The sequence below is a fragment of the Vidua chalybeata genome, chromosome 7 (assembly GCF_026979565.1).
Source record: "Vidua chalybeata isolate OUT-0048 chromosome 7, bVidCha1 merged haplotype, whole genome shotgun sequence".
NCBI classification, from domain to species: Eukaryota; Metazoa; Chordata; class Aves; order Passeriformes; family Viduidae; genus Vidua; species Vidua chalybeata.
Window position 1 is genome coordinate 3,031,957 of NC_071536.1, and position 68,259 is coordinate 3,100,215.

General features: G+C 50.7%; 4 protein-coding genes across 13 annotated transcripts in view; 3 read left to right on the forward strand and 1 right to left on the reverse strand.

Moving 5' to 3' along the window:
- Positions 1-6,609: 6,609 nt before the first annotated feature.
- Positions 6,610-38,777, forward strand: MLPH (melanophilin). Of its 8 annotated transcripts, XM_053947941.1 has the most exons (18): positions 6,611-6,873; positions 11,822-12,006; positions 15,892-16,113; positions 17,205-17,341; positions 18,774-18,812; positions 19,402-19,496; positions 20,189-20,317; positions 21,899-22,085; positions 23,719-23,870; positions 27,270-27,353; positions 29,147-29,338; positions 31,975-32,160; positions 33,999-34,154; positions 34,262-34,354; positions 34,553-34,618; positions 34,767-34,824; positions 36,396-36,493; positions 36,838-38,777. In XM_053947941.1, the coding sequence occupies exons 2-18, from the start codon at positions 11,897-11,899 to the stop codon at positions 36,862-36,864; spliced, it is 2,031 nt and encodes a 676-aa protein (XP_053803916.1). In that variant the 5' UTR covers positions 6,611-6,873; positions 11,822-11,896; the 3' UTR covers positions 36,865-38,777. The 8 variants fall into 8 exon arrangements, with proteins under 8 accessions (XP_053803915.1, XP_053803916.1, XP_053803913.1 ...); XM_053947938.1 differs by lacking the exon at positions 11,822-12,006; XM_053947939.1 differs by lacking the exon at positions 6,611-6,873 and having other exon boundaries at positions 11,692-12,006.
- Positions 38,778-40,618: 1,841 nt separating this feature from the next.
- Positions 40,619-42,252, forward strand: PRLH (prolactin releasing hormone). The gene is made up of 3 exons (XM_053948365.1): positions 40,619-40,659; positions 41,653-41,837; positions 42,089-42,252. The coding sequence occupies exons 2-3, from the start codon at positions 41,723-41,725 to the stop codon at positions 42,244-42,246; spliced, it is 273 nt and encodes a 90-aa protein (XP_053804340.1). The 5' UTR covers positions 40,619-40,659; positions 41,653-41,722; the 3' UTR covers positions 42,247-42,252.
- Positions 42,253-42,967: 715 nt separating this feature from the next.
- Positions 42,968-49,072, reverse strand: RAB17 (RAB17, member RAS oncogene family). Of its 2 annotated transcripts, none has more exons than XM_053947815.1 (6): positions 48,931-49,072; positions 45,465-45,624; positions 44,424-44,575; positions 44,105-44,230; positions 43,820-43,913; positions 42,968-43,441 (listed from the first exon to the last, which is right to left on the reverse strand). In XM_053947815.1, the coding sequence occupies exons 2-6, from the start codon at positions 45,619-45,621 to the stop codon at positions 43,329-43,331; spliced, it is 642 nt and encodes a 213-aa protein (XP_053803790.1). In that variant the 5' UTR covers positions 45,622-45,624; positions 48,931-49,072; the 3' UTR covers positions 42,968-43,328. The 2 variants fall into 2 exon arrangements, with proteins under 2 accessions (XP_053803790.1, XP_053803791.1); XM_053947816.1 differs by lacking the exon at positions 48,931-49,072 and adding an exon at positions 46,253-46,322.
- Positions 49,073-62,759: 13,687 nt separating this feature from the next.
- LRRFIP1 (LRR binding FLII interacting protein 1) overlaps positions 62,760-68,259 on the forward strand; it is a 101,927-nt gene continuing 96,427 nt past the window's right edge. For both annotated transcript variants that reach the window (XM_053947385.1, XM_053947386.1), the window contains exon 1: positions 62,760-62,927. In XM_053947385.1, the coding sequence (XP_053803360.1) occupies positions 62,838-62,927 (90 nt within the window). In that variant the 5' untranslated portion in view covers positions 62,760-62,837. The remainder of the gene's footprint in view (positions 62,928-68,259) is intronic.

A 68,259-nucleotide genomic window follows, 5' to 3' on the forward strand; every position in this document is an offset into this window, starting at 1 on the left:
TGCTACATCATTTCTAGGATGCAAAGGTGACTTTGACGTCCTTCCCACCGCCAGAATGAGGGTCCCAGCTTAAAAAAAAATCCAGTAAAACTGGCAGAGAGTGGTTAAATTTTGCAGTTCTTTTCTGATGTGCCGCACCTGGGCAATTTCTACCCTGACTTAGGAAACCTCTGTGGATTTTGCCCGTGTGTGATTCAGGCAAAGCACAGGGTGCCTGGCTGCAGGTCCCTGGTGACACATGGTGACACCCAGGAGCATCCCACCTGGGCTCCATCCTTGAGCACCATCTGCTGGCTTTTCCTCCAGGGACTCCTCGGGCACCTGCCAAACCCAAAGTCATCTTTTCTCCCTCAAATAAAAGCTGCTCCTGCAAGACAGAGAAGCTTCTTGCTCTGAAATTAGGGAGCACTACCAAAACCAAGGCTTGCTCCATCACTTTCCCATCATCAGCTGAGCATCTGCACATTGGTTCAGAGGTGCAGGGTCCCACCTCTCACAGCCATATTTTAAAGAACCAACTCTTTGTCCTGCTTGGAAATCATGGCAAAGAGCAGTTCTGCTGGGACAGAGGGCAGGGCTGCAGATTGCATTTTAATTTGGCTTGCAGTAGATGGTTTTCATTAGTTCCAAAGGATTTGCTATTGCTTTTATCCGAATACCTCCCCAGCACCCTGGTTAGGAAGTGGGCCAGGAAATATTTTCCTGAAGTCCTCTTGGTTCTGCTTTTCTCCTGTGCTTTCTCTTGGTCTGCCTGCCTTCGTGCAAATATTTCTTGATGTATTTTTGTCTCATCAAATTACTTTGGAACAGTCAGGGAAAGGGGCAAGAGCATCTCTAGATGGGGAGGTCAGAGTGGGAATTAAGAAAAGATAAGAGACACTTGGATCTGCCCTTCCTATCCTGCAGCACTGGCCAAGAATTTAAAACATCTCTGCAAAATCTCCCATCTTCCATCCCTGGAAGTGTTCAAGGCTGGGTTAGATGGGCCTTGGGGCAACCTGGTCTAGTGGAAAGTGTCCCTGTCCATGGCAGGTGGTTGGAACAAGATGAATTTTAAAGTCTTTCCAAATCCAAACCATTCTGTGATTTTATGATTCTATGATATTTTTTTTCTCCCTCTCATAAAAAATCTCAGCAACAAAAACAAGCCCACACCAGGCTGTGTGCATTATCTGAGTGTGTATACACACACTTAATCCACAGCCTGCAAAAGAGATCATCATTCAAAAGGTGAAACTTGGAGCTCTAACCAACCACATCCTGCAAAAAGCCCTTGTGCTAGAAGGGATTTTCAGCTTCTGTGATTACAGGGAACAAACTACGCTCAAGTATGTAAATAATGTGGATTTTTTCTCCTCTAACACAATGCACAGCCTGTAGGTCAGTAAACTCTCATGTGAACTGTGATGCTTGGCTTCTAGGAAAGATAGCTCAGCTCTTTTTCAGAAAAAAAGATAACTCAGAGAGCATGAAATGCATTTTGGCCAACACAGACCTTGCCAGCCTTTGCTTTGGGTTACTCCTGTTTTCTTGTTTTAGAGCCTTCCAGGTGATGCCTTGCACAAGAGGATGAAAAAATCTTTCCAAGTCTTGGCCTCAATGTCCTGTGGCAACTTGTGCTGCACAAAAAAACTGTTTGAAATGGGCTGGATTTCAACAGTTCAACGAAACTTCCAACTTTTGTGATGGAAAAGCCTGTTACTAATTACAGGGAGAGAGGTGAGGTGGCTTGAAAAGAGCTGGAGTCAGAAATACTCACTGCCCACACGGACAGGATGATGTAACGGCAGACGAGCCGAAGAGGAATTATAAGGGAATTATTTGTACTCAAAGAGGAATTGTAAGGAATTATTCATACCCATGAATGAGTGTTGTGTTATTTTGGGAAGATGCAGAGGGAGAAAATAGACCTGGGGGTTTGCTGTAGGCTGTTCCTTGGGAACCTGTAGGCATTGTGCCCCAGTGCTGGAGAGAAAAAAGTCATGTGTTATGGCAAAAGGGAGAGGAGAGCCCAGGAAATGCAGAGCTCTGTGTTGGTGTGCCACACATCCCAGACCCTGGGGGGATGTTCTTGTTAGGGTTACCTACTGGAGAAATAAGAAAATACATTTTTTTATCTTGCCTACCTGTTTTTTTACATGATAGAATATCCCATGGCTTTCCTTGCCTGTGAGTAGGGTGAGACAGAAGTTGGGGATGCTGGAGTCTGAAATGACCTGTGGGGATCACGGCCCATACCCCAACCTTGCCAGGGTTTCTGCTTCTCCCCTGGTGCACCAGGTCCTGAGTCAGCCCTGGCAATGATTTCCTGATAGGGGGTCTCTCAAAAATGCTGCTGCTTTTTAATCTTTGGGGCTAAGTTGAACAGGCTTCATTCAGCTGTGAAAATTGGGCCACTCTCCTGAGTTGAATTAAAGAGTGGGAAAATACCTACATTCTGCTCAAGGTGAGCACAGGGGTTTGAGGAGGGTTGAATCCACTCTGCATCTCTTTCCATAGAATCACAGGAGGAGGGTTTGGGCTGGGAGGGACCTTAAAGCTCATCCCATCCCACCCCCTGCCATGGGCAGGGACACCTTCCACTATCCCAAGTTGCTCCAAGTCCCATCCAACCTGGCCTTGAATACTTCCAGGGATCCAGGGGCAACCACTCTGGATCCCTGGGGGATGACCACCCTCACAGGGAAGAATTTCTTCCCAATATCCCATCTAACCCTGCCCTCTGGCATTGAGAAACCATTTCCCCCCACCCTGTGATTCCATGCCTCTCTCAAAAGTCCTTCTCCAGCTCTCTTGGAGCGACTGCAGACACTGGAAGGTGCTCTAAGGTCTCCCTGAAGCCATGGGAGTTCCCCTGGGTGGGCACAGGGATCCAGGCTGCATCACCTCGCTCTCTTCCTTGTAAACCTCCCGTGGGTTGATGGGGGAGCTTACATAAACATCATCTCCACGTCGTGGCTGTTTTGTTTGGAGCTCCAGTCCAAAAAATCCCAGGAAACAGCACGTATGTGGTCGGTATGTATTTATTCCTGAGGGGCTTGTCCACAATTTATACAGAGCATATGGAACAACTTGTGCTTGAGTTGTTTGCCTTGAGATGTTTGATACATCTGGAGATGCCAAGTTTCTAACAAGGAGGGAAATCTTTGGAAGCTAAAAAGCCACCGGTTTTTGCCTTTAGAAGCTCACTTGAAGCTGGTCTAGGCAATTTTCAGAGAGATGGATTTTGCTGCATGACAGGTCTGTTGGAGAATTTTTCTTAAAGCAAACATCAGTTCCTCGGCACTGCCAGGTAATTCCCACACAGTCAAATACAAACTAGTAAGAAAGTGGGAGACATTAATTCGGTATTGAAGTCATTTTCAAATTGTGAAAAACAAACCAAATTAATCTGGTACAGTCGCACAAGTGACCAGCTGTAAGCTCCTGCTTAAAACTGGGGTAACAGGGGTAAAAAAAAAAAAAAAAGCATTAGGAAATACTTTCCTGGGGAAAATAATGTTGTTTTGCTAATTTGCTTGGCAAGTGGATTTGTTGTTTGTTTGGGGTTTTTTTTTTTGCTAAGGAAGCCAGCCTGGTTTTATAGAGCCAAAGGAGAATTTGAGTCTTTTTGTCCTGTACTTCAGTTTTGGGGAGGAGATTGTTATTGGGAAGCATCTCCAAATTAATGGGAAACCTCTAATGAACTTTTCCCCATATTTATGTGTCTCTTTGGGCAACCAGCGCCTGCAGCACTCACAGTGCCAGGATCCTGCCACAGCCCCTGGGCTGGGGATGTCCCTGGATGTGAAAGATCAACCTGTGCTGGGACAGGAAGAGGTAGGGATGGCTTTGCATGGTTACAGTTGCTGTTTATCAGCCTTTCCAACCACTCGTGGCAGAAGGAGTGGAAAAACAGCCTTCAGCGCTCCATATAAAACCTGGAGCCAGCGGCCTTGCCAGCCTTACAAAGTGTCCTCTGTCAAATGGCTCATTCATTCATGCTGCAGCGGGGACACGTGAAAATCACATCATTTCCCCAAGGTGGAACAGCAGCGTGCTTGTCCCTAAAAAATCCCAGTGTGGCAGCAGGTCACCTGTCACCTACAAGCAAGCTGGAACAGGGATGATCTTTATGGCACTGAGCATCCATGGGAGTCAAGCTCAGGCAGAATGAGCCTGAGTGCCAGCAAAGCCTGATGGAGATTTCTGGCTCCCTGAGGAACAAAAATAACATGGCCAGGAATGCTGTCCCCTTCCCTCTGGGTTGGCACATCACCATGCCTAGGGAGGAGGTGCATGGAGAGGATGAGTTCACAGTGGGTGATGGCCTGTCCTAATCCCTTGCTCCCAAACTGTGACCAGGCACTCTGCCCTGTCACCCCCAAGGGCGTCCCTTTCATCTGAACCTGCTCTGCAAAGCTCAGGGTTTTGGGGTATGGAGCCTGATCCACTTCCACAGGGAATGTTTTATCCTCTTGACAGCAAGTCCAGCTGCAGCCTTCCTAGTCCAACCCCTTCCAAATATTTGGAACCTCTGCAATCCTGTCCCTTTGGCAAGCTGCTGCTGCCCAGCCATGTGCCAGGACAAGGCTCTGTATCCAAGATAACTGATGCTCCAGCTCCAAGCCCAGCTTTACCTCCATGGGATGCATGAAAACAGAGGCAGTGTACTCACCAGCTGCTCCTCCTCTGTAGGGATGGGTCCCAAAGCTTGGATTGTCCTGCTTTAATCTGGGTGTGCTTTTTCCTGTTTTATCTAACACTCAGGGGTCTCTGGTCCTCCAAGCAGCAAGAAGAGGGATGGCAAGTTGCCAACAAGCCTCATTCACTAACACCAGCATTTCTTTCACCGTTGATCTGCATTAGGCTCCCTCTCTGTCTTCAGAGCAACCTAATTCTTTGGAAATTTGGGGTTTTGTCATCTGACATGGCAGCTCTGATTCATCAATCCATCAGGCTTATTGTCCTTTAAGTAGGAGGAACTGCATCCAGCCTGGCCACTGGTGAGGTTATCACTAGCCAGAAAATACTTGTGCAATTTATTGGGTAAATGTGATCCTTTTTTTGATTCTTAGGGAAGCTTTATCCACCTCAGTGCATCATGGAAAAGGCTGTATTCTGCAAAGGTACAGCCCAGGCTGCAGCACTGAGGCTCTGGGCAATCCCTCAGCTTTTCCATATTGCCATTCCCTCCCCAATTTGGGTGCACACACCAGAAGGTGAGCTCTGGCAGGGCACTTAAACTCTCTGATGCTTTAGCAGTGGGAGTGCAGGAAGAGGATAGCTGGGAGTGGCTTTCCCTATGGCATCATCATCCCTGCAGCTGGATAAATCCCTCATGGAAGGCAAGAAGCTCAGGGATGTTCAGGGACCATCACTGTGTCCAGCATCTCCCAAGGCCTGCTGACTTCTTGTGATGTTTTGAGGGGGCTGGGGTGCATTATGTGGCTTTAAACTGATTTGTGTGGCTCTAGAGATATGAGGTTCTGTACTGGGGAACGCCTTGAAGGCAGTGGTTTCCCCCAGCTGTGCTTTGGTGGAGCCCAGGAGCAGATACATGGCAAAAGGGGATCAAATCTTCTTTGGGATTCAACAACAGGAGCTATTTTTACACAAATGACCTGAAGCTTGTCAATTTTGGGAAAGCCGATTTAGTATTCAGCTAGGATGAGAAATACCAGAGAAAGAGAGAGAGGAGATTTGGGTTTTTTTCCTCTGTTAGAGGCCAGCCCTGGCCAGGCTCCACCAGTCACGGGATAGCAGCTGTGATTTTCCTTCTCTACCAGCAGAAGGAACAGGGAGGAGAAAATGTCGGTTTTAAGCCTTCCACGAGGGGCTGTGTGGGGCTATAAGTGCTCTGAGGTCTATGGGGGCTGTTGGGGCCACAGGGGCTGTGAAGGCTAGAGCTGCAAGGGCTGTAGGGGTTGTGGGGGCTGTGAGGACTAGGGGGACTTGGAAGGTTATGGGGTCTGTGAGGACTCTGGGGCCCATGGGATCCATGGTGGCTGTGAATGTTATAGGGCCTTTGAGGCCTGCTGGGGCTATGGGGCCTGTGAGGGCTAAGACAGCCATGGCGACAGCCAAGGCCATTTACAGGTAGGAGAAGGAGTGATTGACAGGTGGGACTAGGTGATTGACAGGCCATCAGATTGATTGACAGCTGGGACTAAGAGTGATTGAGAAGGGGGTCAGCCCCTCAGGGGGATGACAGACAGTGAGGGCGACAAGGGGCAGGGCAGCAGGATTCAAACTGAGGGGAAAGATGAGCGAAAAAGAGTGGGAAAGGTCAGGGGGAAAAGGAGACAAAAAATAATGAGGAACATGATGGGGAAGGGGCAGGAAAAGACAGCTAAAATGAGGGGGAAAAGGCTGGAAATGTGAGGTGGAAAAGGGTGGGAAAGATGAGCGAAAAAGTGGGAAAGGTCAGAGGAAAAGGGAGACAAAAAAAGGGGTGAGGAATTTACTTCAAGGAATATGATGGGGAAGGGGCAGGAAAAGATAGCTAAAATGAGGGGGAAAGGGCTGGAAATGTGAGGTGGAAAAGGGCGGGAAATGTGAGAGAAGAAAGGGCGGGAAAAAGGGGGAATAATGGCGGAAACGGTGAGGGGGGAAAGGAAAAGAAAAAAAGGGTGGGAAAATGAAAGAAAAAAAGGTCTGGAAAGATGAGAAGAAAAGGGAAAGAAAAACAGCCGGCAGCCCCAGCACAGTGAGGACGAACGCTCCCACAGCCGAGCTGCCGTGCAGAACCTCCCAGGGAAGCTTGGTGTCGCTCCAGGCCTTGGGAATGCAGCAAAGCAGGGCGGCTGGAAGGGAAAGAAGCCTGGAAGGAGCCGTGCCGGACCCTCCGCTCTCGCCGTGCTCACCTGCGTTCCCAGGAGGGCGCAGAAGGAGGTGGGAAACCCGCAGGGCTGGAGCTGGGACACCCGCAGGGCTGGAGCTGGGACACCCGCCCGGCTGGAGCTGGGACACCCGCCCGGCTGCCACCCGCGGCCGCTCCGCTCATCCCGGCCGGGTTTCGCATTGGAGGGGGATTCTACTTATTTATTTGTTTTCCCGGCGGGAAAATAAATAAATAAATAAATAAAGGAGACAACTCAGACCCACAGGGGAAAAAAAAAAATCCAAACAAAAAGCCACGCTGGAGGCACTCGTCGGTCTGGAAGGGGAAGGGATCAGTGGTGTCAGACACCGGCCGGGTCCCAGAGCACGCCCAGCCCCGGGTGAGGGATCTCAAACAGACATAAAGTCAGTTCTTCCTCTCAGATACCTCTCCAATGGCAGTCTATGGGGTTTTTATATAATATATTGCGTTGGAAGGGACTTCAAAGCTCATCTCATTCCACTCCTCTGCTACAAACAAGGACATCTTCCACTGTCCCAGGGTGCTCCAAGCCCTGTCCAGCCTGGCCTTGGACACTGCCAGGGATGGAGCAGCCACAGCTTCTCTGGGAAACCTGTGCCAGGGCCTCCCCACCCTTATTGTAAAAAACTTTTCTCAGTGCTTATATCTATATTGACCTCTATCCTTCGATTTAAAACCATCACCCCTTGTGCTGAGGGGTGGGGCAGCCCCAGGTGTGGCTGGTGCGGGTGATGAGTGGGACAGCATTTGGGGACCCTGGGAAGATCTTTTTTCTTTCTTCTTTCTGCTTCATCTTCTCCATCCCTCACCAGTGCATCTCAGTGCCTCCAGTTTCTCCCCAGTGCATCCTTTTGACCCCAGAACAGAGGCAGGGAGTTGAGGGGGAAAGGGGTTTAAATTGAGGGAAAACCGTCCTTTTCCATTATTGTTTGTATTTAAATTAAGACCCCCTTCACCTGTGATTTAAAGGTTATCAATTGACCGAAAACCTGCCTTTTCTGTGTTTTGGGGGTATCAATTAATTGACCTGGAATCCCCATTTTCCAGTTTAAGTGGAAAAGAAAGAATTTTTTATGTCATGTGCTGGGTTTGAATTGAGGGCAACACCCCCCCCCCCCATTTTAATAATCTTAAGGTTTAAATTGAGAGGGAATCCCTGTCGTCCCTCACCTTTTTAAGGTTAAAATTGAGGGATATTATCCCATTTTCCCATCATTTGGGTATGGGTCCTATGGGTTGTGAGGGCTTTGGGAGCTCTGAGGCCTGTAGGGTCCGTGTAGGCTATAGGGTCTGTAAGGGCTATCTGTTATATGAGGGATGTGACAGCTATGGGGTTTGTTTAGGGTTATGGGCTGTGTTAGGGATGTAAGGGCTGTGGGGGCTGTGAGGTCTGTTTGGGGTATGTGGGCTCTGAGGTCTGTGTAGGGTATGGGGGCTTTGGGGGGCTGACAGTGCTGTGAGGCTCATGGGGTTTTTGGGGATCTCTGAGGGCTGTGGGATCTGTGAGGTCTGTGGGGGCTGAGAGGGCTCCCTAATGGTCACGTTGGTTGGGAAAAATGTTCTTATATCTTCAACCCCATGAATGATACTCCACAAACTTTGTTTTCATGTTCTCAGTGATAGTTTCCTAATTGCTACAGATGTCAGAGCAGCGTTATCCGTGATAATTAAAGTTGAATGGTTATTTTCTCTAAGTGAGGCTGTTGGGGTCATTCCAAATGAGATGTGGTCATGCCATAGCATAATTTAATTGCTGTATTAATGGATGAAACCCATGGCAATCCCTCGTGAGTCACATGCAGAAATAGCAGTGGCATTGTATGCTCCTTCCCTGTCCTGCTTGTTCTTCTCCGCTATGATGGTGCTGATAAGGTGTCTTTGTAAAGCTGCCAAGAAACTGAAGGAAGAAGGAATGCCATCCCAGCGAGATCTCATGACTCGGAGATGATTGTAGAAGGATGGGGGGAGAGGCAGAGGCACCCAGGAAACTCCAGCAACGTGCCTGTTGGAGCTCCTGTTTTTGTTATGCTCCTGTGGATAAGGGTCCTGTGACCTCTGCCTGTGGCTTTGAAATGGGCTGGAGGTGCCAGTGGATGCTCCTGGTTTGACTCCATCTGGCTTTTGGAAACTCCTCTAGCTTGGCCAGGTGTTTGGGATGACCCTGTGTTGAGGGGAGCCAAAACACCCATCGGTGTTGATGGAGTGAGAAGCAAAGCTGGAGCTGACTCCACTGTAAATCACCATTTCAGCACCTTGTGCATGCACATCTGCCCTCGGCAGCACTTAAGGCAGCTCTTTGGAAAATTGGGTACTGGAGAAATTAGTGGGGTTTTGCCCCTTGGTTTGGCCCCTTCAGCAGGAAGCAAATGAGGATGTGGGAGTGTTGGATGGCTTCACTGAGGTGGTGTTTGCTGTCTTTAGAAGCAACTGGATATTATTTTCGCTCATCAGTTTTGTTGAATCTGATTATGGATTTACTTCCAGTTATCAGTTAAAACATTGTGAAATGAATGGCTGGAGGAGGGCCAGGCCACATGTCCCATATATCAGTTTACAGTTGTCTTACAAGAACTGCAAAGATAACAGTTCATGTGACTGTTATTTTTAAAAGAGTGGCCCTGCAGCTAGAAGTGCATTTCTCTTAAAGATGCCCCAGAAATCCATCATTTTCCCCATGTGACAATAATTAAAATCAGAAATGGAGCCTGGGATCTGTCTGTGCCTGGTTTCCCAGGAGAGGCTTAGCTTATGACACTTCCCTCTCCCATTTTGCCACCAGGTCCCCGATTCAACTGGAATCAAGGTCCATTTGAGCCTCCAGCTAATAGGAAACATGAAACTTTTCCTTTACATCCCTGCTCCTGATCTCCACCCCACACATGTGTGGTCACTGCAGGGGCTGGTGGACACTTAGGCAGATATAAAACATCATCTGGCCCTACAACTTGGAATCATAAAGAGTGGAAAAGACTTCTAAGACTGACTCCAACCATTAACCTAACACTGCCAGTTCCACCACTAACCATGTCCCCAAGTGCCACATCCATGTATTTTTTGGAGGCTTCCATGTGACAGTGTCTGCCTGAGTGGTTCTGGGTGTGTGGTTTGGTGGTTTTTGGTTTTTTCCCTTTTGCATGAGTTTGTAAGATCTGGGAGCCTTTATTCACGGTTGTATGATGGGAGAGGGAGCTGTGGGTGGGGGCAGGTTTAATTGTCCTCCTTAAGGCAGAGGATTGATGGAAGCTGGTGATTGTCTGAACTGCTAAAAAATCCAACAAACTGCTTTGAAAGGGAAAAAAAAAAAAAGGAAAACAATTCTATCTTTGCTGTGTATGCACACCAGTGAGCTGAGGGAGGAGAGTTTTCCTAAAGAGACTGTTCCCAGGCAATAATTTGCCAGCGGAATACTTTGAATTTATTCCTGCACCCGGGACATTTCCCTTGAGGTGGCTTTCTGGCTAAGCCCGCCCTTTTTAGGGGGTATTGGCACTGCTGAACACTGGCATTTTTTCTTCCCCACGTTCATTGCATAGCAGGCCACATCTTCCTGATTTAACGCAACCCCTTTATCCTTTTGGAGGAGAATGTGTTGGGATCTAGGGCGGTCAGAGCTGCTGGCGCGATTGGAGCGGGAGGCCCTGGAACAGGGGCTCGTTGTGATGTTAATTAGTAGCTATTGACCGCTCCCTGTTCGGATGCAGTGGGGCGCAAGGGCTCTCAAACACGCTTACATAAGGACCTGCCCGGCTGATATCTGGCTCCTGCCAATAAACTGATTGCTTTTGTCGGGACCTCTCCTGGACGAGGAGCTGGAAATCAATTTCTGGCTTCCAGAGAAGATCATGCATCCCCGATATCCAAGCTCAAACACCGCATCTGTAGTTATCGCCTTTCCTGCACAAAACCCATCCTAATTCGGGTTCAAAATGCTTTTCTGGCTCTGTTCATGGAGTTTAAGCTAATCTCTGTTTCAAGTGAATTACCAGGGTGGATAATTCCCTGTACCCCTGGGTGGACAGCAGGGATTTTAGTCCCACCAGGCAGAAGTTTTCCTCTCTGGTCTTGCTGTCTTGCTCCCTGTTCACATTCCTGTCAGGAAGAAGGAAAAAAAAAAAAAAAAAAAAGACAGAATACCATCAATATTTGCTCTGATGAAGGTGAGAAATGGGTTTACTTTAATATCCCTAGACACAGAGGGAGTGTTTTACTGGAGCAAGGCAACAGCTTCGGCAGTCGGATATATATTACAATTTATATCTCTTTGCTTATGTGGTGCATTTAAAATCCTGTCAAACCGTCTTTTCTTGCTCACGGCAAGCGAGGGAAGTGCTGCGTCCTAATTAAGCTGTTTGCCACCAGCAAAGCTCACCTGCCCAAATTGCTGTGAGGGCAATGCAGGACGCTAGTCTCTGGTGTGTGTGGGGGGGAAAGCCAGATGCGCCGAAGTTTTCCTCACAAACTGCTGCTAGGGGCAAAATGTGTGTAATGAGACGAGACACAGAAGAGCGGGCTGGGGAGCAGAGCACCCTGGTGGGGCAGGAGCCACCGCGATGGAGCCGGTCCTCCCGGGCGTGCAGGCACAGCTCCTCCCGGGGATGCTCCGCTCCCTCCCAAAGCCCCGTGGCCTGCCTTCCCCGGGGAGGCGTTTGAAGGCTCCCTTTCATTCGCACACCCTGCATCAAGCAGGCAGAGTAAACATCTCCCGTAGCCCCAGCCAGGCGGGCGAGGTCTGGAGCGGCTGCAGCTGCGGGCAGAACCCCGGGGGAAGGCAGGGCCGCCCTCCCGGCTGGCGAGGAGTCCCCGCAGCCGATAGGCGCCGTGCCAGCCCCGCTCGGCGGCCGGCTCCGCGGGCAGGCTCGCCCGGCAGAGCGGCTGCGGTGCTGGCAGGAGCCGGTTGGCCTGCCCGCAGCTCTGCCCCTGCCCGGTTATATGGGCAGCCGCGGAGGTGGGGCTGAGCTCTTCCCCCTTCGTCAGCAGCATCCCAGGGTACGGGACAGCGAGCGCTCGGGGGGAGCGAGTAACGGGAGCGGCTTCAAGTCTCGCCGAGACGAGATGGGCAGGAAGCTGGACCTCTCCAAGCTCACCGATGAAGAAGCCAAGCATGTTTGGGAAGTCGTTCAACGGGACTTTGATCTGCGGAAAAAAGAGGAGGAACGGCTGGAGTGAGTATCTGCTCTCCGGTCCCTGAGTTGGGGGCAAGCCAGCCAGAACCTCGGGTCCCCGTGGGCTGTAGGGATAAAACAACCTGCTGAGGCTGTGGGCGAGGAAGGCAGGCAGGAGACCGGGCTGTGGAAGTCAAACACGGTTAATAGATTGCGTTATCAGCGGCAAGGTGACGCATTCGAGCAGCAAAGGTGCAAACTGGCGCCGTGCCACCGGCAGCGATGCGGATCGGTGACACCGCCGCACTTTATGGGGACAAATACCAGGAAATACCAAGCTTGAGGCTGGTGTGGCTCTCAAGGGCAGGCTTCACCCGGGAGCAGAGGATGGGATTTGGCTCCCTTGGTTTCGCTTAATGTGATGGGTCTCGTGTGTTTTGAGCAGGAATTGGTCAGTGGGTCCTGGGAATCCTGGAAAAATAACTGAGAGGAGTAGTAAACTTACTAGTAAACCTATTTTAGTAGACTTAAATACGCAATACCAGGGACTGTGCTGTCCTGGAAAGATTTTAGGGGCCCACAGATTGGGAAAAGACTGAAAAGTCACTGGAGCAGCAAATTCTATGAACTTCTAAATCCTTATGAACAGGGTGTTAGACCAAAGTGCTGTTTAAAAAATGTTCTGTCAGATGAGATTAAATTTTGAGCATGAGAAATCACAGGGGTTCAGGTTTTGTTCATGAACTTCATCAGATGCTGAACTTATTAATGCCTTAACATATTTCAAGAAGCTGCAGTGACCCTCTTCAGGGTCTGGCCAAGTTATCGTTATCCCAGAGGGATGGTCCATGCTCTCAGACTGGATTTGGGCTGTGCTGCACTCCCACTGAGCCCTCAGACCCTCACAGCTCTGAATTTTGTGTGCCAGGGCTGGTGTTGATACCAATGCCTGGAGACCAGGAGCTCATTAGTTCCTCTATCAGATCCAAAAGAAGGGATAAGGAGTGATAGCCATCCTCAGTTTGGGATATCTGCATCCCTCAAAACCTTTCAATCATGGGACCCTCTCCATTTACACCAATGGCTACAAGAAACTCTCCTCAGTTGTGTATTTTTCATCGCCCTGATTACTTTTTTTTTTTTTTTTGCCTAAGAAAAGCCAGCCTGAGTGAAGGGCAGAGATAATTCAATATCATCATCTACTGCCTTCCTCTGCTGGTAGCTCTGAAGAGCAGGAAGGAGATCAGACAGGGGTATTTTTAAAAATTATCACCCTGCAAAGGGTGAATGTCTCCCTTGTGATGCATCTAAGCTCAGCCTGGAGGGAGGAGGTGGAGACCTACTTTGCTGTGCCCTGCAGCAAAGAATTGGGCGAGGTGAATTCCTTCCTTACTCGACCTTGGCGCCAGACTGGCTTATCTGGGTCCTCTCTGATGCCCAGGAAGCTTCCAAATTGAATACCATGTTCTGGGAGATGCAGGATGGGGGAAGGTCTTGGGATGCTCCTACCCAGCTGCTATCTCTCCTCCTAAGGACCATTCCCCTGGTTTCTTATTTTTATTTTCTTCTTTAATCTTGCCCTGCAGAGGGCTGGCATTAAGCATTCTGAACTACAGAAATTTCTGTACTTTCTGAATAATTTCTGCAACAGACTAGACCACCAGCCTGGGAAAGTATGCCACATTCCTGAGTGCTGGACATGGAGCTACACGAGAATTTTCTGCCTGTAACAAGCTGGGACATGATGTGACATTACGGTAGACCCTGCAGCAATTCACTCCGTGCTCTGACCAGTCCCATTTACTTTTCTATTCATTTACTTTTCCATTCACCGGGCTTGTCTCAACCTGCCAGCCTTGAAGAAATGTCCTGTCCACCCCCTCCTCAGCTTGGTCTTTTTCTTCCCTTTTTGCTGCTTCTCTGTATTTTTTTTTTTTTTTGGCAGAAGCTATTCACCAACAAGGGACAAAGGCTCTAGCTGGCCACAGACGGCACAGGCATGTGAAGGCAATGCTTTGCCCAAAAAATTAAATAATGACCATTTTGAGAGGTCTCTCCCTGGTTCTTTCCTGAAACATCCATGCCCACAACCCCATTTTGGATGGCTCCCTGCATCTCTCCTGGAGCTCTGTAGGTCCAATCCTGCTGCAGCTGGCATCCTGACACCACAGATTTATTCATCCTGCCGTGAGCAGAGCAGGCAAGGGGCTGGCTGGTGCTCCTGCTAGCAAGAGGAGACAAGAGGCATGCGGTTCCTGCGGGTTTTAAACTGGTTTGGCTGAGACTCTTCCTTCCTTTGGCAGGTCTGCTGGGTGAGGGAGGAGAGCTGAAGGGATCCAACCGGTCTCTGGGAACCAGAAAAAGCAGTTCCAGTAAAAAAGATTGGATCCTGCTGGCAACAGCCTTAGCACGGGAGTGGAAAAGGAGTAGAGTCCAACCCAAGGGTTTTCTATTTGAGGGTTTCTTTTCAGAAGTCACTTAAATTTACTGCTGGGACACTTGCACCACTTTGTCCAAATTCACTGCTAGTGAAGGGTGGAAGGATTATACAAACCAGGTGCCCAGTTTTCTGTCTTTATGCTGGTTTTTACATCTCCCACATGCAAATGCCAGTTTGTGCCACTCCTGTGTGACCACAAAGAGAGGAGTGACACCAAAAAATGTGTCTTGCGGTGTGCTGGCTGCCAGCTGGCCAGAAAATTCTTCCTTGTGAAAAAAAAATGAAAAGCTGAGCCCTAATGTGCAAACTGATTAAACAGAGATTGGCTTGCTTGACATGCCTGCCCTTCCCACTGCCAGTCACACCACTGCTCCCAGGGCCAGCCAGGCTCCTCTTGTGGTCACCCCGGCGTCAGTGCGGCAGGGCGAGCATCACCGTGTGCCTCGTGGTCCACACTGTGATCCTGAAGCAGCCTCCAGACCTGATTGCTTGAGGGTTTTAACCCAAGCTGACTTCTGCTCTGGAAAACACAGTTTCCTAACCCTGTCTAGAGAGAAAACAACTTTCTAGGACCTTCCCTACAAGTCAAACATTTTCCTCTCAGCCATGGCCCCAAAGGCAAACATACCTGAGGCGGTGCGTGGCACGGGCAGCAAACAGAGAGCTTTTGGGCAGTGCAGGGTGCCCCACCAGCCTGGCAGGCATCTCAGCTGTCCCCAGCTGGTGCTGGGGCCTCAGCCTCATGCAGACACTCTTTGCAATGGGGACCTGCTCTGGCAGCCAGGTCTGGAGAGTGAAGGAATCCTGCAGGGATGCACTGCCACGTGAAGGTACTCTTGGAAAGCGCTTCCCTTTCACAGGATTGTCACAAGTACCTCCTCCTGCTGCATCCTCTGAACAGCCAGAACCTTGTTGCACAGAACTTAATAAAGTTCTCTGCTGAATTTTTAGTACTGTAGGACTATATTAAAACCCCTTTTAATCCTTTTTAATCCCAGTTTTCTTTTCTTTTTAATTTTTTTTCCCTTTTTAAAACTAAGAATTCCAGAAAGATTTTAATTCCCTGCAGGACTCCAGGCTTGAAGACTGTGTCATGTTGGGATACAGCCACAGGGTTTGAGAAGAGCCGCTCTCCCGAGGTTCCTGGCATTAGTGATAAACACCCTGTGAAACAAACAGGACAGGTTTTGGCACAATCACTTTTTTTAATATGATCCTAGCTGGTCTTGTCCAATTCAGAATATTCTGTGATTCTACTATTAAATTAAATCTAATATTAAACTCCAGTTACCCGTCCTGAATCTGGAGCCCACTTTGTTGTTAGCTTATTTAACTCGTGATATGTTATTTATTAGATTTGCCCTACAGCTGTTTCCACAAGCTGCAGACTTGCAATGTTCACTGGAAAATCATTCCTGAAATGATTGTGGCATGATGGGCTTTGCCATGTGAGAGTTTGCAGTGAGATGAAAACAAACTCAAGTTTTTGGGGGTGTTTCCTACAGGGAGCTGAAATGCAAGATCGACCAGGAGAGCAGCAAGAGAGAGTTCCTGACCAATCAGTCCCACCTCAACGAAACTCACTGTGTGCACTGCCTGCAGCCCTTCAAGTTCCTGCTGAACAGCAAACGGCAGTGCCTGGACTGCCACTTCTACACCTGCAAGAACTGCAGCCGCTACAACAAGAAGGAGCAGGGCTGGGTCTGTGATCCCTGCCGCCTCTCCAGGTGCTGCTCCTCAGGGAATCACAGGATGGTTTGGGCTGGAAGGCACCTTAAAACCCATCTTGTTCCACCCCCCTGCCCTTCCACTAGAGCTCTGTCTAGCCTGGCCTGGAACACTCCCAGGGATCCAGGGGCAGCCACAGCCTTTCTGGGCACCCTGTGCCAGGGTGTTCCCACCCTCACAGGGAAGAATTCCTTCCCTGTATCCCATCTAACTCTGCCCTCTGGCAGTGGGAAGCCATTCCTCTTGTCCTGTCACTCCAAGCCCTTGTCTCAAGTCCCTCTCCAGCTCTCCTGGGACCCCTTTAGGCACAGGAAGGGGCTTTAAGGTCTCCCCAGAGTTTTTTCTTCTCCAGGTGAACACCTCCAGCTCTCCCAGCCTGGCTCCAGAGCAGAGGGGCTCCAGTCCTCAGAGCACCTTTGTGGCCTCCTCTGGTCTTGTTCCAGCAGCTCCATGTCCTTTTTTTTTGGGGGCCCGAGAGCTGGAGGCAGCTCTGCAGGTGGGGTCTTACCTGACTGGGGCAGAGGGGCTGGCTGCTCCCCTGCTGGGGGATCAGCCCAGCACACGAGGGGGTTTCTGGGTGCCAGTGCACATTTCTGGCTCTTGTCAACATTCTCACCCTCCAGCACCCCCAAGTCCTCCTCCCCAGAGCTGTTCCCAATCCATTCTCCACCCAGCCTATATATTCACTTGGGATTGCTGCAACCCAGGGGCAGGACCTTGCACTTGGCCTTGTTGAACCACATGAGTTTCTCAGCGCCCCACCTCTCAAGGCTGTCACGGTCCCTCTGAGTGTCATTCCTTCCCTCCAGCATGTGACAGCACCACACAGCTTGGTGTGTCAGTGGACTGAGGGAACACTCAATCCCATTGCCCACATCAGCAGCATATATGTTAAAGAATTCCAGATCCCATATCAGCCCCTGGGAACACCACTCCTCACTGCTCTGCTCTGAGGGACAAGGTGATGAGGCTTAACAAGACTTGCCCAAACTCAGCATCCTTTTAGATGAAAGCATGCCGTGTTTTTGTTAAGATACAGCTTTTTGGGGGAGGGTCTGCTCACCTGGGTGTGCCTCCTCTCTTTGGGCAGGATTGTGAAGATCGGCTCCCTGGAGTGGTACTACGAGCACGTGCGGTCCCGCTTCAAGAGGTTTGGAAGTGCCAAAGTGCTGCAGTCCCTCTATGGCAGGCTGCAGCCAGGCCAGGGGCTCAACTCTGCCTTTCTGGGTGAGGAATGGCCACACTGCTGCTCGTGGGGAATCTGTGCTGCACCACCTCGGGGTGCAGCAGTGTTGTTGCTGCTCTGAGTGTCATGGGGTACCAAGACTGCTCAGAACATCTCAGGGAGGAAGCAGAGGTTCAGGGTTCTTCGTTCAGTCACAGAGCAGGTGTTTTTGATGGCTTTTCTACTGTTTAGTCTTAAGTTTTTACCACAGATTGGAGAATGTAAGATAATTACAGTTGGAAAACACTTCTAGATCATCCAATCCAACCCAGTACTACCAAGACCACCATTAACCACATCCCCAGGTGCCAGATCCATGTGGTTTTTTGAACACTTCCAAGGATAGTGGTTCCACCAGTTCCTTGACCACCCTTTCAATGAAAAAAAAAATTCCCTAATGCCTCATGTTTAATTTTCAAAGTCCCACGTCCTGCAGTTTGTAAGTACATACATTTGCAGCTCTTTTTTTTTTTTTTTTCCTTTATTTTTGGTCTTTTCATTGCAGAGCTTGTGGAATTAACCCTAGTTTAACCTGCAGGATAAAGCCAGCCCTCATTTTTTTATCCAAGACCTGATGATTTTTACAACCAACCCGATTATCCCCTGGCACTGACAAAACTGTGCCAAAATTGGTGAGCTACCTGTCACCATAACTGTTTTCTTCAGAGCTTCATGGACCTTCCATATTTCTGATTTTGGTCCAAGAGTGCATAAATATATGCTTATATTAATATAGCATTATTACTAACCAGCTCCTCGTTTTTATAGAGCTCCTACTCCTTGGCCTGTTTCCTTTGGAAGCCAATGTGGAGTTTATTCCCATCTTGAGGAGCCACAGAAAAGTTTGCACACATACCATTGACATGACCTGATTCAACTGCTCCAATCACTCTTTTAGCCAGGCCACTCGTGGCAGAAATAGCAGCAAAAAAAATTAATGGACTGAGAGACAATCCATGCATTGTTTGGACCGAAAATGCATCAAAGCCCACAAAGCCCAACCAAGGGTGAAGTTAACAGCGCCTTGGGCTGCTTTAAATTGAGATTCTGATGCCTTTTTCAAAGGGAAATTATTTTGTTGTTTATTACTTCATTAACACCAGTGAATTGGCTTGACCCTCAAGCAAGCAAGAATCTCCTCCTGGGATGTATCTCCAGCCATCTGCAGTTGGCTGTGCCTCCCCCTGCAGCTCCCAGGCATGTTGCATCAGCCTGGGGAAGCAGTGGTGAGCGGCTCTTTGACTTTTAAAAGTCAAGTCCTGTCTCCAAGCGCCTGTTTTGTTCCCTCTAAAGAGCCTTTTAAACCATTTTTTCTTGTGAGGGCTAGAGAATGAGAATTCCAGTTAGCCATGGCTCTAAAGCTTGCTCTCTGCTCGAGGAACAGGAAGAAAATGTGATTATTCATTTTTTCCCACCATTTTTCTCTTTGTTTAGGTCTTCATGACAGAGTTTATAGCCTGCCAGACATTAACAGTAAGTAAAAAAGGGGATTACAGTAGGGGGCTTGCAGTTCAAGCAAAGGTTTCCAAAATCTTTATCTCTTCACACCCCCCCAGCTGTGGGCATTTCTGGGGAGATTTGGAGTGGTTGGACCAAGGAAGACGTTCCTACACTGCAGTGGAGATGGACTGTAGTGCTCAACCCCTGCATTGTGGTACATCTGAGGTCTCCAAGGGTAGATTTGGATACAACAGGACTTTTAGTTACATGCCAAACCTGAAGTTTGCAAGCACTCGTTATCTCAAAGCAATGGGTCATTGATAAACAGAAGAGCTGGCTGATGGGAACCAGGAATAGCTCCTGAGCCTTCAAGCACTGGAGTCACCCAGGTGGACCTCGGGGTGCTTTCTGTGGTGCAAGTGCCCCTTCTCTTCTACATCTGTGATTTTGCACATCTGGCAGGGGAAGCAATGAGAGGCCAGCAGAAAAAAAAAAAAAAAAAATTCAGGAGTTACTTCTAATCTGGGCTTTTTCACCCCATGTAAGAAGCGTGGCCTCGCCTGCAGGTACACTGGTGTGACCACCAGGGTGGGGACTGACCTGCTGCCTGTGTCCCCTCCAGGAGAGTGCCAGCTGCTCAGCAGCCGCGACGCCGGGGATGACAGTGATGAGGAAGACAATGTCCTTCGTGGGGCTGAAGCAGAGCGCTACAGCAGAGTAAGTATTTGGTTCTGGAGCTGCCTCACTCTGGGCCCCTGGCCTGCCCTAGGTGATGCTGGTGGTGGCTTTCTGTGCCACTTTCAAAACTGGACCTTTCCCTCTGGTTTTCTTCTCTGAGATATGCTCCTCTCCCAGTTTGTGTAAAAACAACCATGTCAGAAACATTATAAATACTTGTGCTCTGGAAAAAAGACCAACTCCTAACACTATGGACGTCACCAATTAATATAAACTGCTGCTACCTGTATAATGAGAACCCACCTGCTTTGGGTTTTTTAATAATGACCTCCCAAATATTCAGAGACATCTGCCTGCAACATCCTTCCTCTGAGGATGGGGACATGCTTCAGGGCTCAAAAGGATTACCTGGATCTCTCTCTGAGCTGTAACCTGCCTCAGCTTTCCCACAGTGCCTTTATAAACCAGGAGAGAGATTCTCACTCTGCTTAAGGCAGCTGTGCTTGAGCCAGAGGCTGTGGAAATTAGGAACTCACTTTTCCTTGCCTTTAGCACAAGCACACACCGTACCTGGCTCCCTTCAAGCAGGACAGCATCAGGCCCAAATTCTCTCTGCAAAAAGCAGAGCAAACTCAGGCAAACTAAGGAGAGAAAGGTCCTCCCTCCCCCTTTCCTCAAGGTCAACTGTGTCTTACACTGAATTTGCCTTTCTTGCACTTTCTGTGCTAAAGATGTGCAAGACAAAGCGGCTGCTGTCTGTGCACCCCTTTGATTTCGAACTGGACTCGGATTACTCTGCTCAGTCTCGCCGCCAGTCTGTGCAGCTCTCTCCAGCAGCCAGCAGCCCAGATGCTTTCCAGGTACTGGGAGACTCCTGGGGGGTTCCTTTCCTTTCTTCCTCCTTTTCCTTGCTTGCTACCACTGCTCCTTCAGCCTCAGAGCTCCTTCAGCCGGTGTTGGGAGGCAATGGTGCCAATCCCTCATCCCCATTGCTGCTTGCAATCTCTTCTTCCAGCTGAAGTCCTTTGCTTCAGGCCAAGTCAGGAGCAGGACATCTGATCCAAGTGAGGATGAGTGCTAAGATGAGACAGCAAGAGGTTCTCTGGCTGTGTCCCTGCAGATTTCCTTGCTCTCAGCAGACAGTAATTTTCTTGTGCTGTCCCAAGGCTAGGGGACACACCCTGGTTCCCAGCGGGTTCAGTGCTCGAGGGGTTAAATGAAATCAGGTTCTTCTCCCATCTTCCCATCCAGTTTGGGGCTGGGTTTGCCATGTGGTGGCACTGGGGTGCAGCTGGCCAGCAGCTCCATGAGGCACACCTTGTGAGGTTGAGATGAATCCCACAGAGGCGGCGTGAGTGAGGGCCAGCCAGAGGGATGAACACCGGCAGGACAAAAACTGCAGGAATGCTGGTTGCTTTGAACTAGGAGACTAGATGGACCTCAATATCCAGAGCTTCTGGCCAGGAGCAAGACCCAGGCAGATCCAGGCAGTGCAGTGAGCTGTGCCCTGTGATCCCACCTAGGGCCAGGGGTTGACCAACCCCACCTTCCTGCTCTGGGGAGGAACAAAGATGGGGTGACCCTGGGGTCTTCCAGCCTGAGAGGCTTCAGGTCCAGCTTTTTGGGACCTCTTGTTTGCCTTTCCTGGTGAAGCTGCACTTTTAAAGCATTAAACAGCTCCTTCTTTGTAAGAATGCTCTGATTAAACTCCATTCTTGGGTAGAAATAGGATGTGCTGAGATCTGTAACAACAACTTAAATAAATCTGCACAATTCCACACAAAATTATTAGAATTTGGGGAAATAATTAGATCCCTCTTTTTGTTTGTCTTTTCCCCCTTTTTTTGTAGCAGAATTCAGTGTGAGGGCTGGTCTCTGTCAAACTGGATTTATGGATTACAAATTATTTGAGGAGGTGGCTGTTTGAATAAGTAGAAGGGGATAGTATTTTAAAAGATCAGAGAGTTTTGCAGTCTGGCTGAAGGAACTGTGTGCTTGTCAAAATTACCAGTGCCCCCTGGCAGTGATGGGAAGTATTGCTCAGGGTTCAGCAGCCAGGCAAAGCCTTTAAATGGGATTATTAGGAACTTTTATATTTTATATAAATATAATTGGCATTATAAAAGGTCAATCCATGCATATATTGAAGAATGAAGAGAGGAGCTCTTAGTGAAGGTCAGGAGAGACAAGGAGTTGTAGAATCATAGAACAAGTTGGGTTGGAGGGACTGTAAAGGTCATCTCATTCCAACTCCTTCCACTATCCCAGGTTGCTCCAAGCCCTGCCCAGCCTGGCCTTGGATACTTCCAGGGATCCAGGGGCAGCCACAGCTCCACATTGTTCTTACTCTGGGGGCCCCTGAGCTGGAGGCAGCACTACAGGTGGGGTCACACAAGTGGAATCTCTGTGGGCAGCTGCTCAGCAGCATCCTCAACTCTCAGTCCTTCCCAGATTTCCCCAACTCAGCTGAAGATGGCTCCCAGGAGTCCAGGATCACGGATGCAGACCTGGTGTTCCACCACGTCCTGCAGGAGCCGGGGGTGAGCGCTCCGGAGCAGCACTTCAGCACCAAGGTTCGGCTCACCGTCAACGCACGGAGGAGGAGCCTGGAAAGAAACCCAAAGCCTGGTAGGTGTCCTTATCCAGGTTCCTCTTGTATCCTCTTGGGACAAGTGGCTGCAGGTGTTGGACCAAAGTGAAAACATCTTTGGGGTTTTTTTCTGAGCAACCTCAAAGCCACTAAGAGGGTCAACACAAGTTATCCGTCTGCAAAAGGGATTTTTCTTAGGAAAGAATCTGGCTGATGTTATTTAGTTGTAAAAGGGCTGATCTTGTTCCCAACGAAGCCAAAAGGGTTGTTCCTAAGGTGTCCATCCCTTTCATACCTACTGGTGATTTCCAGGGCAGAAACTAGATACAATCCAATGGATGCTTCTAGAAACAATGGGATGTGTTTCCTGCTGCAGGCAGAGTTCAACTCCTTAGTAAAGAGTGTTGTGGCTGCAGAAAGCTTTGAGTTTTTAGGGGACTTGGACAAGAACTGGAGGTTCCTAAGTGGCATCCTTTTAGCTGGCAGGGTGCATGGGTAGGCTACATGGATTTGTGAGTTTATAAATACCATATAAGAGGCAGAATTTGCCTTTTACAGCCTCTGTTTTTCCTGCAGCGATAGCAGAGCCAGGAGGGCTGGATATTGGCTTGTGCATATGCAAATGTAGAATATATGTCCTTCTGTGTCTCCAGTGGCCTGGCTGTATTTTCAGGACATTTGGGAATGCTGGGTAGACCTTAACATGGCTGTTTAAATTACCATTCCAAGTCCTGCTGGAGCATCACAGCAGCAAGCATGTTAATTCTATTTTCTCTCACTGTTTTTTGTCTCATTTTAAATTCTCCTTTACACAGGAGACTTTCCACTCTTTTTAAATGCTCCATCCTAGGCTGATACCTCTCTAGCCTGAGCTTAAACATCTTCCAGCACCTGGACAGTGTGCAAAGGGCAGCATCCAAACCTGGGCTCCCACAAAATTGGGAAGACAGTAGTGTTTTTTGGTGAGGCTGTTCAGGGTATGAGAGCAAGGATGGTGCTCCTCATGCCTTGTGTGGGACCCTGCTGTGTTTGGTGCTGTGTGGAGCTGCAGCCTGGTCCATCCTGAAACTTGGTCTGGCTTGCAGAAGCACCTCCTGCCGAAGGGTAGGAAGTCTGATCTGGGGAAATGCCTCATTATTTGCTTGTCTTAAGGATGGATGTCCAGGAAGGAACTCAGGGGTGATGCCCTGTGAAGGCTGGCCGAGAACAGAGGCCAGGCAGAGTTAAAGAATAAAGTAGGGATTTTTTAGAAGGCCTCAGTGGATCCACCTTGGGCAGCACAAGAGCCCAGCCAGGGCTACACCCAAGATGAATCAAAATGGTCACAAAATGGACAACCAGTCACAGGGTCTCTCACTTTTATAAGTTCTGGCCCATTTGCATATTGGAGTTAATTGTCCAATTCCAGCTTTAGCCCATGAAGTCCCATCCTGCTTGTTTTTCTCTCTTCATTCTGCCATTGTTTGTGCTCTTGGGCCTGAGATTTGGATCATTTGTCCTTGGTCCCCAGCTAGAGAAGGAATTGTTTTGTCTCCCTGCTCTGTGCAGAGAGCTCAGCATCCCCCAATATGAAGCTCAGAAGTGCACACTAAAGCAGCACAGAATGTGAAAAATAGAAAAGCTAAAATCTGAGGCACCGTTGTGAATGCCTTGTACCTTTCTCTCCCCAAGGCATCCCCTGGAACGAGCCGCCCCGGGCCCGGTACTCGGCCGACATGGACACCTCCGACGAGGAGGTGAGGGGAGCCCAGCTCCCAGCCCACCACACCAAACGCCGGAACAGAGCCTCCTCCCAGGACAACATCAGCCACTCCTCCAACCAGGTACCAAACTGCCTCTGCTGACACCCGGCCCGTGGCCACGTCCCTCTTGTTGCCTCCGAGGTGCAGGTTGGTTCAGAGGAGAAGAGAAGCAGCAATGGCCAGCTGGGGTGTGCTTTTCCAGTCACAGCAAAAAGAAAACCAGGCACTGCTTGGTGCTTCCATGGCCCACGCTGCCATCACAATAACAAACCTGCCTTTGTTGCTGCTCATTTTCCAGCTTGTTCTTATTAATCTGAGTTACTTGTGGCTTCTTGTCTCCAGAAAGGCTTGCTTAAATTGAATGTGCCAGTGCTTAATAACCAGGTGGAGGTCTGGAGATGGATATTTAATAAGCACCAAGATCCTTCTCTTCCTCTGCAGTGTGTTCCTGCCTCGGTAGGACTGGGTCAGGATGACCTGTCACATACCTCTCCTGAGTGATGGTAATGGGGGGAACAGTCTAAAGAAAGGTGTGAAACAGGATCTAAGCTTGTGTTTTAATTGTCAAGCAAGGACCTGCTGTTCCTGGTGCTCCCTTTGCCAGTGGTGGGCAGTGAGGATGGTAAAGCTGATCTGGTTCCTCAGATCTCATGAGCAGCAAAATGCAGGGTGGTGTTTGGCTACACATGCAGGGGCAGAATCACTTTCCAGTCTCAGAGGTGGTAATTTGGCACGTCCTGGACCCTTCTTTGGGTAATCAGTGTGAGATCTGTGACCACAACCATCCCTCAGCACCACACTTCATGTGCCTGGGTAGGCAAAAAAGCTTCTCTTTGCCGTTTACTTCTGTGGGCACATGTTTTAATTAGCAAATGCCTTTCCTTCCTCAGCCAGCAGTAAATGGGAGACACCCTGGACTGGGTGTCCTTAATGAGGCCACGCCGTGTTAGGCATGAAATGTGCACCATGCTTTACAGTGGGGAAATGGGCCCAAATTCCTACCAACGCCTCCCACGACTTCCTCCAGGAGCTGGGAAAGCTCCCACACCGGGCTGTGGTTTGTTCCCTCACACCTGGAGGAAGGCTGGTGGGGACCCTTGTCACCCTAATGGTTACGAGGCATCTTCTCACTCCCACTTTACCCTCATTTGCTCTTGTGGCAGCGTTGCTAATTAGCTTAAATAGCTCCCCATCCTCCCTGCCCTTTGTGCTGCTGATGTGTTTACAGCCAGCAACCGTCCTCCCACCCAGCCTCCTCCTCACCCAGCTCTAACTAACCGGGGGCTGTTCCCTAGTCCTGTCACTCCAGGAGCTGAAGGTTCAAGAACAAAACTTAAAAAAATAAAAACTCTATTTAAAAAAGCACTTAAACTTGATTGGACACGAAAAGAAGCCCTGAATTGGTACCTGTGTGGGTCTTTGCCTTTAGGTTTTTAAAAGTCAGGTAGCAACAGGACCAAGCCGCAAGGAATAGCTCCAATTTACCAAGTTTCTCCCCAGAAGCCATTCTGCTGTACCTCAAGGGAGCTCAGTGGTTCTGGATTCCCAAAGCTTTGATGCTCTCTGGCTCCTCTTCTTTACATAAAGCTTCTGTTAGGGGCTTGGGTAGAGTAACCTGTCCTCCCCCCTCAGCAGCAAGGCGTAGTTTCCCCTACTTGATGTTGTGGGCTGTGCTTTAAGCTTATTGCCCTCGAATGTTTTAATGCAGAGCACAGTTTGCCAGCCTTTGTCACGCTGGGAGAAGTGCAGGGTGACCCAGTCCCTGATGGAGATGTGCCCTAATGGGGTGACCACCCTGCATTAAAGCCAGCCTTGACTGGGAAGGAGAGTGAAGCTTTTCAGCTCCTATCCTGGTAGATAGCCATCAATATCAACAGCAGCCCGTGCTTCAGGCTCTGATCTCTCCCAGCCTCTTCCTTATGGAGGTAGGGCAGTGGTGCCTCCTGGTTTGTCACCATCTCTGAGGCTGATGGCTCATCAGAGGCTTCTCATTGTCACTGGGAGCCATGCAAGACTCAGGCCTTAAACAGGACTGAAAAACCACTTAGCAATGGACTGAAGTGCTTCCTGCCAGGGGTTTTAATGCTGCTTGGAGATGCTTTCAGTTCGGGGTGGTAATGACAGCTCTGCTCTCCACGGTGCCAGGTTTTTATATTCATCTTCTCTTAAGCAGATGCAATCATCCCTAGCTGTTGTGAGGGTCTAATTAATCAAAGGCTGACAAGCACAAAAACTAAGTGAGAGGATGGAAATTGTTACAAAAACAAAGCCTGCCCCTCACATCTCTTTGTTACCACCTCTGCTTACTGCTTTTGCTGCTTGCTCCCCTTTGAATGGGCAGAAGCCACTCGGAACAGCAGTGATGCACTGGTAGTGTCATAAAACAGGCAATATTTATCATCATTTATGTTTTATTTGTCTGCATCAAAGGAAAGAGACTTAGGTTTTTTTTTTTTTTTTTTCAAAGAAAGAAAAACTTCAATTTCTAAAGGGAAAAAAAAAACCTTCCTTTAATGTTTACAGTGATCATAGAGATGTTTTGGTTTAAATGGATCTGAAAAGTATCTCATTCCACCCCCCTGCCATGGGTAGGGACACCTTCCACTGTCCCAGGGTGCTCCAAACCCTGTCCAGCCTGGCCTGGGACACTTCCAGGGATGCAGGGGCAGCCACAGCTGCTCTGGGCATCCTGTGCCAGGGCCTCAGCACCCTCACAGGGAAGAATTCCTTCCTAATGCCTAATCCAAATCCACCCCCACCACAAAGGTTTGTCTGGGTTCTTAAGCACAGGAAGTAACTTCTCTTTGATTTTCAGGATTCTCCCTGTCTTTAATTTCTCTGCCCTTCTCTCCATGCCCCATTTTAGTCAGAAGAGTGAGGGAGAAGAGAGGGCGAGCATCTGGGTAAATCAATGCACAGAGAAGTCAGAAAATTTCAAAGTGGTGGGGAAAACTTTCAGGTTCGTTTTTTCTACTTGGATTTTTTCATGGGGAATTCTTGCCCTTTTCCCCCTTCCTCTCCACCACTGTGTTGGCAGGCGTGTGATGAAGTGGTTACAGCTTGAAAAACACATTAGTAGGAAGTGAAAATGGATGTTGGCTTCAGTTTGGGGCAGCATGGGAATGATGGTGAGATGGGTGGCTTTATTACAGGCTGGTGCTTTTATTGGTGATGGGTTTTTACATTCACTGCATCAAAGCTCCAGGAAGTTGGTGGAAATTGCCTTGTGCTGGGGGCTCGGCGTTGCTTGGAGTTTTCCAGATTTGAGGTTGCTCTGCACCTCCTGGAGCTTACTGGCATTTTTAAGACGTTACTTAAAAGATTTTATTTTTTAATGTCTTTCAACTCTGCCCACAGTGGCAGTGTGCTGCTGCTTGCTTTCCTCTGCTGGTTGCACTGTTTCCTGACTGTCCTGGCAGTGGTGGCTGGGCTGTTCTCTCCTCCTTTTCCCTCTCTCTCTGTCTCTCCCCTTTCCTGTAGATCCATGAACTCAACACTCGCATGTCCGCAATCGAGCGCGTGCTGAACCGCTTGGAGGAAAAAATCCTGACACGCCCTGACGAGGTAACCGGGCAGGAATCCTGCAGGGATGGAGTGTGGGCTCTGCTGCTCCCTTCCCCTGGCCACTGCAGAGGTTTCTCTGAAGCAGCCAGCACTGCAGGGATAGACAAAATCATGGAAATATTTAGGTTGGAAGAGACATCTAAGATCACTGAGCCCAACCATTCCCCCACCACTGCCAAGTCCTTCACTGAACCCTGTCCCTAAGTGCCACAATGACCTGGGCTGTTTGAGTTCACTCCTCTGTTTTGGCCTTGGAGGCTGCTCTCCAGTTCCAGGTGATGGAGTGCCTTAGAAAACATTGCAGGGCAGGGCAGAAACTGCAGGAAATTTAACCCATTTAGACCCTGTGCAAACCAGTGCCTTCCTTGCCCCCTCTGCACAAGGAAAATTTGGTTTCAGGCTGATACTTCATGAAGTGCTAATTTGAGTTTTGTTAGGTGGTGTCTGTATCTGCAGAGCTGTGACAGCTCATTTGAAATCATGGGACACTCAACTAGTGCTTATGAGGAAGGCACTAGGTTATTGTGACTGTGAGAGCTGAGTCAAGGAGCATTTCTATATCTTTTCTGAGCTGCCCTGATCTTACCATGCCATCAAACTTGGAAGAAAGCAGCTAAATTAAGTTAAAGCTGAGCAACAGTGTAGAATCTGTGAATACTTAGACCGCTTAACATTGATTTTTGGGTTTCTAATTTTAGACTGTGCACTCTTTTCCTTCATGTGAACCCATCACCACTCTGGCAGCTGATGGCTCAGTAGACTGGATGGTGATAATTAGGGCAAAGCCCCCAAGCATGGATGAAACAATGCAATTTCTACAATTTTTTCTAAAATTCTCAGAGGAAGATGGCCACAATTTTAATCATTCAGGGTTTCCATCAGTAATCCCGACCAAGGGAGTAAGAGGTTTTCACAGTGTCAGGTTCCCACATTTTATTCCCATATCCAGGGCTAATCAGAGCACAGGCAGTGGGTCCAAACAGCTGTGGGACAGGCTGAGGTTAACTACAAAGCAAAGTTTTACAGCAGAAAGGATAGCAGAGCCCTGGAATAGGTTGCCTGGGGAAAAGATTGCCTGCTGCAGATGCTGCTGTTGGAGCATCTGTTAAAAACCAGCTCAGACAAAACCCCACCAGGTATGACGCAGGTAATTGTATTCCCATCTTAATGCAGGGGTCAGCAAGTTCAGGAACTTCTGGAGATCTCTTTTGGTGCCTGAGAGTTTAACAGGATTCTTCTCCAGCTACCATGAATTGCACCTAACAACGTGGGTGGGTGGCATTTTGCCATCTATCCTCCAGGGAAATTTGATGTGTGGGTTCTCATCCCAAATGAGATTATCCAGAGGTTCCAAAAGTTACCTCAGGGAGTGGCAATTCCCATGGCTGCTTCCCTCTCCCCGGTGGACCTTGTTTCTGGGTTGCTGTGATCTCTGCCCTCAGAACCACCAGCCATGCCATGGTTCCTAACTAAAATGTGGTGATTTTTGGTCCCAAATCCCTAATTCCCACCTTTTTAAGGATGGGGGGAAGGCAATTTTCCACGGAGAAAACCGAGCAGGTTCTGTGCGTGGGGGAAAATGGGAGTGGAGGTTCTTTAGGTCAAGTGTTTGTGTTCCTCAGGGAGGAGCTGGAGCACAGCTCGCTGGGCTCTGCTGTTCCCTGGGTGGTTTGAAAGCCCCTCTGTGGTCACACTCCTTGAGCTCCCCTGCCTGGTGAGCCTGTCTGGACCCGGGCAGGCCCTGTGTCCACCACAGGAGGTTCTTACACCTTTCCCTTCTTCTGCTCTTCCAGTCTCTGGCCCCAGAGTCCCACACTGATCCCGATGCTGAGGAGGAGGAGTTGAAGAGGAAGCTGGAGGAGTTAGCCAGCAACATCAGTGATAAGGAAGTCTCTTCTGACGAGGAGGAGCGTGAAGAAGAGAAGAGAGCAAAGAAACCAGAGATGAATTCCTCCAGCGATGCCGTGGCCAGGGATGTTCGAAAGGTAATCTGTGCCCTACCACCCACATCATTCCAGGCTGCATCCATGATTCCTCCTGCTCCCAGTGGTTTATGGTTTTGCACCGTGAAAATGTGACTCTTCTTCTGTCCCACAACTCCACCAGGACTGTGGCTGTGTCTGCTTTAACAATGTCAAGGGGTAGGGAAGTGCCAGGGTGTTAGATCTGGGTATTTCTCCTTGTAGGCTCTCCCAGTCTCAGCCAAGAGTCAAAAGTAAAGCCTCTGAGAGTTCTTGCAGGCTACTGCCTGTCATGGAGAGGTACACAGCCTCCACATCTACTTAAAGGAGTTGTCCCAGCATCTGGAAGTCACTATGGAAAAGAGTCCTGGGCTGGGAGAAGAGCTCAGTGATGATTTGGTACCTACAGCAACCTTTGTCAGGCACCTGCTACAGCCTGAAATGTCTTTTCCACACCTGTCAGTGCTCCTGAGTCCCTAAATCCCTGATCCCACTTCCACTCTGCTAGATCAGCATCTCTTGCATTTCCAGCTCTGTGCTAACTCCTGTCCCTACTCCGTGGTGGGTGACCCGTGGGGACAGGGGTCAGGGAGAGGAGGACAGATCACAGCAGTGTGTCTCCAGTTGTGCAGAGGTTCCAAGATGATCCATTAGCACAGATGGAGAGGTCAGCACTCCCTGTTGGGTCTCTGTGGGCTGGTTTGCTCATTCCCTCCCTCCTGCCTTGGCTGTGGAAGGGGGATGTGTGCATTTGCTCCAAAATGCTGGCAAAGGAAGGAAGCAGGCATGCTGCCCATCTCCTCTCCTCTCCTCTCCTCTCCTCTCCTCTCCTCTCCTCTCCTCTCTCCTCTCCTCTCCTCTCCTCTCCTCTCCTCTCCTCTCCTCTCCTCTCCTCTCCTCTCCTCTCCTCTCCTCTCCTCTCCTCTCCTCTCCTCTCCTCTCCTCTCCTCTCCTCTCCTCTCCTCTCCTCTCCTCTCCTCTCCTCTCCTCTCCTCTCCTCTCCTCTCCTCTCCTCTCCTCTCCTCTCCTCTCCTCTCCTCTCCTCTCCTCTCCTCTCCTCTCCTCTCCTCTCCTCTCCTCTCCTCTCCTCTCCTCTCCTCTCCTCTCCTCTCCTCTCCTCTCCTCTCCTCTCCTCTCCTCTCCTCTCCTCTCCTCTCCTCTCCTCTCCTCTCCTCTCCTCTCCTCTCCTCTCCTCTCCTCTCCTCTCCCATTCATCCGAGGTTGTGATGGTGCCATGAAGCCTCACTTTAATGTGCATTTGTTCCTCACAACACAAAACCTGGTGGGTTTGGGCCCCATTTGCTGTGCTCTCACTGCCACTGGAGCAGCAGTGCATCCTTACCCACAGCATCCTTTGCTGCCTCCTTTTTCCTGAAAGCTGCTTTCAGATGGTTGTTGCAGCCAGACTTAACTTCTCCTAGATTGAACAATCTACATTATCTTAATAACTAATTCTAACTAAGTGCAGATAAGTGGTAACTCACCAAGCCAAGGTGACTTAGTTTCTGTGTGAGCTGCTGATCTGCAGCAGACAGAGGCTCAAACCCTGAACTGTTTGTGTGGTATCAGTGTAAGATTCTGGTTTCTTATGAAATTAAGCCTGGATCCTCCAAATTTGCTACTTTCTTTGCCCCCAGGCCCTGCTATGAAGCAGGGAGGTGTATTGAGATAGAAATGTCTGCAGTAGCTGGACCAGCCTTGGTTAAAGGCTGTCAGCATGGATGGTGTTTAACAACAACTTTCCTTATACTTGCAAAAGATCCAGGTTTGGATTTTGTGTCATTCTGAGGGATTTTGGATATGAGGTTCCTCCAGTCAAGAGGAAATCTTCTGACTGGGGGAGCACTGTGATGGAAGCACACGAACCTAATGGAAAATGTGAAAAAACTCTGCTGTACCATGAAGGCACCATAAAATGATAAAAATGTCATCTGGACTGAGTTAGCTGGTTCTCTGCAGGACAGCCTGCCCGGAAATACGTGCAGCTGTAAACACAACCAGCACATATGTCACCCCCATCTCCTTGGTTTCTAGGGAATTATCAGCTGGGAGAGGCGTGATGAGTTTCTTGGGCCCATTTTTACCCGTGTTTAGCACCTCATCAAGCCAAGGGCAGCACTTAGGGGCATGATTGCCATCAGTGCTCCTTGGGGTGGGAAGAGAGGACATAATTAGCCAAGTTCTGGCGCTGTGGCAATACAATCATTTTATGGGGTCAGGTTGTTTTTGTTCTTTTGCCACAAACTCAAGGAGTTGTTTGCATCCCCGCTCAGGCCCGCTGAGGTGTAAAGCAATATGCTGCAATTAGATCCTAACTGCTGCATAACCGAGTGGCCCTCAGGTGGCCAGGTGCTTCCAGTGAGTGAAGCATCCCTCCATAACCTCTTTTCCAAGCCTTTGGAGGTGACCTCTTTTGTCACAGCCATCCTGCAGAAAGCACGGGCTGAGATCAAAGCTCTGCCGTAGCCATCTGATGGAGAGCCCTTCATGAGCAGTGTAAGCCCCTTAATTACCAGTCCTCCCTCTTCCCACAGCTCCTGGAGGTCTGGTATCCCTGTGCCCCCTGGCTTGTGCTGTTTTATACACCACATTCAAATAACATCCATATTTTTTCCCTCCCCTCCCTCCCTCCCTCCCTTCCTGTGCTTTGGCTCTCGCAGAGGTCCTCGGCTCAGGCTTTGAGTGAGATCACGGCCAAAGTGCTGAGAGCCATAAACGCCACGGAGGCAGCGGTGTGGGAGTCGGTGCATGGACAGAGCCAGGGCTGTGCCCTCCCTGCGGGGCAGCTTCCAGGCCTGCCAGATGGGAAAGAGGTGGCCGAAGTGTACCGGGAGCTTGAGGAAAATGTAAGGCTCCCCAGAGCTTTTGGGCAGAGTGGGGGTGGGAACACAGAGGAATCCCCCCCAAAATTTTGCTTGTTAAGGGGGTAGGTCAGCACTGAAAGGATGGTCAGCAGAGGGATTAAAAAGTCTGGTCTCAGAGGATGGTACAACAGCAAAAGAAGATGCTGTGTCTTGTGGCTTTCCTTCCCTTGGTTCCTGGGTGATGAATGTGGTCCCCACCTTGCTGTAGCATGGCTTTGCTGGACTTCAGCAGACCCTGCTCCAGCAAAATTTTTGTCCCATTCCCTTCAGTTCCACTGTGTGTTTCATCAAGGGGTTTATGAGCATCACCCCCCTCTTCACTAAGGCTGCCTGTGCCTGGGGCTGATGGGCTGGTGCAGGAGACAAGTTCACAGCCAGAGCTCAATCCCCCTGCAAGGTTTGTGTGACCCCGGAGCACTGACAGCTTTTTTAGCAACCATAAACCCATAGGAATTGATTCCCTGTGGAAACGTTGTGCATCCACAGTGCCCTGTACCAAGCTCCAAAGAAACAGTTCAAAGAAGAGTTGGATCTCCGTCTGAGTGGTCGGGTTTTGCTGTAGGGAATGTCCTGCAATGGGGAGCAGGGTTTTAGGACACACTCTGTGGCTCATCTCTCACTGGGGAAAGCTTATAAGTAAAAGCAGGGAGCTGCAACACCTGGATGCTTTCTGGCCAAATACAGCATCCCAGGGGAAGAGGGCTGGATACATGAAGGTTTTGGGGTTCCTTCTCTCCCAAGAGAGGGGATAGGGCTGGGAAGGACGTGAACTTGGGGCTTAGTGCTGCTGCTGCTGTCAGCTGGGGTCGGGGGGGGGGGGTAGACAATGGCCCTGGGAAGTGTGTGTGTCATCCTGCCACTCCCTCGGGGATCCTGGCTGAGTCACAGCTGGCTGGCCACTCTGATCTCTGCAAGGCATGCCACCCACCTTGCAGGGCACTGGGAGAGTCTGATGGGCCAACAACAAATCCCTGTGACTCAGGTTGGGTGGTGCCTGGCCTTAGGATTTGCACTGGGATGGGTGGGACCCCCTGGGAGCGTGGTGCTGTGGTTTGGGTGGATGGGCTGTAGTTCAGTGCATGCAGAGGGCTCCTGCCAGGCAGCTTTGCACAATGCCCAGCCCAGGGAAAGCTGAGAGGGCTGGAGGAGCAGCAGCTGCCATAGCAGTACTGAGATCTTGGGATCAGTCAGCAGAACAGTGGCCACGTCTGATCATCTGTTGGGACTGCATACTGATGTGTTAATGTCTCCTGAGCTGCCTTGCTTGGACATGTGTCCTTGTAGTTACCTGGGAGGAGACAAGTGGCAGTAAAACCAGAGGTTTTATTGGGATAGATCCTTTTACCCTTCTTCTCCAGGCAGCAAAGGCTGCCCTACTCTGACCCTGCTCCCAGCAACACAGACACCCTTAAAACAGACTGAGCAGGTTTGGAGAGTCAGTTTGTCTCCTTCCCAGCTCTGCCCTCACAGGACACAGCAGCCTGAGCTGGTTTGCAGCTACCTGCTCTCCCTCCGAGCACACGGCACAAAGCGCTGCTGCTTCTCGAGCAGGTCACTGAGCTTTGGTCCTTCCTTGTGTTCCCACTGAGCCTCTTACCACTTCACACTGTTGCTAATTGCTCTCAAAAAGCCCAGGGAAGGGAGAAAATGAGAAGAAAAGCCGTGTCAGAGCTGACTGGCACTGTCTGTGCTGCAAGGCAAGAAGGCAGTCAAAACAGAGTGACAGGAGCTGCTGCATCTGGGGCTGCAGTCACAGCAGGAGAGGAGAACTCCAAGAAGGTTAATCTCTCAATGCAGTTTTTCCTTTTGCTGTATTTCAGGTGTACCTGACTGCTGGAAAGACCTACCAGCTCGAGAAGACCCTGAAGGAGCTTGAGGAAGGGGCTCAGCACAGCGGCACTACTGACTCGGAGCTGTCGGAGCTGGAGGACAAAGTGGCCTCAGCAGCTGCTCAGGTGCAGCAGGCAGAGAGTGAGGTGAGGGCCTGACCCTGACAGATACTTTGCCTGGCCACTGATGGCAAACAAAGCCACTGATGGATCCTCCAACCACCATCTGTGTGTCTTTTCTCCTCCTCCTAAAGATATCGGATATCGAATCCCGGATTGCAGCTCTGTCTGCCGCAGGGCTGACAGTGAAGTCTGTGGAAAAGGCAAAGAAGAAGTCGAGTGTGCAGGTGAGCATGGAGGGTGGTGGCTGTGATGTGCCTGCTCCCCTGAGCTGTAGCTGCTGCCCCTGGGTGCTGGGAAGGGCTGCCTGGCTCGCTGAGCCATTCCCAGCTCTCCCCGTGCTGCCTGGTGCTCTGCCATGGCAGACTGAGGTGTCTGCCTCCTCTTGCACCCCCAGAGACACCTCTGCCTTCCTCTGTCCACAGGCTGCCTGTCTCCATTCTCCTGGTCCTGCCAGCAGCAGTCCTGGGGAGTCTTTGGATGACATTAAAGTGAGTGTGTGTCTAATCACAGGCTGTGCCTGTGGCACAGCATTAAGCCTGGACACAACCAGGGGGCCGCCATCAAAGCGGTGGCCCCAGTGGAGACCTCTTCCCTCCCATCCCTTCCCCACAGCAGGCTGCTGCCCTTCTCTTGCAGGCAATGCCCGGACTGCAGAGGTTCAGGAGGAAGTTCAACAGTCCCCTGGAAATCACCAGTAAGGACCATGGCCCTGCCCGTGGGAGATGGGCACCTGTGGGTGGCTGGGCTGGGCTCTGGGGGATGCTGCTCCTCTCTCTCTCCCCCTCTGCATCCAGCTGTGGGTCTGCAGGGGACTCCCCTTCCCTGTGCTCACAGCCTGCTGGCAGGACAGCCACAGGGGACACCTGTGCTGGGTAACTGGGAAAGGAGGCAGCAGCTGGCAGGGCTGTGGCAGTGATGGGACAGCAGAGATCAGGCTGAGGTGGCTGAGTCCTCCAAAATCCAGGACTTCTCTGCAGCCACCCCACAGTTCAGGGAGACACCTGTGTGCCTTCATCCCCTGGGCTGTTAGGTCTCAAAGCCTCACCTAAGCCCATCCTCTCTTCTGACAGCAATTTCTCCCTTGCTTGGCCATCTTGGGGAAGGTAACCTTCCCTGGGTGGCGTGCCCCACCCCTGGAAGTGTGCCAGGCCAGGCTGGATGGGGCTTGGAGCAACCTGGTCTAGTGGAAGGTGTCCCTGCCCACGGCAGGGGGTGGAACAAGAGGGGATTCCAAGTTCCTTTCAACCCGAACCATTCCATGACTCTGAATCTTGACCCTGCTGCTCACCTGACTCAGCCACTGGTCCCTGCTGGGAGGCAAGAAGCCCTCCAGGGCCCAGCTATGGACAAACAGCAGCTTGGGAGAGCTTCAAAGTAGATGGTGACCTGAAACTTGGCCCAGCAGCTGGTGTGGTGGGAGGACAATCACTGGAAATGCCTCATTCTGACCAATATCAGCGAGACCTATTAGGAAATTACTTTTCTATTTCTCTCTTATCTCTCCTCACAAGCTTAAAGGCAGAAAGAGTGGCTCTCCTTCCAGATAATGGAAGATGAAGGGAGGGAAGGGGGGAAAGATCATTTATTGCAGAGGTAGAGCAGCATTTCCCCCATTCACACAGACAATTAACAGTGCTGTTCCCCAGGCTGGGGCTGCTGGGTGGAAAGGTCCCTTGTCCTCATCCTGAGGAGGAGTCATCTGCTCTCCTTCCTGCATAGGGCAGGCAGATAAAGGCAGCCCTGTGAGGAGATAGAGGGAAGTGCAATGGGGACAGACGTCACCAGGCAAACCTAATCCCCATGCCTGGGCTGGGCCAGGGGGTGATTTGGTCTCCTAGCTGCCTGCCTGTCAGGGCAGTGACTTGGAAAGTTGGGCCTGAAAAGGTGCAGCTGGTGGAAGTTGGTGGCAGAGGAGAGGAAATGAATTAACAGGTCAAGGGAGTCTCAAGGCTGGGGCAGTGAGAGCTGAGAGCTTCTCCCAGGCTGGGGTTTGGTTGTACCACGGAGCTTTCCAGAGCAGAGTGTGGAAAGGCTGACCCAGGCTGACCCAGCCCACGCAGGGCTCTGGAGAGCTGAGCAGCAGCAGCTCTCGTCTCCTCGTTAGCAAAGCGCTCCCCATCACCCTCCCGGAGAGGGGAGTGCGGGGATGCATCCAAACCCACAGCCAGAGGGGGATTAGTCAATCCCAAGTGACTTGGGTGGGCCGCTGAAACCTCTGGTGAGGGTGGTGAGGAGCTGCTGCCCACCTCTCCTCCCTCCCTGCAGGTTTTGACGACTCCTTTGACCGCAACTCCGTGTACCGCGGCTCGCTGACGCAGAGGAACCCCAACGGCAAGAACAGGAGGGTGGAGCGGCTCTTTGCGGTACGGAGCCAGCCCCACGGCAGGGCTGCTGGCCTGGCTTCCTCTGGGACCTGTCCTCCCCCGCTTCCTCCTCAAGCTGGTGGAGCCCTCAGCTCTCAGTGTTGCTCCCCCAGTGCTGTCTGGTGAGGGCAGGAACGCCGGGCACCACCCCCTGAGGTCGGGCATGCCACGAGCGCCAGAAAAGATGAACGTCTCTGAATTCCCGCTGCCTGCGTGGTCCGTGGGATGGGGCAGGGACTCACTCCGTGCAGTGGCAGCTAGGAAGGGACAAGGAGATGCTGGGTTGGCTCAGGGTGGCGCGGACACGGTGGTGGGCTGAGGTTTCTCCTTCTTGTGCCCTGCAGAAGCCTGTGATGACCCACCTGTCCTGAGGAGAGGGGACCTTCCTGCTACCGCATTTCAGTGAAGATACAAGACCTCGGCAAAGCAAAGCCTCTCACAGCCTTCTCTGCAACACTTTCTCCTCCTTCTCCTGAGCCCCTCTCTCCCTAAAACCCTGGACAGAAAGGAAGCCAGAGGCCATGGGCAGGAGGCTTTGCTGGGAGTTGATGGGAAGAGGAGCAAAGCATGTGGCCAGGGGTTCTCAAGGGAGGATGCTGGAATGAGACCTTGGGTTGGGGCAGCTCTTTGGTACTGGGCCAGCCAAGGGCACCAGAGAGGTGCAGAGCAGGAGCGACCTCCTCGGGGGGAGCTGGGTGTGTCAGTGTGACAAATCAACACAGGGCAGGGACAGCCCTCGCTTGGCAGAAGCTGTCAGTGCCTGTCCCTGCTCTCTCCCAGGCTGCTGTGAGCAGGGACACAAGCTGACAGTGAGTGTGGAATGCCCTTGGGGTATCCCAGGTAGAAGAGGGACCCAGGCATCCCAGTGCAGGGATTCACATCCCAATGCTGGTCCCAATTCCCTGCCATGTCCAGTGGAGCTTTGCTTCCCTGCCCTGAGCAGCAAAGGAGGATGAGATCAGTGCTGGTCCCCTCCCAGCGAGCACTTGTTCTCTGCCCCAAGCCATGCAAACACCCACTGAGGCTTCTGCCACCAGCCTGAAGCAGCTGTGGCCAGCAGGGGATGGGAGTGGTGGCAAGATGGGAGGAAAGGCTGGAGGGCTTGCTGGGGATATTGGTTTGCTTTTTCAGCTCTTGAAGACCTCTCCACTGCATGTGAGGCTGTATCAGCGAGATACAGAACCCCAGCACGCAGAGTGTAGGTGCTCCTGTGCTCCACAGAGGGGTCAGCCCCTGCCAAGATGCACTTGGGTGGATGAGCATGTCCCCTGTCCCTGGTGATGGCATTGTGGAGCCTCTTAGGGCCACCCCACCCTTTGGCAGGGCTGTGATGGCCTTCGGGGGTTGCAGCAGCCCTGGGCCCCTGGTGTCAGCCTCCCCCAGCTCCCCCAGGACGTTTGCTTTCCTCCAACATTCGACTCTCCAGTGATCCCAGTGGATCAGCGCTGGCCCCATACCCATCAGGATGGGCAGAGGGTTGCTTTCTCTTGCAGGTCCCTTTGGAAGAGGTTTTTTGGTCAGTTCCTGCCCTGTACAGCCCCCACTCTCCTCTGTCCCTCCTTCCTAAAGGGGGGAGGATCGCTGGCAGCTGGAGCAGGGACATCAGACCAGTGCTGAGCTTTCCCTGCATGGCCACCCAGGCTGGATCATTTTAGGCAATTCCTGCGCATCTGAGCTAAAAACACTTTAATTACGAGCAGTAGGGTGAGTTCTCATGCAAGTAACACTCACTTGGCTTTGCTAGGAGTAGAGGCTGCTAACTGCCTAGGAATTGGTCCTGTGCTCATCCCAGAGAGTGTTGTAAGTCCATAGTCTGGGCTTCCCAGCTTGGAAACAAAAACAGTTTCTTAATTTAAAATTAAATCCTTGTGGCCTGAAGCTCAAAAGGGTAAGTGCAAACCTCTGCTGTCGCAGAAACTCCCAGACACTGCGGCTTCACTGGGTCCAGCCAGTGGCTGTGCTGGGGTGGCAGCTCCTGGGCTGGAAAAGGGAGCACCACCAAGATCATCCACAGGGTTTGCACCCACCCTTCTGGCATCAGGGTTCAGCCTTCACCCCAGCCCCATCTCTCGCTTGTCTGGTTCCAGCCATGGCTCCAGTTCTTCCACACCTGTCCCTGTGGAGGAATCCTCACGGGGAACCTCAGCAGTGCAGACCAAGGCATCGTTCAGTAGCCACCCACCTTGTTCTTTGCTGGTTTCCTGACCCATTTGCCTGTGTAGAGATGATAATAAATGTTCACTAAATCATGCAATAAATAAACTTTTGTGTCCAGAACCACCCACCCATTTCCCAGTGTCTGTCTTTTCAGCACACTCGAGTGAAGGCTCCTTTCTCTTCCTGTGGAATCCCAGAATGGGTGGGCTTGGAAGAGACCTCAAGGCCTGTCTGCCCACACCCCCTGCCAAGGCCAGGGACACCTTCCACTAGCCCAGGTTGTTCCAAGCTCTGTCCAGGCTGGCCTTGAACACTTCTAAGCATGGGGCAGCCACAATTTTCGTGGGCACCCTATGCCAGGATGTCCCCACCCTCACAAGGAAGAATTCCTTCCCAACATCCCATCTGTCCCTGCCCTCTGGCAGTGGGAAGCCATTCCCTGTGTCCTGTCCCTCCATCCTTTGTCCCAAATCCCTCTCCAGCTCTCCTGGAGCCCCTTAAGGCACTGGAAGTGCTCTAAGATCTTCTCAGAGCCTTCTCTCCTCCAGCTGAGCACCCCCAGCTCTCCCAGCCTGGCTCCAGCCCTCAGAGCACCTTCATGGCCTCTTCTGGACTTGCTCCAGCAGCTCCGTGTCCATCCATTTCTTTAACCATCCTGTGCACTCCTTGCTTTAAAGCTGGCCAGGTGGAGCAGGCAGGAGCTGAACCAGCAGCACTGCAGCCAAGTGGGGGCAGCTGGTGCACATCAGGGTGGCCACATGACTGGCCAGACACTGGCCACAGGTGTGATGATGTGGGTCAGTGGTGTCCAGTGGGCAAAGGAGATGCCCAGGCTGGCACTGAGGAGGGGCTGACCCTGAAATAAAGGCACTGCTCCAACTTGTGTGGAAACCCTGACCCCAGTCTGGCAGCTGAAGCCACAAGAAACACAAGCCCACAGCATCAAGGGATTGCTTTAAATCTGTATTAAATATTAGCAGCAGCCCTGGGGTGGAGAGAGGCCTGCTGAGCCCGGGGTGGGGATTTCCCTGGCTGAAGGCCAAGCTGGGGCGGGTTCTCCTCTCTTCAGCCCTTTCCCTGCCTTGCTGCACACCTGTGGCAATCTCCCTGTGTCCCACGCTGCTCCTGCCACCTCTCCCCAGCACGGGCTGTGCTCAGGCAAGGGAGCTGGGCACTGCCTGAGGTGGAGCCCTGTCCCAGGGCAAAGCCACCCCACATGGGGGTGGCAGACAGAGACCTTCCCCCTGCCCACACCCCACTGGTGACGGTGTCTTCACAGTCCTGCCAGCCCAGAGGTGTCCCTGTTTTGGGATGTCTCTCGTCCCACTTTTGTCTGTTTGGACACCAACTGACCCTCACGCTGGAGCCCCAGGCAGGCTCCTCCAGTGTCACAGCTAGCAGAATCAACATCAGAAAGATTTAAAATCCCTTTTAAATGGGAGTGGGGGGGGCGGGGTTGGGGATTTGGAGCCCTCATGCCCAGAGAACGAGCCCGTTCCTGCCAACCCGTGTGCCCCGGCACATTGCCTTCCTCCGGTCTCTGTATTTAGTGTTCTGCTTTCCCTAGAGCAGTTTTTTGGGGGGGAGTGGAGGGGAAGGGGTGGTGGTACCGGTGCAAATCCTGCAGTGGTTTCGCCATTCCCTCCAGCGCTCAGGGCAGCAGCACCGACCCCGGCAGTGGGCGCCGGGTGGGTGAAGGAGCAAAAAACCTCTCCTTGTCCGAAATAACCCCGCGTCGAGGACGGCGATTAACATATTCCCAAACCATCTCCCTCAGCCAGCGCCAGATAACACGCTGGTCCCTTCTGACTCATGAAAATCCCGGTGCTGATTTGATGAGAGGGGACAGCGGGGAGGGGAGATGCCCCGGCTCGGTCCCCGCCGGGGCTCGCCTCTGACATCAGCACGAAAGCGCCCATAAAAGCAGCCACCGGAGGGGACTCCGGCTCACACAGCCGCCACCTGGCTCAGCGGGACGGCAGCCGGCCACCTCTGCTCGCCTCGCCCCGGTAAGTGCGGCCCCGCGGTCGGGAGCGACGCTTTTCTCTGCCTGATGCTCTTGCTGCTGGGTAATTCCCGAGCGCTGCTTTGCCTCCGTCTGTCTGTCCCGCGTCTGTCCAGCCGGCTGGTGGGGATGGGGGAAGTCCAAAAGTTGGTGGCCACAGCAAACCTGAGCTCCCGGGAGCCCGGTGTGTCTCCTGCTCAGCACGCTGCGAACTTTTCCTTCGCAAAAGTCGCTGGAAATGGAGCGGCCACCGCAGCCCCCGCCGTGTCCTGCCTCGCCCAGCTCCTCCGTTTGGCTCCCTTGCCTGCTCCCTGCTTTGGGTGGCTGCAGAGACCCAGCCCATCACTCAGCCCGCCCCTGCTCAGCGCCTCAGCGCCGTGAAGTGTTGCACAGAGCGTTGTTCCCAGGCTGTCACTTCAGCAGCCGCGGCCAGGGTGGGTGCCAAGGGTGCAGAGGTGGTCATCATCCATCCATCCATCCATCCATCCATCCATCCATCCATCCATCCACCCACCCATCCATCCATCCCTGCATCCATCCATCATCTATCCATCCATCCATCCATCCATCCATCCATCCATCCATCCATCCATCCATCATCCATCCATCCATCCATCCATCCATCCATCCATCCATCCATCCATCCGTCCATCCATCCATCCATCCATCCATCCATCCATCCATCCATCCATCCCTCTGCAGCCAGCCCTGCATTTCGCTGGTGGACCCCATCCCTTGGGCACTGGGGTCCCACAGGTTTATTGAGGGTCCCAGAGAAAATCACACCTGACCTAAGGCACTAGACTAGGACCAAAAGCGATTTCAATGACCATGAGGTTTGTGCAGCTCGTGTTTGGAGGTGGTATTTTCCCCAGAGGTGTCAGCACCAGGAAAACCCCTGGCTTTGTTCTGTGGCTGTCCCCAAGCCCTTTGCTGCTGGCCCAGGGAGGCTGTGCCGGGGACACACATCAACAGCCAAATCCCTTCTCTCCTGCAGTCACATCGGGGTGTTCAGCAGGGTTCAGGAGACTTCACGGCCAAGTCACAGAGGCCTGAAAGTGCTGGGGATGAAGCTGGGGGTCGCCTGCCTCCTGTGGCTGCTGCTCGTCTGCCTGACCCTGCCTGCCACGCACGGCCGCGTCCTTGAGCGCTCCATGGAAATCAGGAGTAAGGAGAACATGAGTAAGGGACTCATCCCAGCCACCCCCTGCCCCCTCTGCATCCCCAGGCTCAGCTGCACTTGGTGGGTGAGGAGCTGCCGCCACTGTGCAGGAGCACAGCTCTGCTTTGAAACAGCCTTTGCAACAGCTTTTATCCTCCTCATCCCCTTCCCTGCTCCCCTGGTGCTCCCATCCCCTCGCTCACGGGCGCAGTGCCCCGTCCCCTTCCACGTCCCCCAACCCCCTGACGGGTTCTCGGCTCTTCCCTCGCAGACCCGGACATCGACCCCTCGTGGTACACGGGCCGCGGGATCCGGCCGGTGGGGCGCTTCGGGAGGCGACGAGCCCTGGGCGGGGGCGGCCAGCCCGGCGGGCCCGGGCAGCGAGGCTGTGCAGCCCCCCGCCCTCCCCGGCTGGGGCTGAACCCCTGAGCTGGAGCTGACAATAAAATCCCTTCTCCTCTCACCCCTGTGTCCCAGCCTCTCTGTTCCAAACCGCAGCGCGTGGGTGGGCGGGGGGGGTGCGACCCCCAAATCTGCATGGTCGCCATGGGTTTCTGCCTGTGTGACAGCCCTTCCCTCTCACGTTTATCCCCTCACACCCCAAGAAACACCCTAAAAATAAGCTCAGAGGGACCCCTTTCCCAGGGATATCCCCTGGGGTCCCACAGCCAGCTCCCAGAGGTGTCCCCAACACCTTCATTTCCATGAGCTGGGGACAGAAACAGCCACCCCATTTCTGGGGAGCTGGGGTCAGAAGCTGCTGGGGAGAATGTGATGCTCTGTCCACCACACTGCCATGGCCCAAAACCTCAGAGATCACTGCCCTGCAGACAGGGTGAGTGCTGCTGCCTCTGGAGAGAGCACAGGTGCATTTTTCTTCTCTTCCAGCCAAGGGGACCTCCCACAGCAGACTCACAATTGTGTAAAGGGGAGGCCCAGCAAGGCACGGGGCACTGTGACACCACACGTTGGCTTTGGCTCCCTCCTGGCTCAGTGACTGCCCCCAAGGATGAGCTGTGACCCCTGTAGTAGGGTGGATGGGGTGAGGAGAGCACTGGCTCTGGTCCCTGCCATCCCCAGGCTTCCTGTGGTTCCCTACAGGCTGACATGCAGGACAGTGGAAAAAAAAAAATACACCTTTAGGGCAATATTCTCTTTATTTGCAGCCTGGGTGTAAAACCACCGGGATCTTTGCTTTGGGAAATTAGATTTTCAGAGGGAAAGGGAGATGGAGGAGGTGACAGCTGGGGCTGGGGGGATGTCACCAGTCAGGGTTGGTGGCAGTGTTCCTGCCAGGTTGTGCTTTTCTCTGGAAATGGAAGACTGGTGGAAGAAACCCCTGTGCTTTATCTCCCAGCTGAAGATGGGGCTGAAGGGCTGAAGAGGCCCCGTGTACCCAGGGTGGGCTCTGAAGGGGCTGTGAGAGGGAGGGTGCTCAGGCTGAGCTGTCCCTGCAGCTCTGAGCCCCCCAGCTTTGTCCCTGGCCCTGCTGAGTGCAGAGTGTCACATCCTCAGCTCCGGCAGCACCTCGAACTCGCCCCGCTCGCCCGCAGGTCCACGGTCGACCTCCCACGTGGGGATGGCTTCGATGCCTTCTCTTTTTCCCTCCTCAGGAGCTCTTGGACTAGGAGGAAACACGAGGCAAAGAAGGGCTGCTTTCTCCTGCCAGTGGTTGGGATGCAATGGCCACCCCGTGTCCCACCCCAGGGCACCACCCCTCAGCTCCCTGAACAGCTGAGCTGGGGACACCATTGCACTACCAGACTGGATAGCAATGCAAAATAAAATTGTGCCTCTGGGAGAAGCCTGGAAGCCCTGTCTGACACTGGAATATCTCGGGATGGATCTGTCCGTCCTTCTGCCTTAAGGGGTGGCGCAGGCTGGACTGGCTGGGGGGAACATCTCAGTGACAAGTAGGAGCAATGAAGGGGCTGAGCCTATCAGGGGCTGGGCCCATGGTTCACCTGCCTCTGCTCTCACCTGGAGCCATCCCATAACTCACCTATGGCCATGAAGACATCATTTACTTGGTGGTTGGATTTTGCAGATGTCTCCATGAACAGGAGGCCTTTTGTTTGTGCAAAGTCTTCCCCCTCCTAAGAGAAACAAGCAGAGTTATTCCCCTGCCCCCTCTGGGGCTGCTCATTCAGTTTTATGGTGGATTTCATGTACAGGGACTTCAGATGTGTCTGAAAACCTCTTAAACACTTCAATTTCATTGGAAATTTTCCTTGGATGTATCCCAGTGCTTTCTGTGCAGGGTGATGAGGGAAACCCAGGCGCTCACCTCAGCGGTGACCTCTCGCTCAGCAGCAAGGTCAGTCTTGTTGCCCACCAGAGCAATCACGATTTCATCGGGAAGGAATTTCTTCTCCAGCTCCTCCAGCCACAGCTTTGCTCTGCTGAATGTTTGCTGGAGAGATGGAGACAAAACCACCCAGTGATCAGGTTTTGATTTGATCCCTTTGTCTCAGGCAAAGCCAGCTGGGTGGCACCAAACCAAAGAGGGTGGGGAGGTTCTGACTGAGGGATAAATCACCCAGAATGGGATTCATGGTGGCAGAAACCACCCCTGAGTGGTGGCACGGTCCTGCCAGGGGCCTTACCTTGTTAGCAATGTCATAAACGAGGAGGGCAGCGTGGGCATCCCGGTAGTAGAGGTGACAGACACTCTGGTACTTCTCCTGGCCCGCCGTGTCCCAGATCTCAAACTTGACAGTGGCCTCCTCCAGGTCGAGTATCTGTGTGAAGAAGGAGCCTGCAGGCAAGACACAGCGTGTGTGCTCACTTGGAGGGAGCTCAGATCCCCTGCCCTGAGGCCAAACCCATCCTGAGCGTCATCAGTGATGTTCTAATGCACAGAATCCAGGGGGGGACTTCTTGTGATCGCTGGCACTGGGCTGAGGTGGCCCTTCCTGGCAGCAGATTTGGGTGGACGACACCAGGTTTGATGCTGGATAACTCTGAGCTTGGCAGAATAACCCTGAGACAGAGACAGCTCCAGCTTGCTGGTGGGTCAGAGCTGTGAATGGGAATATCCATGGAAGGGGAGCCTCCATCCTTTCCTCCAGGGAGCAGATGGCTGGTCCACAAGCAGAGGGACAAGAGGAGAAGCTCCACTTTGCTCTGCTCCACCAGCTGGCTCTCCAGTTGCAGGTGGGATCACAGCCTCTGTATGTGCTGTGCCTTAAGGCAAAACCCAGGTGCGTCTCGTAAAATGAATTTATTTAATGTCTAGGTGCTGCAGGACCTAGGCAGGGGGAATTGACACTAGGTGATCTTTAATGCAAACCTTTCTAAGAGACCCTCCTGGGGTGCCTGAATAGCTGGGAAGGCAGCACAGCATGCAAAGAGCAGATGGGCTGCACAGTTCACTCATTATTCTGTCACTCACCTGCCTCTAAAAAGCAGCACAAAGCCACACCTGTGCAACGTGGATGCGGCTTTGCTGGAGCTGGAAATGGGCTGGAAATGCAGAGATGTGAAGGGGGAAGTTCTGCCTTTTGGGCAAATCTGCACCACGCTCCAAAGTGGGTCTGTGCTACTGCAAGATGGACCAAGCAGCTCTCCTGCATCCCACCCCGCTGCAGGGAAATGCACCAGGCCTCTTTTCCAGAGGCATCCAGCTGTTGGAGCCACTCACTCACATCCCACGGTTGGCAGCAGCTCCCTGAAGTCGTTTTTCACGTATCTGTAGGCCAGGCTGGACTTGCCCACGGACATGCTGCCCAGCAGCACCACCTTGTACATGTAGAAGGGATGAGGCCCCTCTGGGGACGTGCCTGGTGTCACCGTCTGTGCCATGTCCTGCAAGGAAACCAGCTCTGCTCAATGGACATCTGCCAGTGATCCCAGGCCCAGCGGAGCCTCCTGCAGCAGCTCCTGACTGGCAGCTGGGGCTTAACTCCAAAATAGGCTGGAATAAAATCAAGGTCATTAATATCACAAGCTGCACATTTAATGCATCAAAGCATCTGCCACTGTCAGCTATGACCAGAAGGTGGAGATGTTTAGGAAGAAACTTGATGCCAGAAGCCTCCTTGGACGTCGGCGAGGAGATCGGTGCATCTCCTTTAACGGGAGGAGCTGGAGGAATTTCCCGGCTGAGGGAAATCCCTTCTGGCTGTGCCTTGCTCTCCAGGACACCTCCTTCCCCAGAACCCATGGAAAGAGCTTAGGCCGATGTCCCTCATTTATCCTGGCTAGGAGTTCCATCAGGAGAACCTCAGGAGTGAGAGGCCCTGGCCCGAGCACCCCAGAGGAGCAGCAGCGCACAAAGCAGGTGGCAGATGCTCCTGCACCCGCGGTAAAGAACCCCAGACAAACCAAGCCCCTGGAGTGCCACCCCCATGTCGCCCCAGGGTGTGACAGACCGCCCTGCTGTGCCCAGGGATGGCAGGGAAACACAGACCCAGTAACAGGGATTGCCTCAAACCTGAGTGGAAGAGAGCTGCTGCAGAGCCTTGGCCGTGCCCTGATCAGTGGGGACCTGCTGGGTGACACGTGTGTGTCCCCTCCTCCCAGCCCTGGGTCAAGGAAGCGCCGCTGCCCCGCTGCTGGGTGGGAACTGCCAGTGCAGGGCAGCAAACAACACTTTGCCCTGCTTTGCTCTGGTTCCTCTTCACAGAGCTCCTCCTCCAAAAATACCCAGCTTATGTGGACAGTTATAAAGGAGACAGGGAAGTTCACGGCGTGTTGGGCTGAGCAGGATGCCAGGGTGGGCTCTGCTGGAGTGAGAGGCTTCCCTCCATGTGGAAGAAAGCCCTGCTGGGGCAGACAGCAGGGATCTGCAAGACTTATGATGAAGAAGAATTGGTGCAATTTCTAGCTGGGCCTCAGGGATTTGGCTGTGGAAGCAAGAAGTACCTTTACAAAGACACCCACAGCAGCAGCAGCAGAGCTCCCTGTCCCTGCAGTTCCCTTCCCTGACAAAAGCCCCTTGTTCCTGTGAGCTGCTCATCCCACGTGGCTCCTTTATTTTGCCTGTCCTCCCTCTGCAATCTGGCAGGCTGCAGACCTTTAGTTCTTCATTAAGGCTGTCATTAAGAGTGTTCCTTGGCTGAACCCAGGTCTGTATCTTTAGATCCAAGTCGTTTTTCTGCTGTGTGAGACAGGCTTTAATCCCCTTAAAAAACACAAGTAACATCACCTCCCCCAGCTCATGCAGCCCTGTGATGACGAGCAGGATCACAGTTTGTGCAGAATAGCTAGCTAGTAATTTTTTTTCAAGCAGGAAAAAGATAAGCCCTGTGGCACAGCATGAATGTCCTCCTTAGGGTATTGATTACATACATCAGCCTCTTTGTCGCCTGAAAACAAGATTGCCATCCATTCTGGGCAGTTATTGTCATTGATAAGCCATAAAACTCTCTAAGGAAACAGGAAGCTGCTTGAAAACTACCCAAGGTTGTCTATACTAAACACAGTTTCTCATCATTTCCCTCTGCCACTCTCTGTTCAACCTTAGAAAGATGGGTTGATGCTGAAACAAAACTCACCTGAGATTTACTGCAATGAGTTTTGCCAAAGCTCACTTGAAACAATTTTTTTCCCCCTGTTAAGAGGCAGAGGGTGAGTCTCCCTTCCCACCTGAGGAGGATGGCAAGGAAGCAAAACAAGTGACTTTGTTCTGATTCAGTGGAAAACGGGATTTAAGGGGAAATGGTGGGGGCTTTGTCCTCTTTTTTTGTTGGAAAAGGAGAGTACAGAGTAAAACCCTGCACTTGCTGGATAAGAGACTATGGGAAAAGCATCCAGATATCTTCTGTCATCAATTTGGAGAGCAGCAGCTGAGGTGGTGCTGGTCATCTTGTGCCAAGAGGCTGTGCTGAGGGGCAGGGAAAGCTCAACCTGCTCAGATCCAATTAAAAGGAAAGAAAAAGAAAGAGAAAAGAGAAAAGAAACCAATTAATCTTCAATCAGCTGTAAAAACCCTGCTGGTGGATTTAATCTTCAGGTACAGCTTGATATTTTCAGGCAGTCGTGTCTAACAGCAAATATTCGGGGCAGGCTTGCTTGATCCTACACTTGTCTTGAAGGTGAGCTCCCAAAGAGCCACAACACCAATCATTTCTCACTTCCTAACAGAGGATTAAACATTGCTGCACCCAGGAAATTGTGCTCAGCATCTTCAACCTGGGCTGGAGGGATCCTGGTGTATTTGTTGCCAGGGGATAAGCCTTTTATTTCCAGAGGAAAGCAGTAATAAAAGAAAAGTCATGCACGCCTTTGGGGATGGAGTCACTGACAAGTCTTATTTAAAACTCTGCTTAGCTTTCTGGCAAATTAATGTTCTTTAAGTGTAATGAAGTCTAACTGGTGTCTAAGATTTTCTAGGTCCTAATACCATTAAAGCCATTTGCTGAGTTTCTGCAAAGGGGTGCAAGAGTGAACCAGAACAAAAATTACTAAGCACCTCAGAAAAATTACAGGACTTCAACGCCTAATTGTGTAAGTCTGCAGTATTTAACCCTGCAGGTTTCAGACACAATATTTCAGCTTCTTGCAGATTTAGATACTTAACTTTTCCCCCACACACGAGATAGTGGTCATGCACCTACCTCCCCAGTTAACTTTTAGCATTCAGCTCAAAGCTCTCCTCTGCTTTTGGGAGCCTCCTCCTACCTGCTTAAGCTCTGGCTTAAACAAGAAAGTGGCCACTCAGAAAGTTCACTTAAGCCAGGGTTACCAGGGGATAGAAAAAATCCCAACTGCAAAGACATAATGTGTAAATATTAGATGTACACAGTGATGAGCTCTCAGAAGAAGCAGCTCCCCTCCAAGCCAAGGGGAAGGGAACGAGGATCATTAACCACACCGGGAAGTAAGGCTGCAATAAACGGGACCGCCCTGGGCTGCGGGAGAGACCCAGAGCTCTGCTGAGACCTTCACAACAGCTCTGGGAGGATGGGGAAGGGCAGAAGGCTTCCTAAAACCTCTTCTCTTGGGCAGGGAGTCACTGAGGACCGTGCCACCCTTCGTGCCTCGGATGCGAGGCTGCTCCGTGAGGACGAGAGGATTTCCGGAGCTCGCCTGGGAAAGGCACCTCGGGGAGGGCGGGTCGGGGCTGTGGGTCTGCCCGGTGGGAAATTCCTGAGCGGAGGATGCCTTTACCTTCCCGAAGCCTTGCTGTCCCGCCAGGGCTCCAGTCCGTGTGTCAGGGGTGACAGGATGACGGCCCCATCCCAGTGTCCGAGCCTCTCCGTGCCGGGAGCAGCTAAAAGCGAAAGCACCGGCTCCGGGAGCGGCGTCAAGGGTGCGAGAGGCAGCCCGAGCTCAGTGAACCTTAGACCTGACACCAGGTCTAAGGTCTGGCAGCCAGGCAAGACGGCGAGAGGCTGTTGTCACCGTGGCCATCCCTGCCTCCGCCCTTCCCTCCCCACTTCCCACGCTGGGGATTGGCGGTGGGTTGTGGCAGGCACATTCTTCTCTCTCTCGGGATTTTTTCATGGAGCAGCCCAGAGGAAAGAAAGAGAAAACAATTTCTGTTTCTGCTCCATGTTTTTCCCGTGTGGAATGTGTATGGAGAATTGTTTACCTGGGGTTATTGCTTGATTGGATTCATGGTGAGGATTGTTTGAGCCTGGTGGCCAATCCAATCCACCTGTGTGGATTTGTGGATGGTCGGGAGAGGGTCACGAGTTGTTAGTTAGAGATGGTAGTTAGAAAAGTAGGCTTGTAGTTTTAGTATCTCCTTTAAATAGTATGTTAATGCATTACATATAATAAAGAAATCATTCAGCCTTCTGAACCGGAGTCAGACATCATCATTTCTTCCCACTGGGTTCACCTGCATTTACAATAGTGGGTGGGTGGGTGGATGGACTCACGGGCGGACAGACAGATGGATGAATGGGTGGGTAGGGCTTTCCCCACGTCTTGGGATCCAAGAGCATCCCAGCTACCAAGGAAATGGGGGTAAAACCCCCTCGGACCCCCCAAGGTTTGAGGATTAGGGAGGGCTGGGTGTGGCTGGAGTCATGGCACACACGGGATCTGTGCTCTCTGGATTTTTATAACATGGCAATTTCTGCTGATGAACGTTAGACCTGGCTTTGGTCTTGTGCCAGGTACAGGCTCAGATATCCCGGGCTTGGGATTGCAAAGGGGATGTGTTTTGTGGGAGAAGTTGTGCCCACTTGTCTGGCAAAACGCTTTGGCTGCAAAACAGTTGCTCCTGAGTTTGGGAGGTAAAAAGTGAGCAAAAACCGAGCATTTTACTGCCTGTTAATTAAGGTAATAGATGGTTACCCCAGGCAGCTGGGGCTCAGTGTTTTGAAGAAGGCTGCTCTTGTTCAATATCTTGAGAGAGAAATCACAGTGTGTTATATTGCATTGGGATAATGGGTCTGGAGTGAGAATGGGAAGATCTGATATTTAGACATCTAAATGACAATAATTCTGTGTTCCTGTCACTCCTCTTGTCATAGTCAGTGTCTTTCCTTCAAGCAAGATATCTGGAAGCGAAACAGACTTAACAAAATCTAGTCCTAATGGTTATAGGGAACAGGGTGAAAAGCAGAAGTCCTACAAGAAAGCTTAAAAACACTATCATCCTTGTATTGAAATGAAAAATGTGTCTTGTGACTTCCAAGGCCTAAGCACTGCAGTTCAATTACTTCCCATTTCAGTGATGAAAAGCCATGTACAGTTTCCTTTCCCAGGTCCTTCCCATCAGCTCTGCAGGGGCTCAAGCTGGATTTGGGGATCCTTTGAACACAGTTCCTAACAACCCTATGAATATGTATAGTTTTTCCAGCCCAGAAACAGTTTAATGTGCTCCCATCCCTTTCTTATAACTTGTTTCCCAAAGAAGCTGACTTAAAGCTTTTTTTTGTTTGTTTGTTTGTTTGTTTGTTTCTAGGGCTTTGGATTAGTCAGTCCTTCAGTGTGAGTCTCTGTGACCCTGTGCAACGTTGCACTGGTACAGCAAGGGGGAAGGAAGGTGTTTCAGGATTCTGGAAGGGCTGAGTGTGTTTACCTTGAGATGGGGTTGCTGCAGCAGGAATCCTTGTCCACATCAATGATTTTACCCACTGGTTTGGACCTACAGGCTCTGGTAGCATTGTGCACCTAAACTAAGCATCTAATTTTTCGTAGGAAAAAAAAAGGCTGGGAGGCTTTGAAGCTTTATGAAAGGATGGCTTTGTCAGGGCTAAGAGAAACTTCATTCCCCGTTTGTGCTGCTCTGTTATTTTCATACCAGCCTGCTCTGCCCGAGCAGATGTCACATCTCAGAGGCCTTTGTGAAGGGCTTTTATAAAAGAAGGTGGTGGGGATAAGGTGCCCAAAGGAAGTGCCATGGCCTGGCTGGTGTAAATGCCCCTGCAGAGCCCAGGGGAGGCTGTCCCTTGTGCGGGCTGGGACAGCCTCCCCTGGAAGGCTCCTCTGCAGCTCCTGCTGAGCCAGACCCCACTAGAGGGCACAGCTCATCTACCTTTAGAGACAGCGAGGATGCTGCTGCCCAGTCTCATTTCTGACCCGGACAGCCAAACAGACACCGGTCCATGAGAGATGCACTGAGGTCTCCTGCCAGAAGTGTGGATGGACAGCCAAGCTTCTCTTGCTCTTTGCTCTCCAAACAGCTGGAATGTGAGCACCTCTGATAAGCACTGTTGAAGTGCCAGGGAGCCAGAGGTTTTTCTGTCTGCTTGCCTGTTTCTTCTGAGGGAAAATATGCAAGATGCTGATGATCAGACCCCTTCGGTGGTGAGTGGTTTGCAAATGGATACTGCGGCTGCATTGGTAGAGCACCTGGAGCATCCTGCACAAACCTAGGGATGCACCTTGCTGTGCTGGTGCAGTGAAGGGTTCCTCACTGGAAATAACTTTTACTGGCAAAAACTGGACATGGGTTGTTTTTCTGAGGTTTATTTCATTTTACAGCCACCTGATGTAATTGTGTCATGAGAATTTGGGGAATGGGTCTGGCCACCGGCGTGGTGTGGATCAAATACACCTTGTAGACCTTTCCCCACTGCTCCACCTCAGCCTTTTTATTTGATTTTTAACGGTGAAGGAAAGGCTGACATGTCAGTGGTGCACAAGAATGCCAGAGGAGGTCAAAATAAAACTTCTAGGCTAAGCACTCAAGAATAATTCCAATAATCTTGTATTTCTGGCTCTGCCTGCTGCATAACTTTGAGCAGGACGCCTCTCCTTCCTCCTTTTTCTGAGTTAAAGGAGGCACAAGCACAGAGATCTTTGTGGGGCAGTCTAGAAACTCCTGGAGGGTTCTTTTTCAGTGGTTGTAGCACTTGGTTCTCCCTGACTGTGACTGCTGTGAGGAAGCATCGATTTGGGCACTGTAAATCCTCCCTTGCTTAAGGAAGGGTGGTTGTGTGGAAAAGGCAGCAGAGTCTGGCAATAAAGGCACAACCCTGAGCTGAACACAGAGACTGAAACCTCAGCTTTGCCACTTGTTTGCTGTCTGCCTGTGGGAAGAGTTCTTTTTTCTCCTCTGACTTGTTTCTCCCACTCTCCTTGGGCTCATCCATGTGGTTCCTGGCGTGCCCTGTGCAAGCAGCCCAGCTCAGGAGGTCTGATCACTATCAAAGCTCCCACGCTGTTGAAATGAGGCTTAGACTTTGCACTGCTCTGAAATTGTGCTCATCTTCAGCATTTTTGGTCCTCTGAGGTCCCTGAATACCACAAAATTGTTCCTGATGGGTCAGTTTGTATCCGAAACACTCTCATTTCTTGATTTTTCAAGAACAAACACCTGAAACCGTGGTCAGCAAAATAAATTCAAAATAATTGATCCATCCAGAGGTCACAGCAAATGATGTTCTCAAAACTGTTTGCCATACCTGTGCTGTTAAACATGCCATCCCTTATTTGTGTGGTGGTTTTCATACAAAACATGGCTAAGGAGTTAAATTACAGAATGGAAATACTTGAAGTGTCCTGGTCTTTGCTGTTTCTCCTTTTCTGTGTGTGATGAAGTAATGAAAACCCAGGGTATTCCACTGGTGATCATACAGGCAAGGTCTGTCACCACTGCCATGCAGCATTAAAAGGTCTTTTTTTTTGAGGGGAGCAAGGGTTGTGCCTTTGCTAATGAAAAAAAGGAAAAAAAAAAAAAAAGATTGAGGTCCTCACTGTTACAGTGATAAAAGGTTAAGACCTGTATTAAGGATTGGTGGAGCTGTCATGGTGAACAGATCATTTACACTGTGGCTCAAAACTGTGAGCCTGCCCTGAACTGCTTCAGGCCTCTAAAATGCTTGTCTTTCTGTATTAATTATTAACGTTGCTAAAACACTCCAGAGATTGGCTTGGAAATATTAAACAAACTTAATATTAATAGCTCCCAGATGATAAGTGATGGTGAACATTAGCATGTGTTAAAGACCGAGGAGGGAAAATAACTACTGACTACAATAAACATTTGAAGTCTGGTGGCATTCAATTACAAAAGGAATACAAGTGTGAACCACAAGAAAGGCTTTCCTACAGCATCAGCACTTGAAGAGACAGGTGAGATTGTTTTCACCTCTGAAATTGCACTTGACAGGTCACAATAAATAGCCTTGAGGTATGTGCTGAGGTTCTTGCCATAAGTCTAATAAGCAAAGTGCAGCTTGGGTGAAAAGTAAATGTACGTGGCTTGCTCAAGTAAAGGTGCCTGCATTGAACAGTTTGCTTATCTCAAACTTCACCTTCTCATTCCTCAGCAGACCTCGGCCAGGAGGATCCCCCTCCACGAGTCCAGCCCACCTTGCACCAGGAGAGGTGCCAGGCAGAGACCTTTGGCTCTAGGCTGGGTAGCCGACTTCAAAGGAAAAGCCGGTCCCTGAGGGCCATGGAAACAGAGGAAATGGTTCTGTGAAACGAGAGACATCGTTATCTGATGAGGTGCAGGTTTGGCAGCATTTTACATGATTAAAGCATTTAAGCACTCTCTTCCACGTGCGGGGTCTGGTGCCTACCCTGAGCTCCATGTGCTGCTTTTTTGCCAGTGGAGATATCACATTTGGGACGGCCCTTGACCTCTGAGGAAAACTTGGTGGCAACTGGCCAGCTGGCTTCAGCTTTTAGTGTGGGACTGGCAGAGTGATCACACATGTTCCCTTAGGAAACCAAGCTAAAAATGGCTGTAGGTGGTACCTTTCCAAGCAAAGGGCTACAGAGGAGCTCCCTGACAGCCAAAAGTTGCTCAACAATGTCCCCCAGAAGCTTCCTTTCTCTGTGTTTGCGAGGCAGCTGGCTCAAATGCAACTGAAAATGTTTTGCCTCTGCATGGAAAGAGAAATATTTAAGCAATGCTGTCTAGCACAGACTTGAGAAGCTCATGTGGGTGTGAATATGAGCTTAGTGTCCCTGAAGTCCCCACCCAGCTTTGGGGATGCCTAGCCCAGAAAACTTCACAGGGCATTGCATGACAGATTTGCCTCTCCATGGCAGCCGGGCCTGTGGCCACAGCACAGTTTTGCTTTTTCAGGTCATGTCTAAATGGTTGGCTGGTTTTCAGTTGGTTTTTAGTCTCAGGCACTGTGTGTTACAGGCATGGTCTGTATAGGCACAAGAATAGGAATTATTTCATGCGTTTGAGCCTCAGTAACCTCGTTTAAGGCCAGATGCTGCTGGAAGAGCTGTAAAGCAGTCATCTTGGGCAGAGGTGAAATGAGTCATCTGGTGCCAATAAACTTGGAAGGAACAGAGGTGCCTGGGGTGGGGGCGACATCATTATCTGCTGTTACCTCGAGCAACTCCTTTTATAATTGAAAAAGCTATTAAAAATTATTTTGGGAATTTCTAATTAGTTGAGCTGAACCACTGATGTGCTCCGGATGTTTCAGAAACTTAACCTAGTAACTTCCCCAAAAGAGGCCACGCAGAGAAGTGTCTTTCCTGCCTTTCCCCTCTGCCACCACAGCTCTAAGGTCAGAGAGGATGAAAACCTCTGCAGAAACTGAAGTTGAGCAACACAGGCAGCCCCTGGGGAGGTGCCTCCTCCTAACAGTGCCCAAACATCCATGGCTTAAGGCTGGAAACCCTGCAATATATTGGGTAGCTGTCCTTAGGGAAAGGCACAGATAGGAAAGGCAGAAGGCAAGAGGAAGGGAAAGCAGAGACTTGGTGGCAGAGACCATTTACTCCTGTTTCTGACATCTTTTCCCAGCATGATCCTTGACAATTTGTTCAGCTGGCTGTGGAAAGTGGTAGATTCTAGATGCAAAATACTTTGCTCTCTGTCCAGTTTGGGGTATTATGTGCTTTATCTACCTATTGATTTATTTATTTACTGTTTTTAGAGCAGCTGAAACAAAAGGGTTCTGCAGCAACTCACTGTGTTTGGGGGGGGGAAATATTCTTCTAATTGTTGCTACAATGGGAGGGAAAACAAAAAAAACTGGAGATTTTGACAATGCTAGCCTGACCGTTTTGGCTTTTTGTTGATGGAGAGGAGAGGAGCTGATTCCTTTTGGGAAGGACCAGAGGGGGTTTAGTGCCTCAATAGTTAACGCTTTACTTCACAGGAAATGTGAAATAATTCACAGGAAAATGGCAGGGCACAGTACCTGCTGCAGGGCTGGGATGGATGAACTGGGTTGGGATTCCCAGCGAGGCACTGGGCAGGTGAGTCAGCCCCATATGCCTCTCATCAGTCACTCTGCATGGAAAACCAGGAATGCTATGGATGCCAGAAAACTGTGTTATGAATTAGAATCAGATGCATCAGCTCTAACACACTGTATCATCTCAGATGTTTTGTCTCCGTTTCCTCTAATGTTTTTGTTACCAGTATCATCATTCACTTCCCAGTTTAGGCAAAGTCCTTTATTTCAGGAAACTATAATGACCTGCCTTCCTGCCCTGCTGGTGATTATCCCAGCTGGAATGTGAAATCCTTTAGCACCAGCATGGCTTTAGGTAAGCCAGGAATTGTTAGCTGCCACGGCTGGTTCCTTGGCGTTCTGTGTGGCTGGGGGACTGGAGAGGTGACAGGAGGTGGGGTAGGGATGCAGGGCTTCAGATCCACGAGACATCACACAGGTGCTCTTTTGTCTGATGTCAAGTGGTTGGAACCATTCCCTAAGAACAGGCCTGGCCATTTTTCACTTTGCTGTAGAATAGGTGAGTGGAAAACACCTCTTCCCTGACAAGAATGAAAGATGGTTTGAAGCAGAGCACAGCTTTCTGCGCTTGAGAAGAGGGATGGTTTGCCTCTGGTTTGTGCCTTGGATGAATCTGGATAGATTTCCATGGGGACAATAAACGGCACCTCCTTCCCCTCTTCCGCTCCAGCTGAGGGAGTTTTAACTGTGATGTGGTTTCCCAAAAGCTCTTCCAAAAGCATGCTCATATGGCATTTTACAGAACACTATGACTAATTAGTGCAAGCACTTGGTCTTTTGCAAACAATTGGTTGTTTTTAGGCCATGTGTTGTGGCTATGTTTTACCCCAGTCCAAAACAACTGGCGTTTCAGAAAATCTGGAGGGCCTGACTGGAAAATGTGGCTCAGCTTCATGCTGCAACATTTGGGATGGGAGTGGATGAGGCCACACAGCATGGAGCAGGAAAAACACAGGGAAACTTGTATCAAGGCCATGTGATTCCTCACTCCCGTGTCTCCAGGCTGTCAGTGGGGTGAGGACACCGGCACCAGGGCAGCAGGAATGCTTTGATATATTAATCCCAAAGTGATGCAGGGTTAGTTCCTCAGCTGCTCCAGCTGATGTAATGCATTGTTTGCACCGAAGCCAGCCCGCTTTTGTCTGGCTGAAGGATTTACTAGTTCAGACTATGTTTTTGGACAGATGTAGAGGCTGTATTCCCAAATTAAATATGTACATTGATCTCTCGCCTGCATTCCACCTGGAGTGCAGGCAGGGAGGATGCAAGGCATCCCACAGCCTGGAATAGGTTTTAGGCCCACAACACTTGAGGTAGGGAACAAGGGGTGTTTTTAGACTAGGTGGAAGAGACTAGGATGTCTTTTCTTCTGAAAATAGCACGGGGCTCTCTTAGAATGCAGCTTTTTTTTTTTGCACATCAAGAGGGGAAGCCACAGGAGAAGCAGCCAAATTTGGAGCTCAGCAGTGCTGTGGCAGGCTGGGAATAGCAGATAGGAGCAGAGAGAGCAAACAACAGACCATGACCATCCGGCTTTGGGAGACAGCCTGGGATGGGTTTGGCTCCCCACAACCCCAGCTGCTGTGGAGCTGGCTTCACTTTGCTCTGCTGAAACACTGAGCCATGGCGTGTCTGCTGCTAATTAGATTAGGTCCACAGAGGCTGCCTTGAGCGGGTTCCCATTTTTGCCCGAGATGGGCTGCTCTCAGTGAGCTCAGTCGTGGCTGGCACAGAGCAGGTGAGCTCCCTGCCTGGCACAGTCACACAGAGCCTGCACGTGTTGGTCTGGGTGAAGGCTGGCTGGTGCCCACCAAGCAGGAGCATCGATGGGACAAGAACAACCTCTCTGGGGTCACTGAGTGTCAGCTGGGATGGACACCCATGTCCCAGATTTCCTGGCAGGGTGAAATCCTGCAGTGTTTGGGTCAGTGCTTGCTAGGCAGACAGACCCTCAGGGTAGTGCTTACCACAGGCTTGACATACCCACTCACAACCTCTTTTGGGGTGCATGTTCAGAAATTTGGCAGGAAATCTCTGGTATCCAGACTAGAATTATATATGGTCTGTTTAGCTGTATGCTTTTGTGCTGACTTGGCTTTAAGCTTTACATAGCATCATCCCCATCCCACTTATCTCCAAAGGACTTTATAGAAGAGAGATGCACTTTGAACAGACAAGCCAACCCCTCCTCATCTCAGTAAAGTCCTCCTGCTGCTTATCCTAGGAGCTTTTCTCTCCACAGCTATTCAAGTTTGATTTATTTTTAATATGAAAAAGCAGGCTTGTGGCACCATTTTAGGTAAAGTCTTGCAGATGGTTGTGCAATGACCCTTTCTTGAAGTGCTCTCAACGTTAAATGCAGTGTTTTGGTGTTTCTGTTGTGATGGTGGCACGCAACCAACCCACAGCCAGTTTGTGACCCCAGAACTTCCTCCTTTTCCCATATTAACAGTTGGTGAGATCATGAATTTAGCCTTTGGCATGGAATTGGCTGTCTGCTGGATTTCACTCCACTTGTTTCTCAAGTCCTTGACCTCTTGTATGACTTTACCCTCCTTTTTTGGTGACACTTTAACGCTGTGTCATCGGCTTATTTTGTTAGCGCTGTCCTACTTGTGCTGGGGTACACATGAAAATAATAAATGAAACCAACCCCGAGGTTAACCTTTGAAAAACTCACTCCAAGGGAAGATTCTTCCTCAACCCTAACAGTGATCCAACGCTGAGACCTCGAGCTCCCCAAAGCAGCATCCTTAGTGACCTGTGAAAAATTCACAAATGGAAAACTATCTCTCATGGCATGCCAAGGTGATTAAAGGAGGCCAATAACTCATTAAGGGGTTTTGGCAAGATGAAGCCAACCAATAAGCTTTCTTCAGAAAAAAACCCACATCACATTGCTGTTGGTAAAAGCGATCAAGGGTTGCTGCTGTTGTGGGGTTTTTTTTCTCCAGTCCTCCTAAAGCTTGGCTTGGAAGCCCACAGTATTCTCCTTGGCCAACCCAAGCCCCTGGATCTCTTTTTTGGACCAGCTTCTGGCTTTGCTGTGTGACTACAAACTCCAGACTAGACATGACAAAGCTAAGCAAGGCTCCCAAAGGGCCAGAGCTCTGCTGATGCAAATAATGACCCTGTTGACTTGAAGAGACGGAATAAAAATAAGGAATTTCATCCAGGCAAAATACACATGGACACCACCAGTCTCCTGAGCCCTGTCTTGACTCTGCTCAGATGTGGCAACACACCTGAAAGCTTTTCCCAGGAGGTCTGATTTGCTGGAGAGGATCACCTTGGTTGCACCAGTGTTTTTTTCATTTTCCTGCAGAATCTCAGTGCCAGCACATACTTGTCTGTGATGTAATTTTTTTCCATTAATAAATCTGCAGACCCTGCTGGATACCACTGCTGTTATGTTTGCAAAATATTGCAATGCTAATGGAGCCCTGCTCATCTCACGTATCCTGACAATCTCAAATACTGGCCTCCTCAGTGTGGATTTTCCAAGGTCTTTAAAGCACTCCACTCTCCTTGGACTAATGGACACCTTGTTAAAGCTGCCAGGCTTCATTTCTGGTTTGGCAGATGTCGTGACCTTACGGTGGAGTGGAGAGGTGCCCTTGTGCTTGCTTTTAACACCCTCACTCAGCCACTGGATTCCCTAATTCCAGGGCTTGCCTCTAATATAAATGTAATCACATTCACAGGACACAAAAACATCCATTTCATTATGTAAAAGAGGTTCCTCAAGTACACCACCACCAGTTTGAACAGCTGATTGCTTGTTCTGATTCTCAACAGTGGGGTTTTACAAGTGGGTTTGGTTTAAGAGCAGCACAGAGGGAAAATTGTATCTTTTAGGGTGTGCTCTGCACAAAGCAGCCGCCTTGCACACAGGATACTGGAGAATGAGGGGTGTATTATTCACTTATAATAGAGCCCTTTAAAACTGGCATGGGATACTCAGAGTTGTCCGACTATCATTCATCACAGTCATGACTTTCAGACAAAACCAGCCTCGCCCTTGTGTTGCTTGTTAAAATAAGTGTTTTATTTTCAGTGTTTCATTTCCACTCACTGCGCTCCACAGCGCAGCCAAAACCAACGTGGTTTGAACCATTATTTCAAATTTATCTGGACAAATTATCTATGTATAGTATTTTTATAACGAGATGGCTTATTTTGTCTATATTCAAAGAAAAAAAAATTACTGTGCATGTCTGGAATGCAGGGAAAGAGAAGGATTTCTTACATTGCAGAGTGCATTCAGTGAGTGATTTGAAATCTGACTGCAGTCACCCACCAGCGTGTTCTCTTCCAGTTTCTCTGCTTTACCCTTTTAATTCTTCCTTCCCTCCTCCATCTTTCTTTACCCCTTCCTCTGTATTTCCTTTATCTATTTCTTCCTTTCTCCCCTGCTCTGTTTCTTTCTTCTCCCCCTTTCCCATCTTTCCCCTGGATTTCTTTTTTCCTCTCTATTTCTTCCCTCTCCCTTTGTCCCAGCCATTTCTTTCCTCCTTCCCCTTTGCCCCCCAAGATTTCTATTTCCCCTCTATTTCACCCTCCCCTTCCCTTCTGTCTTTCCTTTGTCACCTCAATAGCCAGTTTTTGGACAAAAAATCCTGCCTAGCCCAAGGCTCTGCACAGCTTTCAGCCAGGCAGGCAAAAAGCACTGATGCAAATCCTACTGCACCCCTGAACGGGGAAATTCCTTGCATGGATACCGTGATGCAGCTGCACAGGTGGCCAAAATCCCTGAGTAACAGGGACCTAAAAATAAGGCACTGTCCCGCCTCTCTAGCCAGAATTCCTCAAAGGGCAGGGGCAAATGTGAGGATAAGGGCTCAGGGAATGAGTTATGTAGAGCCTGACAGGGTGGTAGTGCTAAGCCAGGGCTTGGGGAGGTGAAGAAGGGAAGCCTGAGGGATATCTAGGAAAACCAGACCCAGCAAACTTTGCCTCCAGGGTGAGAGCTCAGTTTAAAGCCCTTGTGCTGCCTTGCAAAGCAGGTCCTTTTTAATCCACTTGTGTGGGGTCAGAGTAAACCTGACGCCAAAACTGAGGGTGCAACGCGTTCTGCTGCCCAAGCAAGGTGGGGGGCTCATCCATCAGCTTCTGCCGACAAAATAATCATTTAATTCTTGCAAAGATAAACAGTCCCAGGTGCAAGGAGCAGCATCAATGCAGTATCACTACCCAGTCAGTCTGAGGATGACTCAAATCTCAGGTGTTGTACATGAAAACGGCCAATAAATATTGAGTGGGCAGGTGTTGCTTTCTACTTCAATCGAGTTTAAATCAATGGTAAAATTAAATCATAAAGATTAAATGCAGCTTTCTGGTCAGAAGGGAGTGGGTGGGATTTGTAGCCCTTTTCCCTGTCTATGTAATAACGTGAGCCTGAGCCACTTTAATTCATATTTAGGGAACTAGCGTGAAAATTGAGGTGTAAGGGCTGTGACAGGAATCCCAGAAAATACATGTTCCTTGTCAATGTGAATTAATTAAGCACTGATGTACTTGAAACTAAAATTAATCACATCCACGTGCACTTAGTAGGAAAATTCATTGTTGAAGAGACCCCACAGGGCTATGAAGCTGTGTAAGGTGTCAGGGTACAAGGAATCTTGTTTCTGTCCTGCTACCCCTCTATTTGGGGCAGAGGAACCCCCCAGCTTTACAACTGGCAAGGTTTTGATGCCCATTTCCATGATTTCTGGTAAATTTACTGTGTCCAGTTCTGGGCCCCTCAGGACAAGGGAGGCAGAGCTCCTGGAGGGGTCCAGCAGAGGCTGCAGAGGTGATGAAGGGATTGGAGCATCTCTGAGGAGGAAAGGCTGAGAGGGGACCTCTGTAATGTGTATAAATATCCAAAGGGTGGATATTTCTATATCTGGATATTCCAGAGCAGGGACCAGGCTCTGCTCCATGAGGCCCAGCAGTGGGACACCAGAACAGGCAGATGCTGATGCCCAGGAGTTCCACCTGAGCAGGAGGCAGAAATTCCTCCCTGTGCAGTGATCAAGCAGTGGGCAGTGTCCAGGGAGGCTGTGGAGTCTCCCTCACTGGGGACATTGCAGAGCCATCCGGACACAATCCTGTGCCCTGTGCTCAGGGGTGACCCTGCTGGGGGAGGGAGGTTGGACCAGATAACCCTTTGTGGTCCCGTCCAACTTGACCCATTCTGGGATTCTGTAATTTCCTACAGCTTGGCAGGGAGCCCAGGGACCCCAGTGGGAAGGGGGTTGGTACACAGTGGGGCTGGGGGAGCAGGAAGGGGACCCGACACATCCTGATTTTGGGTGGTGAGGAGAGTGACCAGGGACCATCCCACAAACTCAGATCGATTTTGGATGGCGAGGACAGCGAGCAGGGTCCCTCAAACAACCCCCCCAAATTTCAGGTGGTGAGAGCAGAGACCCCCAAACACACCCCGATTTTGGGTGGTGATGGCAGCAAGCACGGACCCACACCGCGATCTTGGGCGGTGAGGGCAGCGGGCAGGGAGCCCCAAACACACCCCGGGTTCGGGTTCGGTGTGAGGGCAGCGGGCAGGGAGCCCCAAACACACCCCGGGCTCGGTGCGAGGGCAGCGAGCGGGGAGCCCCAAACACACCCCGGGTTCGGTGCGAGGGCAGAGAGCGGGGAGCCCCAAACACACCCCGGGCTCGGTGTGAGACCTGAGGGCGGGGAGCCCCAAACACACCCCGGGCTCGGTGCGAGGGCAGCGAGCGGGGAGCTCCAAACACACCCCGGGTTCGGTGTGAGACCTGAGGGCGGGGAGCCCCAAACACACCCCGGGCTCGGTGCGAGGGCAGAGAGCGGGGAGCCCCAAACACACCCCGGGTTCGGTGTGAGGGCAGAGAGCGGGGAGCCCCAAACACACCCCGGGCTCGGTGTAAGGGCAGCGGGCAGGGAGCCCCAAACACACCCCGGGTTCGGTGTGAGACCTGAGGGCGGGGAGCCCCAAACACACCCCGGGCTCGGTGTGAGACCTGAGGGCGGGGAGCCCCAAACACACCCCGGGCTCGGTGCGAGGGCAGCGGGCGGGGAGCCCCAAACACACCCCGGGCTCGGTGCGAGGGCAGCGAGCGGGGAGCCCCAAACACACCCCGGGCTCGGTGTGAGACCTGAGGGCGGGGAGCTCCAAACACACCCCGGGTTCGGTGCGAGGGCAGAGAGCGGGGAGCCCCAAACACACCCCGGGCTCGGTGTGAGGGCAGCGAGCGGGCACCCCCCGCCCGGTTTCGGGCTGGCGTGAGGCGGCCCGTCCCCTCAGGGCGGGGGGCGGCGGCGCATGCGCGGGGCGGGGGGCGGTGACGGCCGCGCCGGCGGAGGCGGCGGAGGGAGCGGGAGGGTCGCTCGGGGCCGGCGGACAGCGGGTCCGGCTTCGGCTGCGGGTTCGGCTGCGCTCCGGGCCGGGCCGGTCGGGACCGCCCCGCCATGGGGACGCCGGGCGCCGGACGCAAGCGGCTACCGAACCGGGAGCGCCTGACGGCGGAGGACGATGCGCTCAACCAGATCGCCCGCGAGGTGAGCGGCGGGAGGCGGCATCCCCCCTTCTCCCTTCTCCATCCTCCTCCCCTCGCCTTCCCTCCCGGGCTCCCCCGAGCGCCGCGCAGGCGCCCCCGGCACCGCGGCGGCTCAAGGGCGAGGTGGAAACCCTGCTTCACCCCCGCCCGGGCCACCATCCCCGGGCTCCGCTCCGGCCGTCCGTGAGGGACGGGCGTGCGGTGCCGGAGCCGCCCCGCTCCAGCCCCTCCGGAGGGGATGTCCATCGCCGGCCGCTGCTGCTGAGAACCGCTGGGATTGGTGTGAACCACTGAAAATAGGCCGCTCGGGTGTGTTATGGATAGGTATAAATCATAGAATCACAGCGTGGTTTGGCTTGGAAGGGATCCCAAAGATCATCTCGTTCCAAGCTCCCTGCCGTGAAACACCTTCCACTGGAGCAGGTTGCTCCGAGCCACAGCCAAGCTGGCCTGGAGCACTTCCAGGGATGGGAGTGAAAAATGAAAACCAGAATACTGCAAGGTGGTGCTGGGTGTGGGCATAACTGACCCCTCTAACTTAGAAACTGATTTTTATATTGCTGCTCACCAGATGCTGCATTGTGCTCACTGTGACTTTAACCTTCTAAACCAGCTGATTGCTGATGCTTCCTGCCTCCTTATTCTTCTTATGCCCGCTTAAACTGGTTCAGTGGTAACCAAGATAATGTGAATTTGTTTTTTATGTTTACTAAATCTGACAAAGTCTGTTCTCCATTCTTGCTGTGGCCATCCTCCAATGGGAGAAAGGGGGATAAGCAGCCCTGGGGTTCTTCCCCAGTAGGAAACCTGTGAGAAAGATTCAGAGGAATAGTTTACAGGAGCATGCAGGGACAGGATAAGGGGGAATGGATTCAGACTGAAAAAGACCAGCGTTAGATGGGATATTAGGGAGAAATTCTTCCCTGTGAGGGTGGGGAGGCCCTGGCACAGGTTGCCCTGAGAAGCTGTAGCTGCCCCTGGGTCCCTGGAAGTGTCCAAGGTCAGGTTGGATGGAGCTCTGAGGAACCTGGTCTGGTGGAAGGTGTCCCTGCCCATGGCACGGGGTTGATCTGAGGTCCCTTCCAACCCAAACCATTCTGTGATTCAGTGTCTGAACTGCTCCAGTGCTGCTGCTGAAAGTGGCCATCCTCTTCCCCTAGCGTGGCTTATGTGTGTCAGCCCACCTGGTGTTGGTGTGACCTCAAGATGGGTTACAAGATAAATTGCTCTTCTGGAAAAGTTTTAGGTCTCTCTTGGTTTCCTTTCCTGATTCAGAGCTGTGGCAGGATCAGGTGAATTCTGATGTATGGCTTATTTTTGGTGGCACTGGCTGGTAGGTTGAGTTAGCTGTGACATTGTGCTTCTCATTACCACCAATGCCTTTCCAGTTGTTGTGCACCATTTTCTGGTGGTTTGAAGCATCTTTGGAGTATGTCCAGCAGAGTTTTGTGTGAGTGATTCAGACAGTGTGTTCTCTGAAGGCAGATTTTTGTGGCAGGGTGATGAGAAGGTTCCCAAGGGTGGAGTTTGAGGTAGGAGGACAAGAATGTCTCATGTCCTGGACATAAGATAGCAAGTAAGAGTGATTGTGCTGTCTGTTGGAGTCATGATACTATCCTAAGAATTGTTTTGGGATGAGGGTTTGAATTCCACAAATGTGTCCTGGCTGTGCTGTCATTTGATCAAGGAAGACATCAGTCTCTAACAAGGAACCCAGCTGCTCTTTTCTGTTGCACGTTTTTCTCCCACTTTCTCTTTTCTTTATCTTAGATCTGCTTTTCACTGCATTGTGTAATGGTTTGAGGACTCAAATACTGTGGTGGTTTGTGGCTTTTTTTTTTTCCCCTTCCTTCTCCTGGGGTTTGTTTAAAGGACAACTCCATTTGCTCAAAAAGCCCAACACAAGCATGTCTTTTATCTTTTCCCTTGAGTGCTAAAACTGTGAACTGCCAAGTTCAAGGTTCAGCATTTTCCCATATTATTTTATCTATTTGCATTACTCTGTCTTGGAGCACTTTAATTGTTTTGTTGTTTAACTGCCTGTTCTCCACGCAAAGGATCCCAGATGAATCCTTCTGTATGATCCAGAATATGTCAACTGAGCCCTTTGTCTCTCCTTAGCAGGGATGTTGAGAGCCTCCATGTTAAGAAGGTGGGAGGGTTACTGATATTTTGGCTCTTCCAGCCTTCCTCCCAGGTGTTTAGACAAAGCTGGGACACAGACACGTTGCTTTTGCGCATAGATTTTTCACTCCTCTCTTGCCTTTGGTCCTTTGTTATCCAGAAGCCAGAGGTGATGGCAAATTATTTGCGGATCCTAGAGTCTCATTTTCCCTGTGGGAAGCCCAAGAAAGCATCCAAATTAGACTGATTGACAGAGGTGCCTTTTATTTTGTGGTTGTCAGGATATTTTGGCAAACCCACCGTTCTCACTTTACTAAGTGCTCCTATAAGAAGACAGCAAGACTCGCAAGGACTTTGTGAAACTCCTGCCATTTGAATATAGATTTGTTTGGGTTTGCAGCTGGGATGTCTTGCTCTGTGTCTTGCACAGCCCAGGAGGGACTGGCGTGGTGAAGAGGGCAGCGAGAGCAATCGTGAGGCGAAGTAACTGAGCAAGAGGAAGGAAACTGTGAGAGTGAAGCATCTTGTAGTGACAAGGGTCTAGCAGCAGTATTAGTCATGTTAATCAGCAGTAGTTTTAATGTTTGAGGCAGTTTCTGAAGTAGTTTATCACCTTGTCTAGAGCTATTCAGAGCAGAGGTAGAAGATGCAGATCTCTTCTATCAGGAAAGGGTAGTGCTGTACCGCCGGATCAGTCTGCAGCGTTTGACAGGCACGGTAATTAAGTGGATGGCAAATATGTAAATACAATTAACAGGAAACATGGTGTTCTGAGTTTCTAACAGACTCACAGGCTGCCACTCACAGGATTTGCTGTTCACACACCTGGCTTGTGCTGCTGAGCTTGTTTTTTCCCAGGCGGCAGCGCAGCCGATCAATGATCGGCTTCTCCGCTTTCAGGCTGGCCTCGACACCAGTAGATTATTCTGTGTTTAGGTCAATGGAAACTTTTGGGCTCTTTCATTCCCCTCGGTGAGCACATGCCAGCAGTGTTTGCAGAATCTAGCAGTTTGATACTGCTCAAAGTCTGTGCCAGCAGAGCCAGCGGGAGCTGCGGCCACGTGCTGCGCTCTCATCTGTCGGGACGGAGCGCGTGTGGCTCGGGAAGGCACAGTCCTGCCCAGCTGAACCTTCCAGGAGCTGCCTTCCTGCTTGGATTAGATGGCTTTGATGTGATTACTTGAGACATTGTTTCTAAGGGAGTATTTTTTTTTTGCTAACTTCCCACTCAGCTGGCCGCGGTAAAAATTGTTACGTGAGCAGGAGTTTTGCAAATCCAGCAAGGAGCTGTGTAAATGAGGTGTTTCTCTTGTAGGCAGATAATATTAGTTACTGTTTTTTATTTTCTTGAATGAGGAAGGACAAGGCCAATTTCTTGTTTGTATTAGGAATGTAATTGACACTTTGTTTTGCCACAGTTTTGGAGACAGATGTGTGTTGCACTGCTCAGAAAAATGATCCTGCCGTGTGTCCTCTTTGTGCTAGAAATCTTCATCCACCATTTTACACAGCAAAGCTCTTTAGATAATAATTAATTTGAAATCAGTAATTCAACAGTATAATTTATTTTTATTGTTAAAGGAAGTAGTTGTGAGGGTTTTGCCTTCACTCTTTGTACACTTTATGTCACTTTCAAGAAGTGACCTACATCTTTGTACCTACATAATTATTACTTTTTTAAAAACTAGCACGATCCATTTATGGACCATGCATTTGATTATTTCACTGAAGTAATCAGTTTGGGCATTGACCTGTATTCTTAGAGATTCAAAAATTAGGATGTTACACTGCTATGAAGGAGCAGAAAATGTTGCTAATTAGAAAAAGCTCAAAATGCAAATGATACCAGCCAGACAGGTTTAATGGTTACAGTAAGAAGGCACTAAGTAACTTCAACAGGCTAAATTGGAGTTTAGGGACTATTGAAGAGATGCTATGATGGTTGAATGTGGAATCTGTGAAATTGAGGGGTTAATCTGGGGGAGAAAACTGTTTTATACAGCAGTTTGGGTGACTTCCATAACTAGAGATGGAAACAATTTGGTACAAGTTGAAGCTAAAGCAAGCAGAGTGGCTATTTGTGTATGGGAACACAGGCCACACAAACTTTATTGAACTGTTATGCAAACCAGAGCATTTAAAGCAGTGTGTTCCCTAAGGATATACTCCCTTAGGATATATTCCCTATGTGTAAGATCTGGGTGCCTTGTTAGGGTAGGGCTGGAATTTTTGAGCAGTATTTGGCATTACAGATGTGTGAAGGCTTTTGTAAGCTGGGTGGATGTTCCAAGAGAAGCCCTTAAAAACAGCCTGGCTTATGTAGCATCAGTACTTGACTTATTTTTTTATTGCGTTACTTTCTGCCTTTAGGAGTGTTAATGTATGATCCAAAGAAATGATCTGAGAAAAGCATGTCTGGCTTTTCTGTTCTAGAACAGAAAGTTATGAAAGCAAGGGATGCTGTTGGAGGGCTTGACTCAGCCCGGCTGACCTAAATATAGGAAGGAAGGAGGACTTTGTAGGCGATGCTTGCCAGTAGGGCGTGGGGAATTGTTCCAGATTTGAGATGATTTTATGTGGCAAATATGCTCTTCATCAAACACTCCTTTTCCCCTAGTGCTCTGCATCCATATATCCAACCAATGGTGTTGGCATCTCTTACAATCTCCCCCAAAGTAAATGTGTGAAGGAGCAGTTTAAAGAAGTGAGATAAAAACCTGAAGACCCATCTCACATTGGTTAAATGGCTGACTGGAGGCTGTCTTACAATCTGCCTCTCAACTTGAAATGATTAGTTGCCTTTTTTTGTGTCCGTGCCTGGCCTGAGTCCCCTTCAGCTGTTCTCTTGCTCTCTGAGGAAGCAGCTGTTTAGGAACTGTGATTCCTGTTTCAGTCAAGCAAGAGACTACTGCTAGGATTAACAGCATGGGAAGCCCAGCCTCTGTCCTTGTGAGCCCAGATGCTGAGCTTGGCTGCAGGATGTAAGGCTAATCATTACCTCATCTAGAAGGATGTTTTTCCAGGCCTGTTGCTGGATAAAGTTGGAGCTCAAATGTGCTTGCAAGGCTTTCAACACTGGGATCTATTTTTTTTTTCATCTTTTGCTTGCAAGGAGCATAATCCACGTAGTATTTTGGCCTTGTGAAGCAAGGTATTTGTCCCTCCTGTCAAGTCAGCAGTGAATCTGTCTAGCTAGACTGGAGCACTCG

Excerpts from the sequence above, each read along its gene's own strand:
- MLPH (XM_053947938.1), top strand. The coding sequence starts at position 6,620 with ATGAAAGAAAAAAAGGTCTGGAAAGATGAGAAGAAAAGGGAAAGAAAA. Across the intron at positions 22,086-23,718 it reads GGAAAGAAACCCAAAGCCTG|GCATCCCCTGGAACGAGCCG; the intron begins GTAGGTGTCCTT and ends TCTCTCCCCAAG. Across the intron at positions 32,161-33,998 it reads ACCGGGAGCTTGAGGAAAAT|GTGTACCTGACTGCTGGAAA; the intron begins GTAAGGCTCCCC and ends GCTGTATTTCAG.
- RAB17 (XM_053947815.1), bottom strand. The coding sequence starts at position 45,621 with ATGGCACAGACGGTGACACCAGGCACGTCCCCAGAGGGGCCTCATCCC. Across the intron at positions 44,576-45,464 it reads GCTGCTGCCAACCGTGGGAT|GCTCCTTCTTCACACAGATA; the intron begins GTGAGTGAGTGG and ends TCTTGCCTGCAG. Across the intron at positions 43,914-44,104 it reads AGCGAGAGGTCACCGCTGAG|GAGGGGGAAGACTTTGCACA; the intron begins GTGAGCGCCTGG and ends TGTTTCTCTTAG.
- PRLH (XM_053948365.1), top strand. The coding sequence starts at position 41,723 with ATGAAGCTGGGGGTCGCCTGCCTCCTGTGGCTGCTGCTCGTCTGCCTG. Across the intron at positions 41,838-42,088 it reads CAGGAGTAAGGAGAACATGA|ACCCGGACATCGACCCCTCG; the intron begins GTAAGGGACTCA and ends CTTCCCTCGCAG.